This window comes from Nomascus leucogenys, chromosome 14 (assembly GCF_006542625.1).
Source record: "Nomascus leucogenys isolate Asia chromosome 14, Asia_NLE_v1, whole genome shotgun sequence".
Lineage (NCBI taxonomy): Eukaryota > Metazoa > Chordata > Mammalia > Primates > Hylobatidae > Nomascus > Nomascus leucogenys.
The window spans coordinates 81,395,538-81,446,398 of NC_044394.1; the positions used below are offsets into that span (position 1 = coordinate 81,395,538).

The following is a 50,861-nucleotide window of genomic DNA, read 5'->3' on the forward strand; positions in this document are numbered from 1 at the left end:
GGGCTTATGGAAAACTCCTAGACGTGAAATGAACCAGAGTACAAAGGTAAGAAAAGCCAGTAAGTGATATTTAACTGTGCCAAGTTCTGGTCAGAGACTTTCCTGTACATAGTTGGCTTTTTAAAGGGCACAGAAACTTACCTGGGGGTGGTACAATCAGAGGTTAAATGGGGCCTTTTTCAGTTGACCTTGAATTTTGGCAAAGGTGACAAATTTAAGGACTTAGAGTGACAAGTGCCCTCTCAGTTCAAACAGAGATGTTAAACAAAACCCCTGCAGGACTTGCTAAGGGCAGCCAAACTGGTCCAGCACTCACATCCCCAGAGACCTATGTAAAAGACCCTACAGCCCCCCAGTTAGAGAGTTCCAAGGTCACAACTCATAGATGTGAGGCTTGTCCGCCAGCGGGAAAGACTGACATTTCACCTCTGCTGAAGGTGTACAGAGCTGAGTTCTCATCCCCACAGAATCTATGTAATTGGAATGTAGACAAGTAAAAAAATCTTGAAAGAGTTTATAATCTTTTCTTCGGGTTTCAAAAATCAGACTGGTGCCTGATCCTCAGCAGGATATCATTGACAGTGGGAGATCAGCAGGAACAAATGCAGTTGGAGAGCAAGGAGAGGGAAGCCTGGGAGCAATGGTGGGGAAAGTGGGCATCCAATTCCCCATGAACCAGGTGAATGCTGTGCAGAATAACCAGGTTAGAGTCACATTGGAAGAATGGACCATTAGGGGCTTTACTGCATGGGGCAGAAGACGAGGTGGAGCCAGAGAAGGTATCACCTTCATCAGGTGGACGTCTTGGTAGGGTTAGGGAGAATGGGTTTACATTTTTATTTTTAAATTAACATACAATAAAATTAGCTTGTTTGATTTACAGTTATGTGCATTTAAATACAGATGTAAATTCACATAATCATCAAAACAATCAGGTTACATGCTCTTTCTTTGAGACCCACCCTCCTCCATCCCTAACTCCTGAAAACCAGTAATCTGTTCTGTCACTGTTTTGACTTTTTGAAAATGTCATAGAAATGGAATCATGTAACCTTTAGAGATTAGCTTTTTCTACCCAGCATACTGCATTGAGATTCATCCAAGCTGGTGCATATCTCAGTGGTGAATTCCTTTGTATTGCTGAGAAGTATTTCATGGTTTGCTTGTACAACTATTTGTTAATTAATTCACCTTGTACCAGCTATCAATTTATAACCAGTTATCAATGTATTACCTCACAACTTTTAACTCACCATTCAGTACCTGCTCTGTGTAATGGATTGAATTTTTGAAGCATTCATCCTATACAGTGAGCATAGTATTCACCTCTTTGGTGCAGGGAGTTGGACAAGCATTACAGGAGGGTCCGTCTGGTTCCAGCTGCTGTGTTCTGTGTTTTTTTTTTTTCTCACTTGTGCTGCACCATCAGGCAGCAGTGTGTGTGTGTGTAGACATCTGTTGGTGCTCTGCAATAGCTATATCCAGAGGAAGCCGTCACTCAGCGACCTGGCAGTACTAGCTTAGGCCAGGGGACCACCTCCCAATATCTTCCTGATGTGGATACTGTGTACTCCAAGCCGCATGCCCACAGTGGCATTCCAAATGCCCTGTGTACCCCCATATCAACTACAGCTCGCCTGCATCCTGAAGCAGTCATGACCTGGCCATGCCGCATGTCCGCCCACCAGCCATGGCTTGACTGCACCTGACAGATTTGCTTCCAGCTTTCCCAGCAACTGTGAACTAGCTCTGACCCAGGCAAGTACGAGACCTTCCTTGCCATTCAGTGGGCTACACCACACTTCTTCTAGTGATGTCTGAACCCCAGTCTCGGAGAGGGGACCACCTGCAACTTTGTCTTTCTACTATCTCTCAGCCCTGAGATATTCTTTGGAGTTCTATTCATGTCCTTATAATCAGTCTCTCATCATAGCCAAATAATCATTTATAGCATAATATCCCTTTTTAAATTACTATGTGATTTCTGTCTTTTGATTGGACTTTAGCTGACACATACTGGTTGAAGGTCCTTGAGTTTTTCTAGGTATTAGTGATTATGAGTAGAGCCACAATAAACATTTGTGTATTGGATTTTGTGTGAACGTAAGTTTTTATTTCTCTGGGGTAAATATCTGCAAGTAGGATGTTTTGGGCATCTAGTAAGGAAGTCACAGTATAAGGACTTGTTAAATTGTTTTGTACGGTGGCTGCACTATTTTGCACTCTCACCAGTAGTATATGAGAGTTCTAGTTTCTCTGCATTGTCACCATTTTGTATTGTTAGGTTTCTTTTCTTTTTCTCTATGCGCCCCATGGGGTGTGTGTGTGTGTGTGTGTGTGTGTGTGTGTGTTTTCTCCTTGTGGCTTTAATTTCCATTTTCCTAGTGGATGGTGATGTTGCACATCTTTTCGTGTGCCTATTTGCCATCTGTCTAACCTGTTTAGCAAAATGTCTATTCAAGTTTTTGCTCCTTTTTTAATTGGTAGCTACTTGTTATTATTGAGTTTAGAGAGATCTTTATAAATTCTCAGCACAAGTCCTTTGTTGGACTTGTGACTTTGAAATAATTTTTGTCAATTTAAAGCTTGTATTTTTTTTTTCATCCTTTTGGCAGTGGTTTTCTCAGAAAAAGTGGTTTTAATATTGTTAAACTCCAACTTTTTTTTTCCTCTATGGATCATGCTTTTGGTGTTACATCTAAGAACTCTTTTTCTAATCCCAGGTCATGTTTTCTTCCAACAGTTTTGTAGATTTAGGTTTCACATTGAGATCTATGGCCTATTACTAGTTAATTTTATATAAACTATGAGCATCATCTTATTGCATATGTATGTCCAATTGATGCAACACCATTTGTTTAAAACTCTATTCTTTATTGAATTGCCTTGGAAAATTTGTCAAAATCAATAGGCCATATTTGTGTGAATCTATTTCTAGACTTTCTGCTCAGTTCCATTGATCTATTGCTTTGTTAATATCACATCATTTTGGTGGCTGTAACTTTTTATTGATTCATAAAATTGTGTAGCATGACTCCTCCAACTTTATTTTCTTTTACAAATAGCTTTGGTTTTTCTAGTTTATTCACTTTCCCATGTATATTTTAGAATTAGTTTGCCTATAATCTACAAAAAATTCTGCTGGCATATTGGTTGGAATTGTGTTAAACCTCTTAATCAATGTAAAGGGGATTGTTGATTTGACAATATGTTGAATCTTTATATCACCAAACATGCTATGCTTCTCTCTTTAATTGTTCTTTAATTTTGCTCATAAGTATTTCATAGTTTTCAGCTTACAGAACATCCACACATTCTGTTGATTTATACCTAAGTCTCCCTCCCTGCCTCCCTCCCTGCCTCCCTCCCTCTCTTTCTTTCTTTCTTTCTTTCTTTCTTTCTTTCTTTCTTTCTTTCTTTCTTTCTTTCTTTCTTTCTTCTTTTTCTTTCTTTCTTCCTATCCTTCCTTCTTTCCTATCCTTCCTTCCTTCCTTCCTTCCTTCCTTTCCTCTTTCTTTTTTGAACTATTATAAATGATAATGTCTGTAACATCTGCTTTTCAATTGTTTCTTAATAGGGATAGAAATACATTTGATCTTTACATTGTTAATCTTGTATCCTCAGAACTTGCTAAACTCACTTATCAGTTCTAAGAATATTTTTGTAGCTTTCTTGGATATTCTACATAGAAAATTACTTTTCAGAAAAAAAGGAGAGATTCTTTCTTTCTTTCCAAACTGCATGCATGTTATTTCTTTTCCTTGTCTTATTGCACTGGTGAAAACTTTCATACAAGGTTGTATAGGATTCTGCAAGTAAGTATCCTTGCCTTGCTTCCCATCTTATAGAGAAAACATACATACAGTCTTTCACCATTTAGTATGATTTTTTCATCTATAGTTTGTTTATTGTTGTTTTTGGAGCCCTTTATCATGATGAGAAGATTCCCTTCTATGCCTAGTTTGCTGAGAGGTTTTATGATGAGTCCATGGTGAATTTTGTCAAATATATTTTTGGAATTGGTTGATATGATCATGTGTTTGTTCTTCCTTAGACTGTTAATATAAATAATTACACTGAAATATTTTAAAGTGTTAAGCCAGCCCTGAATACCCAGGATAAGCTCCACTTGGTTATGATGCATTATTCTATTTATATATTGCTAGGTTCAATTTGCTAATATTTTCTTGAATATTTTTGTGTTGATGTTCATAAAGAATGTTGGTCTATAGTTTTCTTATAATTTTTTTGTTTGGTTTTGGTATTAGAAAAATTCTGGACTCACAATAACTTGAATAACTTAGGAAATGTTCCTTCTTCTGTTTTCTGAAAAAAATTGTGTAGGATTCACATTTTTTTTCCTTTAAATGTTTGATAGAATTAGGCAGTGAAACCATCGGGGTCTGAAGATTTTATTTTTGGAAATTTAATAATAGGAATTAATTTTTTTAATAGTTATGACCAATTAGGTTATTTATTTCATGTTGGATGAGTATTTTTAGCTTGTGGTTTTTGAGCATTTATCCATTTCATTTAGGTTGTCAAATATGTATTTATACAGCATCCATAACATTTCCTTATTTGTTTCAGATGTGCAGGATCTGTACTGATATCTCTTATCTCACCACTAATGTTGGTAATTTGTGTCTTCCTTCTTCTTCTTCTTCCCTTTTTTTTTTTTTGTTTTTTTTTTTTTTTTTTTTTTGGTCAGTCTTGCTAGGAGTTTTTCAATTTTATTGATGCTCTCAAAGAACCAGGTTACTGTAGTATTGATTTTCTTTATTGTTTTATGTTATTCAATGGCAGTGGTTTCTGCTCTTAAAGTTATTATTTTTTTCTGCTTCCTAAGGTGGAAGTTTAGATTATTAATTTATATATTTTCCTTTTCTAACATAAGTATTTAATATTATATACTTGCCCTTAAGCATGGCTTCAGTCTCATCTTGCAAATTTTGATATGTTGCATTTTCATTTCTATTCATTTGAAAATATCATTTCATTTGCTTTGAGACTTCCACTTGTATCCATAGATTATTGAGAAATGTGTCACTTAGTTTCCAAATGTTTTGAGATTTTTCCCACCGTCTTTCTGTTAGTAATCTCTCGTCTGAATTCATTATAAATCCATTATAAATACAGAACATAACTTTGTATAATTTCAATTTTTAAATTCTGTTATTGTTTGTTTTACAATCTAGGATATGGTATATCTTAGCACATGGTCGGTGTGTACATCAAAAGATTGTGTATTCTGCAATTATTGGGTGGATCATTCTATAAATGTCAAGTAGATCTAGAAAACAACAATTAAGTAGTGTTGTTCTATATTCCTCTTATTTTTTTTTTTTTTTGAGACAGAGTCTCACTCTGTCACCCAGGCTGGAGTGCAGTGACGCTATCCAGCTCACTGCAACCTCCGCTTCCTGGGTTCAAGTGATTCTCCTGCCTCAGCCTCCTGAGTAGCTGGGATTACAAGCACGCACCACCATGCCCAGCTGATTTTTTGTATTTTTAGTAGAGACGGGGTTTCACCATGCTGGTCAGGCTGATCTCGAGCTCTTGACCTCGTGATCTGCCCAACTTGGCCTCCCAAAGTGCTGGGATTACAGGCATGAGCCACCACATCCGGCCTATATTCTTGATAAATTTCTGTTTACCATTTTATCAATACTTGAGAATAATATTCAAGTCTCCAACTACAGTTGTGGATTTGTCTATTTCTTCTTTTAGTTCTGTCAGTTTGGGTTCATGTATTTTGAAGCATTGCTGTTAGGTGCATACACATTTAATTAAGACTGTTATGTCCTGTTGGTAAATTTGTCCTTTTATCATAATGTAATATCTGTTTTTCTCTCTGGTAATTTTCTTTGCTCCAAAGTCTCCTTTAGCTGATGTATTATAGGCACTCCAGGGCCTGACGTGGTGGCTCATACCTACAATCCCAGCACTTAGGGAGGCAAAGGCAGGCAGGTCACTTGAGCTCAGATTGCAAAAGACAATGTGCTGAGAATGCAAGACAATGATCAAGATTTCACTAATTTTAAAGACAGCAAATTAGCTGAATCTGGTTCTGATCAAGTCAAATCTGATAAAAGGCTTACTGAAGATGATTTTAAATAAATTTATAAAAGTTTATTCTAATAATCTCTGTCTTTTAATTATTGTGTTTAGACATTTTACACTTAATGTAATTATTATGATGTTTGGATTTACGTCTACCATTTTGTTATTTGATTTCTATTTATCTTCTTAGTTTTTGTTCCTCTGTTTTTCTCTTCCCTTCTTTTGGATTATTTAAACATTTTGATTATTCCATCAAAACATTTTTATTGTGGAAAAAATACTCAACATGGGGCCTATCCTCTTAATCAATTTTACGTGTACAATACACTATTGTTGACGATAGGCATAATGTTGTGCAGCAGACATCTAGTGCTTTTTCATTTCACGTATCTGATAATTTATGCCTATTTATCAATCACTTCCTATTTTCCCCAGCCTCCAGCCACCATTTTAGTCTTTGATTTTATGCATTTGACTATTTTAGATACCTCACATAAATGAAATTTTGCAGTATTTGTCTTTCCGTGTCCAGCTTATTTCACATAGCATATCATCCGCAAGGTCCGCCCATACTGTGACCTGTTGCAGAAATTCCTTCTTTTTACAGGCTGAATAGTATTTCTATGTCCATCATGTTTTAACAATATTTGATGTTTTGTTTGTTTGTGTTAACGGTTACTCAATTGAATAAAATATTACACACAATTTTCACATTCTACTCAGAATCAATAGTGTGCCACTTCAAGTGGGAAATAGACACCTTACCATCATCTAGGCCCCTTACCTGCCCTCCTTTATGTTGCATTACGTCTACCTATATTGAAAATCCTACCAGAAAATGTCATAATTTTGCTTTTAACAAGTTACATCCTGATGTTTTAAATATTATACAATTCTGGATCTTGTTGAAATCTTATGTATTATGTTATTTCTGCTTCAACAGGCAATTAACCCAGTGGGATTAAGACTCCAAACTAAGCCTGTGGTTTCAATTTCAGTTTTGTTTCACTGCCTTTCAGTTCTATTTGGACCTACTTCATATTTGTACTTTTCAGTGGCCAGTCTGGAACTCAGAAAGTGATCTCTCCTGTAGCTCAGTTCTCAAAGTTTATGGTATTCCCTTTAGGATCAGATTCATACATGCACAGCTTGGGAATGAGTCAAAAGGTTTATAAACAATTTTACGGGTTCAGTTTCTTGAGCTCCTTTCGGCCTGTTCTCTCCTCCTCTGTGCAGTTCTCTGGCCAAAGCATTGAGGCTTTATTTACCTCACTCTGCAGTGCACTTCCTACGACTGCTTATATCCACCTCACAAAAAGGTAAGAGGATAAAGAAAGAATAAAACATCAACAGAGGTTTGCCATACCCTATTGGGACTACAGGTCCTCATATCAAGGTGGACAATCCTCCTTCCTCGAGATTTAGGCTCTCGAGGGCCGCTAATGCCACTATTTTTGGTGGTGTCACTGCTGCTGCCACAGGATTGCTTACAGAGTGGGCAGTGAAAGAAAATGAAAGGGAAAATATGGGAGGGCTAGGAAACGCTTTCTCAGTCTTCAAGCCAGAACTAGAGTGCTTCTTCTGAAGCTCTTTCTATTATCACTGATGTCTACTTCTGGGTTTCAGACTGTACTGAGTCTAAGTCAGAAGAGACTGGTGACAAATTATGAGACTTTGAATTATCGTCTTCCCCAATCCGTCTGCTTCTATTTACTTTTCAGAATACTGAAATTGATTTTTGATGCATTTTTATCCAGACTTTATAGCTGCACTAGGAGGAAGAGACAGGATGGTGTTGTTTACTCCATCTTACCTAGAATGTTAACCTAGAAATGATACAGGTGTTAAATGTAGGTATTAAAACCCAAAAAGGACCAGGAAAGCTATGAGAACTGCTTGGGCTATCATAGAAGGGTCAGTAAGGAGTACTCTATGATGAGTGTTAGAGGTCGGGTTACCATCATCCAAGGTAGGACACTTTTTCAGAGTGAAAGAGAGTACTATAATAATTATACTTGGACAATAGGTACAACCAGGAACTAGAACATATGGACACCTCAGAAGTTGTGACAGGGAAATAATACTCTTTTCTAATTATATTCCACTGAGTCCAAATGTTCTATTGCAATCAGTGTCCTATACATAGAAAATTTGTTTTGGTTGTCTGCTTTCTTGTGGTTAATTGACATGTAAGAAATATAAATAGCCCCCTGTCCCGAATGCTACTTTGTTATGTTCAGTGTACCTAGCAGCCTGGAAAGAGTGTATTCTGTAAATACTACCGCTGGCTATTTCTCCTTTTGTGTATGTACTAACCTGAAGCTCGATTTGATTTTCCGTGAAGCCAAGGTCAAAACACTGGACCTCTGGATAGCTTGGTTCTAGCATTATCTATCTTAGGATAAACTGAACAAACTGGCCAAAAGAAGTCTGAGTCTTAAATCTCAGAGAGTGGCTGGCAGGAAGGCCAGGGATCCTGGCCATCACCAAAGCACAATGGCACAGTGACAATATGGGCTCCTCTTCACTGAGACCCTGCAATGATCCTTCCCACAAGAAACTTCCTCCAAGAATAATTTATACCCTTTAACTCATCGTTAACTTTATCACTGAAATTTCCAACAAGGATGTTGCTTGGTGCCAAAGCCACAGTGGTTTTTATGATGTGGGTGCCTCTGTGAATAAAGAGCTGAAGAGTGTTTCACACAGGCCCCAAGACGACCATGACTTTTAGCCACTCTGAACTTGGATCACATCCAGACTGGTGGGTGTGACACATTGCATGTGAATGAGTCCAGACATTACTTTTATTTATTGCTCAGATGATAAATCATTTTATTCCTTCAGAGAAGACAGAGTATAAGAGCTTGATATTCACACGTGAGTGGAACACTATTTTAACTGCAGGTTAAACTCTGGTAAAGGAAACACACTTATGAGGAGAAAATTGGCCTCATCTATCAGAAACAGTTTCATGGCCCTGCAGCCCATCACCTTATTACTTAGGAGGACTTAAAGGGAGATGCCCAGATCAGAAGCACACGGGATTGCCAGCCTCAGCAGAAGGTTCAGGCTACAGCTCTGTTCACATTCCATTCTTGCTGCCGTTTAACCAGTGTATATCCTTATTCCCCAGACTCTTAGCTGCACTGCTGACTCTGGCCACTGTCTCTCTGCTTTGTATGTCACTGCAAGTCCATTCCTTATCTCTTCATTGGCCTGATCATTTTGGTCCAGTTGGTCTGTACTTCCAGGGGCGCAGGGTAAGGATTTACACTTTTATACCTAACACAAAGATCTCTGGCCGACATCACAAGGAGGAACTGAAATTAACCCTACTCTTCTTTCCAAGCCTATATCCTGGCACAGACTGCATCTGCCCCTCCCAAAAAAAGGGATTCTTCCTCTAGTTCATCCACCCAGTGTGGGCACTTCACATAAGGACACAGTAGAAACCAACCTTAGCCCTGTCTATTCTGGGTCCTGTTAGTCTTTACCTTTTATGCTCACTTTCTGTGCTCCAGAGTCGTTGGCTGACCATGGACTATGAATTGTCTTCTTTACAGAAATTCTTCAGGCAGAGTTTAAATCACTTGTTTCTAAGGCCAGGCATGGTGGCTCACGCCTGTAATCCCAGCACTTTGGGAGGCAGAGGTGGGCGGATCTCCTGAGGTCAGGAGTTCGAGACCAGCCTGGCCAACATGGTGAAACCCCGTCTCTACTAAAAATACAAAAATTACCTGGGCATGTTAGTTCGTGCGTGTAATCCCAGTTACAAGGGAGGCTGAGGCCAGAGAATTGCTTGAACCCAGGGGGCGGAGGTTGCAGTGAGCCAATAACATGCATTCCAGCCTGGGTGACAGAATGAGACTCTGTCTCAATAAAAAAAAAAAATCACTCGTTTCTAATAAAATAATATTTATTTGATTGCAAGCATACATAAAGTCATATGTACAATACATGGTAGACATGACAGTCCCTAGCCATAAGGCAGAAGTAGCTGTATTTTCTTATTCTGCTCAGACCACTGGGAAATCTTAGGGGTGTTGTGTATTGAAAGTACCCAAGGTCTAGAGAATTCATTCGCCCTCTGTCCAGTCCAGGAAATCAAAGGCTCTAAACCACAGTCTCAATCCCATTCCATTGTCCATCAGGCTTGCTCGGTGCTGGCAGGAGACTATGAATTTCCTATCAGCCTGAACACACACACACACAGAGCTGTGAGTTCTGTCCAGCAACATCTGTATCCCAGGGACTGGACGGGAGGGAGCTCCAGGGCTCATTTCACCATCCCTTAGGCTGGGAGCTCCTCCCAGTGGTTTCTGTTCTACTGAGTCCTTTCCACTGAAAAATCCTAGAGGTAATTCTGAGATGGTTCCACGTGAATCCCTGAGAGTTTTTCACCGGCATGTGGTAGCGCATTTTGGTCCAGAACCTAGAATTGGGAGGAACTGATTTTAAGCCTCTCCACGTAACTGTGGGCAAAACCCTGAGAGCTTTTTTCACAAGATGAGGTAGAGACTCTGGCTCTTGGAAGTAACAGAACTTAATTAAAATGAGTTTCAGTGTTTGATCATCCAAGGCAAGATTCACCGCTGCTTGTAATTCAAAGATACTGGGTCCATTGACATAGTTGGGGCTCAAGATAAATATTCCTCTTCTGCTTCTCTTAATAATGCTCACAATGTCTTCTGCATACACTGGAAATAAAACATTTGATTATTTGCAATTGATATTGTTAAACCTTGAGTCAGAGAGGTCCTTGCAATGGATTCTCTTACATAAGGAGGAAGGTAGACATGTTTACTCTACCACTTACACTGTATCAGCTCTATTGCCAGTTGGAGATACGCTCCAGTGTCTAGTGACTCTCACGTTTACGTTCCCTGCTTTGTGTTCAGTCTCCCCAGATTGGCAATTCCTCTAGGAATAAAGCTAACTGGAACTAGGTAAGCTGGGATAATGGGAGCCATGGAACATCCCAGGCTCCTTGATGGGGGTATCTAAGGAGGAGGAGGCCAGCAGGACAGGCTGAGATCTGGACCTCTCAGGGTGTCCAGGGCTTGGCCCAGGCCTGAGAAGCCTGCTTGACCCACTGCTGAGTGAGCTTTGTGGAAGGCAGAGTCCCAGAAATCAGAGGGGCCACTAAATTGGGGTGACCCAGTAGTTCACTTCGCAGCCTTCAGCTGCGAAGCCAGGAGAGGTGTCTTTGTTTTAGAAGGACTGCCTAGGGCCCCATATCATTGTTTTCTTCTGCTGATGGATCTGTTTGATAATGGAACACATCTCTGGAACATATAGTTTCTGTGTTGTTGCCCAAGATGTTCTAACCTCATGTAATCTCCCAGATCTATATTCCAAAACAAATAATGACAAAAAAGACTTGGAGATTGAATTAAACTGCCCTTTTTGCACTGCAGTTTTTTTTGACATGTTGGACTTACCTCCTCCTGGAGCCACATCTCTTTCAAGCAAACACAAGGTATATCCATATTTGTTTTCTAAAACATCAGGAAATAGGCTCAGGGCCAAGTGTTCTTCACTCAGGGATGAAGTGGCCTCACTTGGAAAAGAGCTCCATTTTGCATAGGATACGAAAGCATCGAAATCCTTTTTATCTGAAGAATAGGAAAATTTATAAAAACATAAGTCATTTACTTTTTTTTTTACTATCATGGTACACATACATATGCTTGAATCATATGGTAAATGAATAAGAAATAATATTTGGGATCGTGACTAAATTGATTTTAAAAATTCATTTCAAAATCATACCACTGAGCGGTATTGATTGTTCACCCCAAATTGAATTCTAATTTATGAAGCACTCTTGCATTTTTACTGATTTTAGGTCAAACGGCTGAGGCATTCTTTGATTAAATCACATGAACTCAGGAGTTTCTCTGAGCCTTCTTTGCACCTGCAGTGTTTCTGTCTCATTAGTCACACATCAAACAGGAGTCTGCCCCATCCAACATGATGATATCCAGTAAGCAAAGTACTGCTAACACCCAGCACATTGTATCCAAGGAGAAAAAGTACTTCCTCGGAGAGTTGATGACCCATACGCTGATATGTGAATCCCCATATGTAAAATAAAGACAATCATAACTCCTGGGCAGGCTGTTTTAAGGGTTTCATGAGATAATGTATATGAATTTCTTGGTGCCTGGCTCATAGGAGGCGCAAGATAAATGTCCATTCCCCTCTATTCTAGATGGAAAACTATATATATATATATATATATATATATATATAAAACTTGTTACAGGATATTTTCAAGGTCTCATACGCCTCTGTTGACTATATTATAAAATAATGATTTATATAATATGTAAAATAATATAGTCAACAGAGGCATATGAGACCTTGAAAATATCCTATATTTTCATATGCATACTTCATAAATGCATATGATTACTGAGACTAAGGAACTCATTGGAAGAAGTAGAAAATCCCAACACTTAACTCACAGGCTTTGGAATGGGATACATCAGATTTGTATTCCAGCAATTTCCACAATCCCTGTCAAAGTATTTTTACAAAACGGTAAACAATAGCCCTGATTGCTGATGCTATTTAGTAGTACACCATGTTCAAGGTAAACCTAAAAAGATGCCTCGGTGGATGGAAGTACCAGGTACCAAAAAGGAAGGTCCCAGAGTCAATAGAGGAGGATGCAAAAGAGCTGAGGTTGGGAAACTAACCTATGAAGCACCTCACTGCTCATGTAGGAAGGACAAGACTTGTGGGGCATGGCTGGCAGGTAGGTGCTGTGTTGTTTAAATGTGTAACACACCATAGTTGCCTCTATTTCTTCCATATCATGTGAAATCCCAGCAAACTAAAATGTTTCTATAACATGGAAACTACATTTATTTAGTCATAAAATTAGAGAGTGGAGTATTAGATGATCTCTGAGGTCCTCCAGAATTCTAACATTCTACATCTCTAAAATTTTGGTTACTTAGCATTAACTTCAAAGCAGTCATTTTGCTAAAAAATGTTAGGTTGGCCAACAGAGGGCACTGCATCCCTGTGCTTGAAAACTGGATTCTGCCTCCAGATCTGATCACTAAAACATTGTCTTTGCAAAGTAGAAAAAGAAAGGACACAAGTAAATGTTTCCCCATTGACTGACTCTTCTATGCCAGCTCCAGAATTGTAAGGTAAATAGCATTTTAAGACATTGATTACATAATTTGCTTCATTCAAAAAAGTTATTAAAATAAATCTTAAAAACATTTGGCTTAAGGATTTCTAGTATGTATTCTCGATAGTTAGTTTAAAGAAAGATGTGACTGATGCATTTCTTTCTTTCTTTTTTTTGAGGCAGAGTCTTGCTCTGTCACCCAGGCTGGAGTGCAGTGGCATGATCTTGGCTCACTGCAACCTCCACCTCCCAGGTTCAAGTGATTCTCCTGCCTCAGCCTCCCGAGTAGCTGGGATTACAGGTGCCTGCCACTAAGCCTGGCTACATTTTGTATTTTTGGTAAGGATGGGGTTGCACCATGTTGGCCAGGCTGATCTCAAACTCCAGACTTCAAGTGATCTGCCCGGCTGGACCTCCCAAAGTGCTGGGATGACAGATGTGAGCCACTGCTCCGGGCCACTTTTTTTTTTCTTTTTCTTTTTCTTTTTTTTTTTTTTTTTTTTGAGATAGGGTATAGCTCTGTCACCCAGGCTGGAGTGCAGTGATATAATCATGGCTCACTGCAGCCTTGACCTCCTGGGCTCAGGTGATTCTCCCACCTCAGCCTCCTAAGTAGCTGGAACTACAGGGCGGCACCATCACGCCTAGCTAACTTTAAAAAATGTCTTGTAGAAGCAAGTTTCACCATGTTGCCCAGGCTGGTCTCGAACTCCTGAGCTCAAGCATTCCTCCCACTTTGGCCTCCCAAAGTGCTGGGATTACAGGTGTGAGCCACCACAACCAGCCTCCCATGCCGGTCTTTATTCACCCTTTCTTCCCCTAGGGATCTGACGACTCCTCACTGAATTCCTAGTTTGGGAAAGCACTGGAGTTTGGAGGGGCCTCTCAGTAAGGTAAATAATTATCCCTGAAATCCAGCAAAAAGGGATTCTGCTTTTTCCAAGCCACGGAGTCATTTATTAAAACTGCAAACCTTCTAACCTTAGAGATTTCCAGGACTAGAAAAAAACAGAAGCAATGCTTCTATTCCAAAGAAGCAAACATCAATGAACATGATTATCCTGCCTGAAATATTGACAGGTGCTTCATTAATAGTAATAACACTTGCATTTTATAGGACTTCTCACTTCTGGGGGCATTCCCACCATCTTAAAACCCTCATTTTACAGATGAGGTTAACTGAGGTAACAGCTAATGAGATCTCTTAAGCCAGACAACCTGTGCCCAAATCCCAGGCTCTAATGCCTTCCAGTGGTTCAATTGTAGGCACATGACTTCCTGTCTCTCTACCTGACTGGTAGGATTGCTGTGACCATTAAAGTAGCTAAATGGCAGGCATACACTCTAATCCTCAAGAAACAGCCATAGCCTGGCACACGCTGAGCATTTACCGTGTGCTGGGCACCATTCTAAATACTTAACGTGGCTGGGAACGGTGGCTCACGCCCGTAATCCCAGCACTTTGGGAGGCCAAGGCAGACAGATCATTTGAGGTCAGGAGTTCGACACCAGCCTGGCCAACATGGTGAAACCCAGCAGTCTCTACTAAAAAACACAAACAATAGCTGGGTGTGGTAGAGCATGCCTGTAATCCTGGCTACTCAGGAGGCTGAGGTAGGAGAATTGCTTGAACCTAGGAGGCGGAGATTGCAGTGAGCTGAGATGGCACCACCGCACTCCAGCCTGGGAGACAGAGCAAGACTCCATCTCAAAATAAATAAATACATAAATACATAAATAAATGAATACTAAATGTGTCTTAAGAATACATCAATGAGCCCTCACAGCATCCTTTGCAATTGGTGCTATGACAATCCTGTTTTATAGATGAGGAAACAAAGGCACAGAGATGTTCACTCATTTGCCCTATTGCTTTAGGTTGGTTATAGAGGGATTATTTTTAAGTCCAACATGTTTCACAATAGCATTGCCTACAAGATTCCTGGCAACAGGAATGAAAAAAATAATTGTTTCTCCAGCCTTCCTCAGTGTGAGGTCACTAGACCTGGAGGAAGGCCTCAAAACCTCAGGGGCATGACTTTATCCAGTGGGAACATTTCTTTCTTCAGCTCCTTCTTTATGCTCTGCCCTGGCTGGCAGGGGACGTTTGAAATTCTTTTCTAAGGTAACTCTGAGGAAACAAAGCCAAGGGGTAGTGATGGTATTTTCTGTTGTCCTGCTCCAAGTCAATTCCGAGAGGAAAAGTCAGAGGGCTGCATGTGGAGGTAAACTTACCCCCAAGCGTCTCGTCCTTGCTCTGGTAGGTCCGGTACAGCAGGACTATTTCAATCCAGTGCCTGTAGAGGAGGGCACACGCCGCCAGCACGGCCACCAGGGTCCCGATGGTGCCAAGCAGGATGTACAGGAGCACCACTGTGGAGACAGGGCCAGTATGAAGAGACAGAGGCAGCGGGATTGGACCAAGACCATGTTCAGGCCGGCACTGTGGCCCACCCAGCGCCTTTTCTGGCTCTATTATTTTATCAAAATCATTGCCACTAGCAGCAGTTTTTGTGAATCTGGAAACCTCTTAAATCACACTATGGAATACTACTCAGCCATAAAAAAGAACGAAATAATGGCATCTGCAGCAACCTGGATGGAGTTGGAGACCATTATTATTATTATTATTATTATTATTTTTTGAGATGGAGTCTTCCTCTGTTGCCCAGGCTGGAGTGCTCACTGCAAGCTCCGCCTCCCAGGTTCACGCCATTCTCCTGCCTCAGCCTCCCGAGTAGCTGGGACTACAGGCGCCCACCACCACGCCCGGCTAATTTTTTTTGTATTTTTAGTAAAGACAGGGTTTCACCTTGTTAGCCAGAATGGTGGATACCATTATTCTAAGTGAAGTAACTCAGGAACGAAAAACAAAACATTGTGTGTTTTCACTTATTAAGTGGGAGCTAAGCTATGAGGACGCAAAGGCATAAGAATAATACAATGGACTTTAGAGACTGAGGGAGAAGGGTGGGAGGGGAGTGAGGGATAAAAGACTACACACTGGGTACAGTGTACACCACTCGGGTGACGGGTATGCCAAAATCTCAAAAATCTAAAGATTTTAGATAAAGAATTTATCCATGTAACCAAAAACCACCCATACCCCCAAAACCTATTAAGATAAAATTTTTAAAAATCACATTTTGAGAACTGTCTTACAATAAACACTAGAGACCCCAGGGAGATGGGCAGTTCCTGATGAGGGTGGCCTGGGAAACTTATCATATTCATTTTATTTTTTCCTCTTGTAAACTTCCACACAATCCATTTACATCTCTCTCATTGCATATTGTAAATTATTTTCTTGTATTATCATTCCTACTGCAGTCTAAATTTCCTGAGACCAGGAGTCCCATCTGTCTTACCTGACACGAGGGATCTGCTGCATATTCCCGTGGGGGACAATCCCCTTCACAGAGTGTTTACTACAGGCCAGAACACACTGTGTCTTGTTTAAGCCTCAGAAACATTCAAACCTGCTTATAATTACAGTTCTCTATTAATTAAAGGAATGAGTGATATCAATTTCATCTCTGGGCATCTTTTTAAAGAAATTTAAAAGCTATTCCTTACCTAGAATTTCCACTCCAGCTTTTTTTTTTAATATATCTGTGATATACACACACCATTTTGAACAATGAACAAGATTACTCCTTCTCTCTTCCATTCTCCATTCATCAGAACATGAATCCATCATGTCCTCTGGATTTGAAAGCCAGGAAAGAAAAATTGGAAAGGAGGCTAGGTCTTAGCACAATGCCTGCCACTCTGGGCATGCCCCATAGTATTGTAGAATGAATACATGAATGAATGAGTGCACGAATGAGTTGCTTTTCCAACATGGCCTCCCGAACGCAGAGTATTACTTAAGAGAACTAGCTCTAAACCAGTAATATGCAGTTTACTAGTTGTGTGTCTTTGGTCAAGGTATTAAATGGGTTGACACCAGGAAAGTGCTTAAAACAATGTCTGTCACCTAGAAAATGTAATCGCTGTCACCATTATTACTATTCTTTAGGAAAACTCCTCCCCTCTCAAGTGAAAGCAGTTTCATGCCTCCTGGGCAACCTTCTGGGCTTACCTCCTCTCTTTTCTTTCAGTTGGACGGACTGGGTTGTGTTTCCAATGGAGTTCTGGACAAAGCAAACAAACTTCCTGCGAAGATCACGGTGAGTGACTTTTTCCAAGATGATATTACGCTCAATGATTTCATCCTTTAAAGTGGATTTAATACTGAGAAAGGAGAAAAAATACCACTCCATTCAGTAACATACATTGACACCCATTTGCAGCATTTGGAACACGTATAAGCAGCCAACAGTTTGGCTTTTAGAGAACTGTGAGATTAATAGTATAAGATACCATGAGAATGTAAGATGGTCAAAAAGGGCTCATTCTTGACTCAATTATTGACTCTTCTAAGCATTCACGCTAAAACATTATTTACTTGTGAGACTCATCTGACCTTCCTTACTCTAAGAATTCCCCTTGAGAATAGATAATAACAATACTTTAAGAAAAATATTTAAAATGACCAACTCCTACTGAAGGTTTACTACGTATCAGTCCCTCTTCTGCACACCAAATATGGACTCTAATGTCCTCCATTCCTCACCTCCCAGGAACCCTAGAGTATAATAGGATCATAATGGCCTTGGCCAGTGACAAGGACAAGGCAAAGAAGGTGGGTGAGTAGCCCCAGCCACACCGCAGGGAATGGGCTGCCTGATTCCTGGGCTTGTGCCATGCTGCTCCACCCAGGAAGTTGGAAGTCTTGGCATTTATTCGCAATTCGAGTTATCTGAAGTTACCGATCTACAATCCATCTTTGTGTTAAGAAATCTTGTGTATGTGAATGATGTTTTAGGCTGTGTTGCTCTGAGACCACGATGCCAGCTCCTATTCACTGAGTGCTTCCTACCTGTCACACATTGTGATAGGCATAACACCTCTGCTGTAACCACCCCTCCCAGTGAGCTTGCAAAGTGCAGGCTATTATCCATAGATTATCAATGGGTGATGGAGGCTCACAAGGGCTAAGGGTCATATTGCCACCAGATAGAAAATGGGTTTAAACTCAAGGGTGGGTGATGTCAAAGCATCTTGACTACACTCTCCTACTGTGAACTCTAATGCAATATCAGCTTAAGATGGGCCCCAATGACCTTCCTGATCTTAAAAGTTCTTACTAAATTTTATTGTTGTGACCAAAATCTGTTCTGTACTTTTTTTGTAATGATGTATACTTTTCAAAATGATGTGGCATTTGCTTATTGATATCTATTAAGTATCAGAAGAAGGTACTTAATGCATAGACTCTTACTCTGGGTCACATCTTCAAAAAATCAGGGAATGCATCCTTTAGAGACACGTCTGATTGGACATCACTGGATCCAGGCCCTTTGATCCTTCTGGGGACTGGAGATCAACTTTTTTTGTGATTGGATAGCTCCAAATATCTAGGGTTTTCTACTGGCCAAAATATCTCACCAGTAAATTCGAACCACTGATCCGGGTTCTGTGCTCCAAAGAGCAACAAACCAAGTCAAATTTCTCAAACAACGTAATAGCTCCCAAGGATTTCAAAACAGAGAGCCCTCCTCTGAGCCTCTTTTTCGGGGTTAAGTTGCTTCAGGTATTCCTCACTTCACATATTTTTTGTCAGACTTCTTATTATGATGCTATTTCCCCTGGATGTTTTCCAGACTGTTCATTACCCCACACATCTGGATCCCTGGACCTGCCACACTCTCTGAACGGGTGGCACCGGTGAAAAGCAGAGTGAGGGTAAGCAGCATTTCCTCCCATTTCTTGGACGTATTACTTATCTCCAAGCAGTCTGGGTCAGTATATCTGTTTGCTCAATAGCTTGACTTTGAAAGCAGCCACGTCAAACTGTTTGTACAAATTGAGGTTTAAAGCAACTTAAATATTTCATTCAATGACCCTTTGCACTTTGCATTTCTGTACTTTTATTTTCACCACTAGTCAGTGCTCATGGCTACACCATCAACTGTATGGTTCAGAAGATTCTAAAGGTAAAATATCTCTTCTGAATTGCAGAGAACAGAATCCTTGAGTTTTTTTCTTACCTTTTCGCCTCAGGTACTGAGACTTCCCACTCTAGGTCAGAATCTTTGATGTACCATTTTATGACAGGGTTAAAGACCCTTTCAAAGCCAAATCGTGCTTTGCAGCTAATAGTTAAAGGCTTTCCTGAAAATGAAGAGGCCACAGAAAACAAGAAGGAAGCTGGTGAGAACACTTTGTCCTATGCCTGGGAGGAAGACGTCGCCAGAAGCTGTTTCCTGATGCAGTCAGGTTTGCAGGTAGAATATGTGTGCCAGAAATAATGAAGCATGTACACAGCTCTCATTCAGAAATGCATAAAACCAGGTACATTTGTTCTATTGGGCAGTCCTTCTATCTCAACCATATGACCATATGTTCTTAAAATGAAGATGAGCATGGTTATATCACTAAGCATCCTTATGTGGATTGAGGGAGACACTAAGAAAAACTAAGAAAATGAGGAGTTTCTGAGATCAGCCCAGTCTTCTGCACTACTGTTGAAGTACAAGGTGTGTCCATAAAGAAAATATTACTATCCAATATTTGTTTATTAAGTAAAAATCATAAGGTTATTGTAGCACATGGTTTAAATAAAAATCATTTTGATATTAAACAATTTTTCTGAACAATTCACTATGGATAGGCATGCATGGTATGAGACTAACTTTTTTCTACCCTTTTTTTTCATGAGGAATATTCAGATATGCTGTGCCTCAAACTTAATATTTAACCATGAAATGATTAGGAGCTCCATTTGAAAACTCATCTTTGCACCTTAACATTTTTCCACTGGTAATACTTTATAATTAACTAATACATATGTAACTTGACTATTTGAATTAATCTAATTTTTTCCTCCTTCTTTCCTCCTTCCATTCCTGTGATGTTGAGCATATAGCTAGTGCTATTTCTAGAGTCAGAACACACCATTCCTGCCATCTAGTGATCTTATATCATAACATGTATTTTTACATTACTTTCTAAAATAATAAATCTTTTAGTAGCATTTTAGAAAAATATTTATATTATTAAAAGAAAAATAGCATTTTATTTTTAATACAGCAATTCTTATTTGTCTATGTAGAAAGACATAGATGTTACTGAAGTTGACAAAATAAAAGGATACCCACAGGGAAGTCAATTTCTCCTCAACCCCAAAGAAGACACTACTTTAGAATACAAATTGTTTGAGCAGGGGTTGTAGAATTCTACTACAATTCTCTTAAATGCCAGACTAAATGTCATATTCATAAGAGTTAATGTTACTCGGGTTGGCAAATTTGTAGTCATAACTGATAGACCTAACCAACATATACGAAATCTGTTCCTGGGGGAAGTTAAGGAAGAATAAAATCTATTGATCAGGTTTTATGCTCCAGCCACTTAACATACATTGTCCCATTATTTCTCAATATAATTTTTTTTTCTTTGAGATGGAATCCCCCTCTGTCACCCAGGATGGAGTGCAATGGTACGATCTTGGCTCACTGTAATCTCTGCCTCCCAGGTTCAGGTGATTCTCCTGCCTCACCATCCTGAGTAGCTGGGATTACAGGCACCCACACCCACGCCCGGCTAATTTTTGTAGTTTTAGTAGAGATGGGGTTTCACCATGTTGGCCAGGCTGTTCTCAAACTCCTGACCTCAAGAGATCTATCCACCTCAGCCTCCCGAAGTGCTGGAATTACAGGCATGAGTCACCATGCCCAGCCTGCAATGTAATCTTTTAGGGTCAGTTTTATGATAGCTATTTGCGGATTTAAGTACTGAGGCTTAAAGGATGAAGTAACTGTGCAAGGTCACAAAACTAGTCAATGGCTGAGTTACGATTCACACACAATTCTGTTTGACTGGAAATCCCAATGCTGTTTTCCTTCTATCACACTTAGACCTGCTCCCAGCAGCACAATGTCATTCAAAGGCGATGAGGCCCAGCTTACCAAGTTCTACTTCCAGTGTGCTCTCGACAGGATCCAAAATATCTGGTTTGAGTTTAGTGTCTCCCACTGAAAGATGAAAACAAAGATTATTATTTGCATTGAGAAGTCTGAAGGCCTGCTTGATGAAGATTTGGGTGCACAGCCACACTTGGATCTAAATGTCTTGGAGCTCTGTCTTCACATTTTACTAATTATCTGTAAGTTTAGGAATTCCGGTTTCCATGTGAAAAGCTTGCCCCCTAAAATGACTGCCACATCAGGTTGTGGGTGCTGGTAAAACATTAGTTGTTAATTGATCCATATCCACCTGCGTGCATTCTCTTTCACACTAATCCTGCCCCTTGCAGACCTGAGCTCTTATCCCTGTCTTTTCCCACAAGATTTCTTTGTGGTGCCATCTGGTTGAGTAATTGAACCGAAAGGAGAATCCACCCAAGAAACTGTGCAAGTCAAGCATATCCAAGTCCACCCCTCCATCCTTAAACTCATGGTTTATTTCAAAATAAAGAAGAGTCCAGTCCTTAATTAACAATTTTATCCATCAACATCTTGCCAAAAATATGCCTCCACTATCAAATATGCCTCCACTGTCAAATATGCCTCCACCGTCAAACTTCCTCCTGAAGGTGTGTCTTTTTCTGGATAAAGAAAAATTCAGGGTCTTTGCTGTTGACCTCATCTACTTTTACTTCTCAGAGACATCCTTCTCCCCTTTGCACCATCTCAGTCCTGTATTTTTAACTTGTCTCTCTCTCCCTCTCTCTCTCTCTCTCTCTCTCTTTCTCTGGGCTTCTTCTCATCAGCATTTATTCATGCTCAGTCTCATCATCTTAAAAAAGAGAAAACACACCCTGCCTTATATCCCAGCCTCACTTACTCTCCTTTCTTCCCAGCCAAATTCTTGAGAGGCAGTTCTATGTGCTAATTCCCTCCATCCTTTCACCTCCTATGGAACTTGATTTCTGCCGCCATCTGTCCACTGAAACTGCTTTAGCCAAATTCACCAGTGCCACCTATGCACCTAAATCCACTGGGCATAATCAAATTTTTCATCTACATTACCTCTTAGCAGCATTGGACACTGTTGGCCCTGCTCTCTTTGAAACCCTCTTTTCTTTTGATTCCATGTTCCCGTACTCTACTGCTTACCTTCAACCGCTATATTTGCTTCTCTGTGCCTGTCCCTTCCTCTGTGTCTCTTTTAACTATTAGTCCTCTCCTAGTGTTCTTTCACTCCTCCTGATACCCCTGGGTAGTAAGTTTACTCTCTAGGCCTCTTCCCTATGAAAGGTCTTGGTGCCTGAGGTTATGTCTTTCCTACATCATCAATTTCACTTCCTTTGTTGCTCTTCTCTCCACCCTTCGACTGATATTCATTTGCTGATGTATGTTCCCATCCTCTTTGAGGATTGTCTTCCTCTTCTCTACCTCTCCAAGCATTCCCAGGTTTGGCTCTAGTCCCTTCTGTCTCTATGCCCACTTCCTAGGTGATCTCATTCAGTTCTTTGGCTTCAGATATTATGTAAAAATTGACCATCTTCACATTCACATCTCCAGCCCTAACTTCTCCAGACTGGCTTGTCCAAATACCTACTTGTCATCATGACTGGGATGACTAAAAGTCCTTTTAAGCCTAGTATTTAATCTCCTCTTCAAATGCTCTTTCCCTTCAGCTTTTTCAGTCTCCTTAAATGGTACCACCATTCACTAACTTATCCAGGGCAGAAAACAAAAAACATCCTTGATTCTTCTCTTTCTCCTACCTTTTACGTAAAAACCATTATCATGCTCTGTTGACCTACAAGTCCAGCTACTTCTCATCACCTCTGCTAGGTCTATTCACAGCACAAGCAGAGGCATGGTTTCACCATGAGTCAAGCCTGCTGCTCCACGACTGTGCCTGCTCTCATCCTCTGTATTGATGTGCTCTGTCAGCACATTCCCTCCTTGACCAGCTCAAAGGCTGTCTTGTATCCATGGCTCCTGCTTTCCCTCTTCCTTTCTCCTGAACACCAAATTCTTAAATGTACCTCTTAAACATTTCCAAAGTCATCCACTTCTCTCCATTCCCTCTACCACTCCCTAGTTCAGATCCCTATCAGCAACTGCCTGCTTGACCACAGAACTTCCTAACTCTTCTCCCTGCCTCCATTCCTGCTCTTAAAAACCCACTTCCAAACCAACAAACAAGGTGATCTATCTTGAATACAAATTCAGTCGTGACATTCTCCCACTTAAAACCCTCAATGCCTCCCCATTGTTCCTTCATAAATTTTAACACTTATTAGATAATTAGATAATTTTAACATGTATTAGAAGAGTGTGATGTCAATCTTGCTCCCAGATGCTCTCCTTCATCTCCTGGACATCAGCTCTGCTGCTTCCTCAGTCTGGAAAGGAAGCTCCCCACCCTTACTGAGCTGGTGTGTCCTCATCCATCAGCTCTCACTTGGAGCGGGCTTCCCCAGGTTGGGTCTGGTGGGTCTCCATGTGCCCATAGTGCTCCTTTCTCTCGCTGCACTGTATTATGATAACCTGCTTCATCTTCATCTTCTTCTCTAAATGGAAAGTTCTTGGAGGCTAGATAAAGCATCTAGGCATTCATTCTTGTAGCCTTAGCTCCAAACCTGACACACATTACATGTTCAGTAAATATTTGTGTGGAAATGAATAAATGCGAGAATGAATGACTAAATGAGGAAGACAGGGATGACGACAGAGAGGGCTTGACTGAAATAGATGCAACAGATGTTGCAAGGTGTCCCTTGGGTGAGAGAAAGGCAGATTATGCCATTGAGAACTTGAGGGGCTAAGTGATGGCTGAGTAAAAGAACAATTACACATCACTTGGAGGGGAAAAGTGGTGCAAGTGGGGTATTCACATTCTAACTTCTCTTTCAAGGAGCAATCTAATAATATAAAATGAAATCTTATCTATATAACATCTAATCTAAAGTAATATAAAATAATTCTGAAGTGCTAGAGGGTGCAAGGGGCAGGAGAGTTTCACTTGGTCTTGGGGTGCTCCGTGTGGTTTGTATCTTGTAATAAAAGAAGAGTAATATCTTAACTAACAGCTACGTCAACCACTCTGTTGCTCTTTGATATAAAGCATGAGTGACTGGCTCTCTTATGTTTTGACTTCTTAGGCCACATTTAAATTAATTCTATCACGTAGTTGATTCAAGCTGATGCTTGCAGATCTAGTAAGAACGACCTAAGGGAAAGGTTAGGACAAAAATAGACAAGTTGAGGAAGAAAGCCAATGAACCAAAAAACATATAGCAAGATGTTCAACCTCATATTAGTCAGGGAAGTATACTATGGAGTAGAAAACAAACAAACAAAAACGAAGCTCCACTTAACACCAGTCATAAAGTCTGATAACACCAAGTATTACTTGGGAATAAAAGGCATTTACTGCTAATGGGGCTGTAAATTGGCAAACCAATAATTTAATATAATACCAAGTGTTTATGACACAAAACACATTTCATAACTCAAAACAATATTCTATTTTGTTAATAGATGCATACATATGTAGAAAAAGCATAAAAACATAAATGGAAATGATATAAATGACAAGATGCTACTATACTGCGGAAGCAAAGGCCTGGAAGAGAATGGGGTCATAGACCTCAAGTTGTCTTTGCAATATTTTGTTACTTTAAAGAAAAAAAATTATCATTTTAAGCATGTGGGAAAATGGTAACATAGTTAAAACTGATGATAGGTACCTGGATGTCACAATATTTCTGTGTGTGAAATGTTTAATACATTTTCTAAATTTATTACAAAAGCAAATCAGGGACATATTCATGGACAATCCAACTTGTGAGAATTTGAACCTGTTTCAGAACTTAGCCTTCCTTGGGGGATGGCAACTTTGATGTTTGCCCACATGAAAGATTTTACATTATTGCAAGTACATGACTATCCTTTTCTTTCCCTAAGAGGAAAAACTTACTAAGCCAAAAGAAGATAATTTTAATTTGCCGCTCAGATCTCAAATCTTGAGATAAAAATCTCACTTACCAATGGTTCTCACTTGAACAACAGCTCTGACTGTCCACGAACTCACAGTATCCGACTGAGTGTAATCACATACGTATGTGCCCTGGTGATAGTCATAAACTTCATCCACTACAATTCGGTTGCTCCTTTGCACAGAGAGGAGTTTTCCATTCTAATCCAAAAGATATTTTAAGCAGATAATTTTTGCCATAGAAAAACTTTATGAAATACATACCTAAAGAAAAATCTTACAAATTTGAACAGGGAGGAAGAAGGTCAATCTGAGATAAGGGTATCCCACAAGCTATGAAGACATTGTGTTCAAAAACTGTACTTGTAGATTTGAAACAAGAGGCATTTTCTAATACAATTGCATTATGTGTAGAGATGAGAGAGTCAAATCTCCAAACCTGATCAGCCCCTAAACAGCTATTTAATGTAGGACTTCCCAGAGCATGCGTGACTTGGAGCCCTGAGAGTATTCTGGAAGACCTGTAGTGTTCTAAGGGCTGAAACTGAAATGACTTTTTTAATGTGTGTGTGTATATATATATATATATGTATACATACACACACATATATACACATACACACACATATATATAACATATATTGTATATATTTACATATATAAACAGATACATACTTATAAATAAAAATTCATATATATTATACAAACAGAGGTTCTGGAACGTGAGTGGCTTTTTTCTCTTTCTGACAAAGCTGCTAAGTGAGAGCATTGAGAATCAACCTCATTTTTTTCTGGTTCTGAGTTTCATTTTCTGATTGAGGAATTTCCCTTCCACTTTGCCTGCCTACTAGTAGAAGCTGGGGTTCCCCCACACCACATCCCTGGTGTGTTTCCTGTGGTCCAAGAAGGAATTTCCAGCAGGCTGGAAAGGAGACTAAGGGTGGGGGCAGACTGGCCAGAGAAGGGCAGCTGTGGGCAGGAAGCAAAACAAGGCCAAAAGGTGGTGGTATACAAGGCTAAATATACACCAGGTGATCTCAAGAATCAGGAAATTTTCAAAAGGAAGTTTTAAAACATAGGGGGAAATTCAAAGGTAAAACTTCAGAGGACGCAGTGATAACATACAAAGATCAGAATTTGGGGGAGAGACATGTCATAAATCGCATGAGAATGTAATGGTGGGAGGACGCAGAGCCGTAACTAAGACCTCACCTAAGCCATAGGGGAGGATAGGGAATAATATATCTTTTTTACCCATAAAAAGGTAAGTGAGGCTTAGCATGTGTCATTAAGACTTTATGAAATGGAACTTAGAGGAAACATCAAAGAAAAGAAATCAGGGAGAAGCAATTTATGCCAAAGATAATGGGAAACCCATTCTAATAATACAATTACAGATCATCCTCATAGGACAAAGAGAGGCTAATGCAGCTGCACAGGGAACTCTTGGTTTTGCTCATATGTGAAGCAGTCATGAGCAGAATATGGAAACAGGAACATCCGCCACTGTGAATATGGATGAATAATGTCCGTAAGTCTTCAAAAGAATGGAGGCATGCAAAAAAAAAAAAAAAATGAAGACACTGCAAAGGACTTTTAAAGGTATATGTGAAGCAGGGAGAAGAACACAGTTATTCTTACTACTAGGGGCAGGTATTATAATATTATACTGCAATATTATTGATTTCTTATACTACAAGTCAGTACAGCTACTGAGCATCATGCACACTGTGTTATTCTATAGGAATGGTACTTCCTGGATTTGGGCAACACAGTGGAGCTCCTAGCTGGACTTCCACTACCTAGTCTGGGAGGACTCCAAAGACCTTCATTTCTTTCACTCTCCTCCCCGGCCTATTCTCCCTGGTGCATTTCAGGTTTTCATGTCCATTTTAATGTTCCTTATCATAGACTCATTGTGTCCAGGTCTGTATTCATTGCAGCTTTCCTGCTCCTAATTGAATTTACTACTACTATGTCATATATGTTGAGCCAGAAAAACACCAAATATGCTACTCATCTATTTTACACACACTCCCAGTCAAAGCTTTTAATCTTTCATTTTATTACATGAAAATATCTCTAGCATCTGCCACCTTCTTTCTGTTTCCACTTCTTTCTGTCCTGTCCTGGATCAGGACTCACACTCATAAAGTTCAAACACCTCAACAAGGTCCCCATAACCATCATGAGCAACCCACAACCTTTGTTTCCATTCTAGTCCTAATTAAACCACTCAAGAGCTCTCAGCTCCCATCACAGTGAGCCATTCAGTGTGACCATTCACTGAATATACCCTTTGCTTTTCTGTTTCTGTTGTCTATGTTGCTCTTTCCTGTGAAGTGTAGTTGCAGTCTCTTGCCCCAGTTATCAACTAACAACATTCTATTGATAGATTTTTTTAAATAATATTTACCTTTTAATGGGAATGGAGTATATTATGGAAATTATTGATAATGGGCTAGATGTCAATTTCTAGTGAAAGTCTTGAATTAATTATTCAACAGATGGTTTATGAACCCTTAGAAAAGGAAGTGATGGTTAATATCAGCCAGCTTGCATTTGCTAACAACAATCATATCAAGGTAATCTCATTGTTGCCCACAATTGAATAGACTACAGGTTCACAGGAGTACAGCAGACACAGAGTATCTTCACTATTGTGAGTCACTTGAAAACTATTCTCATGATCTCTCTGTTAAACCAAGGGTGCATTGTGAGCTGAATGATCAGTTATAGAGCATTCAAGTGCCCTTTTAGTTAATTAAGCAACACCCTTGTGTTGTGGATGAATGGATCATATATAACTAGAAGGATCAAACTGGAGTCAACAGCAGAGCACTCTGTCCCTGGTGCTAGCCTCGTTGGTAGTTTTAGCAGGGGCTTGAGGGAGAACATATCATGCTGATCTCATCTACATGTCTCACAAACCTGCGTGTGATGGCTAATATGTCAGCATTCAAAATCAGAATTCCAACCTCTTGACATGTAGAATGGACTAAAAGCAACAAATTAGCATTTAACAGAAATACATATAAAATAATGAACATCAGTTACAAATCCTACTCTACAAACAAAAATAGAGAGAACTGGCTTGATTTCAGTTTTTGTGAAAAGACTTGCCTGCCAACTCAGAATAAATCAACCATATAATGGGGCTGTCCCAAAGCTAAAACAATTGTGGGCTGTGGCAATATTCTGTTCTGAACAAGTAAGGAAATGCTTCCTCTGTTACAGTGTTGGTTAGGCAACATATAGATGATTGTTTTGAACAGGTGTTAGAAAGCTGTCCAGATCTTCAGAGTTCTGAAATGTTCATAGTGAGAATAATCAAATGGGCCAATGTTTCAACCCTGGAAACAGTTTTGAGAAATATAATCTAAATTATCTTCTTCCTATTTAGAAACACATTAAATTACCTTCTTCTCTATTTAGAAACACATTAATCTTTGGATCTAGCCAGTCTCACCATGCTCACCAGTTCTCCACAGCACTAGGCCCACAGGATGCCAACAGGTGCCAGTTACAAGAACTAGGAAATGAGAAGAAGTATCAGGTATAGGTACAAAACTTCTTTGGGGTCAGCATGATGGCTCACACCTGTAATCCCAGCACTTTGAGAGGCCAAGGCAGGTGGATCACCTGAGGTCAGGAGTTCAAGACCAGCCTGGCCAACATGGTGAAACCCCATCTCTGCTAAAAATACAAAAATTAGCTGGGTGTGGTGGCGCACACCTGTAATCCCAGCTACTCGGGAGGCTGAGGCAAGAGAATAGCTTGAATCTGGGAGGTGGAGGTTGCAATGAGCCACGATTGTGCCAGTGCACTCCAGCCTAGGCGACAAAGGGAGAGATTCCATCTCAAAAAACAAACAGACTTCTTTGTGGTTGGCATGATGGCTCACACCTGTAATCCCAGGACTTTGGAAGGTCAAGGCAGGAGGATTGGTTGAAACCATGAATTTGAAACAAGCCTGAGCAACATAGTGAAACCCCTTCTCTACAAAAAAATTTTAAAATTAGCTGGGTGCAGTGGTGTGTGCCTGTGGTCCCAACTACTTGAGATGCTAAGGCTGGAGGATCGCTTGAGCCCAGAAGTTCAAGACTGCAGTGAGTTGTGATTATACCACTGCACCCCAACCTAGGTGGCAGAATGAGATCCTATCTCTAAAACAAACAAACAAACAAACAAACAAAAGCCTTCCATGCAACACAGGGCTTAAAATCAACCCAGCAGCCATGTCAGAAGTGTGGCAAGAGAATGTGGCATGAGTGAGATTGTCTTAAACCACCAATGGAAATGTTATTCAAGGTGAAAGTCCCACTAATAGGAGGTCACAGCAATGTCGTCAAAACTCATATCTCGGTGCCCTAGGCCAGTACAGAAGAGACTTTCCCACTGCCCTTGATTATAATTTTGACTTGTGTCAAGGATTTGCTTAGCTGAAGATCATAAAATGCTGTTACATTACATGTAACTATTATTTATTTAAGATGAAGTCTGTTTATGCTGAGGCTATTTTTTCATTACATTTTTAGAAATTAGAAAAATACATAGAAAAAGTTAGTAGAATGAATAATAAATAACTCACTTTAATTCTGACTTTTTCAGTCGTTAAATATTTTAATTAATAATCTCCAAGCATGGTGACCCAGCCAGGCCCCTGCACTTTCCTGCAGCCTTCCCTGGGCCAGGAGGCAAGGGCAGGTCAGCAATTATCTGCAGAGGGAGCAGCTGGCCCCACCCAGGCCCAGAAGGTGCGTGGCAACCCAATCAAGCCTCAATGCTCTGCTTAAGGCTATCCCTGGCCCAGAGGTAAGATCAAGCCCACGCACATCTTTGTAGCCTAGTTTCTCCCCCTGCCCATCCCAAATTGCTGAGCAGCAATCCCAGATAACTCACTTTGCCTCAGAGCCTAGCATGTTGCCCTGCCCAACTACACATTCTAACAATGGTATTTCTTGGCCAGATGTAGGGCATTTGGGTGCCCTTTTAGTTAATTAAGCAACTCCTTCATGTTGTGGGTGAATGGAAGACACAAGGGTATTGCTCTGTGACTGCCTCTGATCAGGCAAAGTTGCAGACTATTTGGGAAGACAGTCTGCAACTTTGCCTGATCAGAGGCAATCACAGAGCCCAGCCAGCGACTCAACCTGACCGTAGAGTTCAGAAAGTAGTCTCACTGGAACGCAAAGTACAGCAAGCAAGTCCACTTGACCTCAGTGCACAGAAAACAGCCAAGCCCACCTAGAAAACTCAACACCAAAGTCTGCTTATCTGGGGTTGCTACCAACTTGCCCACCTGGAATCCCAAGCTAGACTACATAGTGAAGGTCTGCTACCGCCAAAGATCACCTACAAAGACCAAAAGAGGTGGCTGTTTCCTCAACTGCATAGGCACCAATGCAAGGACCAATGATTATGAAAAATCAAGGAAATATGACACCACCAAAAGAAACTAATAAAGGTATCATAATGAAATTGGAAGAAGTAAAGATCTAAGAAATGACTGACAAAACTTCAGAATAATCTTCTTAAAGTAGTTTAGGAAACAAGAAAATATGCACAAAAAATAAAATAAATTTTAAAAACAATTTTCAAACAAAATGAAAAGTTTAATGGAGAAATAAAAAAAAGTTTTAAATAGAAATCCTTCTCTTTGAAGTGTGGGTGTTTGAAGACTAAAGAAATCCTATAGATAAAGAATATAATACCTGAACTATAATTATCAACCGCAGATTTGATTAAGCAGAAGAAAGCATCAGTGATATCAAAGATGACGTTTGAAATTATCTAGTCAGAGGAGCAAAAAGAAAAAAGAATGAAAAGCCTTATGGAAATTATGGGACACCTTCAGGAGAACTCAGATTCACATAATAGGAATTTTAGAAGATGGAAGAAAAAAGAAGTCAGAAAGCGTATTTAAGGGAATACAGGCTGAAAATTTCCCAAATCTAGGGAAAGATGACATTCATGCATAGGAAACTCAGATGTTGCCAATCAAATTCAACCCAAAAGGGGTTTACCAAGATACATCATAATCAAATTGTCAAAAATTCAAAGACAAAAAGAGAATATTGAAAGTAGCAAGAGATGAGAAACATATCATGTTCAAGAAAGTCCCAATATTGCTATCAGTGGATTTCTCAGCAGAAACACTATAGGCCAGGAGAGAGTGGGATGATATATTCAGTGTTGAAGGAAAAAAACCCAAACAAACTACCAACCAAGCAAAGCTGTCCTTCAGAAATGAGAGGGAAATTAAAACTTTCCCAGACAAACAAAAACTAAAGGAGTTCATCACCACTTGGTCTACTTTTAAGAAATGCTAAAGGGAATTATTTAAACTGAAATGAATGCCTGCTAATTAATAACAAAAAATATGGCCAGGCACAGTGGCTCACGCTTGTAATCCCAGCACTTTGGGAGGCCGAGGCGGGCGGATCATGAGATCAGGAGATCGAGACCACGGTGAAACCCCGTCTCTACTAAAAATACAAAAAAAATTAGCCCGGTGTGGTGGCAGGCGCCTGTAGTCCCAGCTACTCAGAGAGGCTGAGGCAGGAGAATGTCGTGAACCCAGGAGGCGGAGCTTGCAGTGAGCCGAGATCGCGCCACTGCACTCCAGCCTGGGCGACAGAGCAAGACTCCGTCTCAAAAAAAAAAATAACAAAAAATATGAAAGTAAAAAATTCAATGGTAATAAGTCATACATAGTCATATTCATAATTTTCTAATAATGTAAGGGTGGTATATAAAGCAATTTATCATTACTATGAAGGTCAATAGACAAAACTAATAAAAATAACCCTAGCTGTAATTAATCATCAACAAATAGAAACTACAACGAATGTAAAATTTAACATCAAAACCGTAAAAGGTAAGGGGAAGGAAATTAAAGTGCACTTTCTGTATATAAAGTTAAGTTGTTATTGGCTTAAATAGCCTGTTATGAACTGTTCTATGGAAGCCTCATGGTAACCACAATACAAAAACGTGTAGAAGTTGCACAAAATCTGAATATAAAAGATTCAAAGCGTAGCACCAAAGAAAGCCATCAAAACACAAAGGAAGATACTAACAGAGAAAAAAGTAACAAAAAACCCTACAAAACACACAGAAAATAAGTTACGAAATGGCAACAGCATGTGCTTATCTACCAATAATTACCTTGAATGTAAATGGATTAATCAAACCACTTACAGTATGTCTCCAATCAAAAGACATTTAAAGGCTAAACGGGTTTTTAAAAATTCAGCCATATGTTGCCTTCAAGAGATTTACTAATAAGGACACATATAGACTAGAAGGGAAAGGATGAACAAAGATATTCCACACAAATGAAAACCAAGAGAGAGCAGGGATAGCTCTACCTATATCAGACAAAATAGACTTTCAGTAAAAAACTATAAAAAGAGACAAGAAAGATCATTGTATAATGATACAGAGTCCATTCACTAAGAGGATATAACAATTGTAGATCCATAGACACCCAACATTAGAGCGCTTAAATACATAAGGCATTTATTAAATGAAGAAAGAGATAGACTACAATACAATAATAGTAAGAAACTCAATACCTTAATTTCAACCATGGACAGCTCATTTAAACAGAAAATAAACTTCAAAAATTGGCCTTGAATTACACTTTTGACCAAATGGACCTAACAGACGTATACAGAACATTCTATCCAACAGCAGCAGAATACACATCCTTCTCAAGTACACATAGAACATTTTCCAGGAAGGATATGTTCAGCTACAAGCTAAGTCTTAACTTTAAGAAAATTGAAATCATATCAAGTGTCTTTTGGGCTACAAAGGCATAAAGGTAGAAATCTAAAAACAGAAAATATCTTGGAAGATATGCACATATGCAGAAATGAAACAAAACGCTCCTAAACAACCAATGGGATAAAGAAGAAATAAAAAGGAAGTTAAAAAATAAGACAAACAAAAGTCAAAACACAATGTACTAAAACATGTGGGATGCAGGAAAAGCAGTCCTGAGGGAAATTTATAGCAATGAATGTCTGCATTGAAACACAGGAAAGATTTCAAATAAACAATCTAATGATACACAGAAAGATTTAGAAAAAGGGTCATAAATTAAGCCCAAAGTTTGCAGAAGAAAGGAAATAACAAAGATAAAAGCAAAAATAAATGAAACAGAGATTAGAAAAACAGTAGGAAAAAACAAATAAAACTTAAGAGTTGGTTTACTGAAAAAACTAAAAACAAAATCAACAAACTCTTAGCTAGACTAAGAAAAAAGAGAACACTCAAATAGATAAAATCAGAAATGAAAGAGGAGACATTACAGCCAATATCACAAAAATACAAAGGATTATAAGAAACTACTATGAACAATTATAGGCCAATAAAATGAATAACCTAAAAGAAAAAGGTACATTCCTAGACACATTCAACCTACCAAGATTGGATCATAAAGAAATAGAAAATCTAAACAGACCAATAATGAATCAAGAGACTGAATCAGTAGTAAAACTTCCAAGCTAATTTTATGAAGCAAGCATCACTCTGATACCAAAGCCAGAAAAGGCCAGTACAAGAAAATTACAGGCCTGTATCCCTGAAAAATACAGATGCAAAAATCCACAACAAAATGTTAGCAAACCAAATTCAACCATACATTAAAAGAATCATTCACCATGATCAACTGGGATTTATCCCTGAGATGCAAAGATGATTCAATATACATGAATCAATAAATATGATAGACTACATTAATAAAATGAAAGATAAAAACTGTATGACTATCTCAATCGATGCAGAAATATCATTTGACAAAATTTAACACACTTCATGATAAAAACCCTCAACCAATTAAGTATAGAGGGACTGTACCTCAATACAATAAAGGCCATATATGACAAACCCATAGCTATACTCAACTGTGAAAAGTTGAAATCTTTTCCTGTAAGAACAGATTAACAAAACAAGAATGTGCACTCTTACTACCTCTTTTCACCATAGTACTGGAAGTCCTAGCCAGATCAATTAGGCAAGAGAAAGAAATAAAAAGCATTTTAGAAGAAAAACAAGTAAAATTGCCTTTATTTGTTGATGACATGATCTCATCTATAGACAACTCTAAAGACTCCACCAAAAAACTGTTAGAAGTGATAAATGAATTCAGTAAAATTGCAGGATGTAAAATCAGCATATAAAAATCATAGTGTTTCCCTGCACTGATAATGAACTATCTGCAGAAAAGGAAATTAGGTAAACAAGCCCATTTACCATAGGAACCAACATAGTAAAATAGTTGGATATAAATTTAACCAAGAAGGTAAAGGACCTATATGCTGAAAATTATTTTAAAGAAACTAACAAAAGGAATGGAAGAAAACACAAATAAATATAAAAGTATCCTGTGTCCACAGACTGGAAGAATTAATATTGAGAAAATGTCCTTACTACTCAAAGTGATCTACATATTCAATGCAAACCCTATCAAAATGTCGTTGTTTTTACAGAAATACAAAAAACTACGCTTAAATTCATATGGAACCACAAAAGACCCCAAATAACCAAAACAATCTTGAGAAAAAGAACAAAGCTAGATGTTTCACACTCCCTGATTTCAAAATATATTGCAAAGCCATTTAAATAAAAACAGCATGGTACTGGCATAAAAACAGACACATCAACAAATGGAATATGATAGAAAGCCCAGAAAGAAACCCACACATTTATGGTCAATAGATTTAAAAAAAAAAAAAGATGCCAAGAACACACAATGGGGAAAGGATTATCTCTCCAATAAATGGTGTTAGGAAAATTGGTTATCTACAGGGAGAAGAATGAAATTGTATCTCATAGCACATAGAACCCATCAATTCAAAATGGGTTAAAGAACGAAATATAAGACCTAAAGTTGTAAAACCTCTAAAAGAAAACATAGGGGGAAAGCTCTACAGCACTGTTATGGGCAAATATTTTTTTTGAATATGACCCTGAAAGCACAGGCAACAAAAACAAAAATAGACAAATGATATAGCATAAAACTAAGAAGCTTCTGTGTAGCAAAGGAAACAATCAATGGAGTGAAGAGACTACCCACCAAATGGGGAAAATATTTACAAGCCATATATCTGATAAGGAGTTAATATCAAGAATACATAAGGAACTCAAACACTGCATTAGCAAGAAAACAAATAGCCCATTTTAAAAATAGGCAAGACATCTGAAAAGATTTTTCTCAAAAGAAAGGATGCAAATGGCCAACAACTATATGAAAAAATGCTGAGTATCACTAATCATGATAGAAATACAAATTGAAAACACAATGACATATCACCTCACACTTGTTAGAGTGGCTTTTATCAAAAAAATTAATCTGTTGTACATTGTTGGTAGAAATGTAAATTAGTACAGCCATTATGAGAAACTCTATGAAGTCTCATCAGAAAAACTAAAAATAGAACTGCCATATGATTCAGCAATCCCACTTTTGGGTACATATCCAAAGAGATTGAAATCAATATGGCAAAGGGTTAACTACGCTCCTATGCTTACTGCAGCACTATTCACAATAGCCAAGATATGGAATCAACCTCAGTGTCCATCAACAGAGGAATGGGCAAAGCAAATGTGATACATGTACACAATGAAATACTATTCAGCCTTTACAAAAGGAAATTCAATCATGTGGGACAACATGAATAAACTTGGAAGCTATGCTAAGTGAAATAAGCCAGGCACAGAAAGACAAATGCTGCAAGATCTCACTCATATATAGGACCTTAAAAAGTTGAACTCATAGAAGTAGAGAGTAGAATGATGATTAGTAGAGGCTTGGTTGGTGGGGAGAAGAGGGTAAATGGGGAGATACTGGTCAAAGAGTACAAAGTTTCAGATAGATAGGAGGAATAAGTTTTCAGACATATTTCATAGCAGGATAAATATAGCCAATAATATTGTATTGCACATTTCAAAATAAGAGAATAAGTTTCAAATGTCTGTCCACAAAAAAAAGTAAGCAAGGTGATGGATATGTTAATTAGCTTGAGTTAATCACTCTACATTGTATACATATATCAAAACATCACGTCAATACTTTTTTTTGTATGTGGTATGAGATACAACTTCATTCTTCTCCCTATAGATAACCAGTTTTTCTAACACCATTTATTGGAGAGGTAATCCTTTCCCCATTGTGTGTTCTTGGCATGTTTTTTTAAATCTATTGACCATTAAATGTATTGTATACATTTAATCTATTGTAAATGTATACAATTATGATTTGTTAATTAAAAATAATTTTAAAATAAAGAAGTTGAAAAAAATTTTTTTTAACAATCTGCAAGCCTGTTTTTAATTTGCCAATTAAACATATTGTGGAATGCTCCAGAGACTCCAAGCCCAAGGATTTATTTCAGTTGTATACTCTGTATATCTGGTGGGTGTATCCCTGGTCAGCAGTTTCATCTGAATTCAATAAAGCCACGTTTTCATTCTCTCAGCCAGTGTCAGCTTCATCTATTCAGAGATGGGTCATAGGTATGACCCACCCACCACCTGAGAACCTGGGGATCAGCATGAAGGAAAAAGGCATTAGGTGTTTTTTCCTGCCTAATGCCATCACTTTTAGTGATGTACTACTGCCATAAGGTCTGTGATTTCCAGGTTACTATGTGACTGTATATGCATATGTATGTGTGAGTGCACACACACATATGTGTAATTCACAAAACCAGGACCTGTCCAAACCTGTATCAGAAGTACAATTTTAATGACAGCCATTGTTCACCTATTCTTAGGGTAGCTGCCTGTTCACCATTAAACACATGTTGACGTTTGCAGTCAAAGCCCCAGGGAAGTGAAACAAAGCTTCCTTTTGTGAATATCATACAGTTTTAGGGTTTAGTTTATAAAAACAATATTTGAAGAGAGCTGACAACTATTATGCAACTTGTGCTCACCTGAAAAGTAAAAATTCATAGCTTTCACTTCAGGTGTATGATCATTGAAAAGCCAAACACATTTTCATCTGAAATAATGGGGACAATACTGCTTTACTGGCCTGAGAACAGCCCTTCAAGACAACAAGACAGCTGCCATCCTGGATGGCAGTTACTTTGAATCAAAGGAAGTTTTGTTTTTGAGAGAGAACTGAAAATAATGAACAAAACTATTGGCTTTTCTTACTAACCTCATTTTAGAGGTTATGAAATGAATGTTTCTGAAATTCGGGTTTTATTGAGACCAGCATTCTTTCGGTGTCATATAAAAACACAAATGTGAGACCATACCCCATGCCGTTCGTCGGCCCTGTATATTTATTTCTGTAAAGGATGTGATAACATCTGTCCTCCTATTAGCCTGGAGTCTCAGGAATCAAGTAGGGAAATGTCTCCTCATACCATAGTAACTGTATCCCCAGGAGACTCTCATTCTTAAAATTTGGGGTGCATTAAACCATTACATAAACATAACTCATCTTTCTGACTTTAATCAGTAGCAATTTAGAATGATTTTTTATATTAACAAACACATATATTATGAGGTTGAATATAAAATTATGCATAATTTTGAAGACAAAGTATTGGACTTCAAATAGGTATTGCAATTGTAGGAAGCGATTTAGATTCTATTCCTGGATTCCACCACCCAAGAGTCAACTGACAGGGGGCTCTGTTGGAGGAGATGGTTAGGCAGCATTTCATCATCTGCTAGCACTTGGAAACACTATAAAACACGATGGAAATATGAAACGCTTTTGTTATGGGAGTTCACGTACATGTGGTTCATAGCTCAAAGTCATTGTGAAACTTGCTCTTGTTCCCTTTTTCTCTTAGCACTGTACTCCTTTCCACCATCTCACCTCTGCAAGACATCTGTCACTCAGGCCCACCTTGGATTTGTCCTAACTGTCCTCCAAGAGCTGTCTTTTTGGGAATGTATTTCAGGCTCCTTTATCTTTCACAAACCCTTCAAGACTAATGAGTCGAGTGCTCCCTTCCCCTTTGCAATGCCTGTTGCTTTCCGAAGACAGTGAAAATGAGTGAACCTATCTTCCTACATTAGCAGATGTTCGTAGGTTTATGTCTAACCTCATGTGTAATACACTTGAATTTTAGAAGTTTCTCTGGTGTTGATCAAAAGGATGCCTCTAATAATTAGAATATCAAGCTCTGTGGCTTCCCAGGGGACATGATTATTTTAGAAAGTCAGATCTCCTGCAGAGGCACAGGGTCAGTTTCTGAGAAGCTGTATACCTCAGATTCTCAAACACGCTTTTCCGGGAAAAGCCCATGAAGATGATACCATAAAAACAATGCTCTTATATTAATTTTAGAGAATTCACTCTTACCTTGTACCAGGTTACCTCTGGACTTTGTGCATCACTTTGGCAGCTGAGACTGGGGCAAGAAATAGAGCCAGTGCTCCCAAGAAGTAGGTCTTGCTTATGTGATGCGGAATTCTCACAGGATGCATTTGTCTGGGGCTTAACTTCTAAAATCATCTTGACACAACAGGCTACATCACAGGGGCTCCTAGGAAATTAACAGGATCCTGTGAACATAGATATTTTGTCTAGATAATAGAGGATTTGGAAATGTTTTCAGATAGAAATGCATTTGGAACATACTTAATCATCTTGGGTCTACAAATATATGACCCAGAATTATTCACCCTTGGGGTCAAAAAGCGAAGGGTACATTTGTCCTGAATGACGTGAGGATAGCTTTTCCTAATGTCCTCTACTGGATCTCCATTCGAAGGTTGTCGGCACCATTGGACATCAGAGAGGTCCTTACTACCCGTGAAGGGGAGGGGCTCAGGGACTTGTGTTGGTGAGAGTCGATTTCTGTGGCAGAAATGTGATTTCTGTGGCTCTGGTAAATCACAAAATAAGACAAATTCCTCTTCACTCCTTGTAGAATATGTCCAAAGGAGTTTTTTTGTGGAACAACCTGAAAATCATAATAAACAAAACAACATGGAAACACATTAGAAAATGGAATTCTAGCTTATATTTACATCTAGTACTTGACTTAACAAGAGATTAAGCTTCCTTGTGTGTCTTTCTTCTTCACTGTCCATTTTGTAGGGGAAAGGAAGTGCCTGTTCTAATTCCCTCCCAGTGGACTCCAGCATCACCAGCAGCAGCCCTGGTTTCCTGGAAAAGATGGTAGAACCCTGGCTCATCCCTCGTCAGCTGCTCTCACTGAACACTCAACTACAGTAACAGGGTACCTCAACAATGCTTGGTGTCAGCTGAAAGCTCTTCACCCCAATAATTCTCCTCTCAGTCCCTTTTTAACAGTAGGATGGAAAGGTTGTGTATTAATATATCACACTGCTGATATATTAGGTTATCCATCACTTTATGTTTGACCACAGACTCACAGTGCTAACATGAAAAGTGAAAACCCCTACCTGAAATATTAAATCCTTTAATTCTCTCTCCTGTGACAAGCCAAAGAAATATCCAGCCCAAATAGAGCATTGTTCTCCTGTGTTCCTGTCATCACTCCAATAACTTCATTCCGTTGCCAGAGTAGAGTGTTCTGAGATTCAGAACTCTGCCCTGAGTATCCCCTTCATTTCTGTAAATCAAGAAATGGGAAATGAAGAAATCAGAACCAGTGAACAAAGTGCAACTCACACAGGAAGCTTTGAAAGGGCAGGTCCTACCCAAACCAGCCTTCACTTGCCTATAACTTACGTGAGTATTTCCAATGGTGTGTAGCAACCTTTTCACTTGTGTCATTTCTTACTAATCGTCTCAAGCTCCCGATATCCCTAAGCTCTATGCAGTGTGTTCTTGTAATGCGATTTTTCCCCTCATTAATCTTTTTTCTTTGATGTGCTCACCTAGCACATATATTTCCATGAGTAATTTGGAAAGAGTTATGTTTAACTTTTCCTGAAAAAATGACCCAAGTTGAATAAAAATGTCAGATTTTTCATGGTTAGGAAAGCTAGAGATATAGCTCCTATTGATAAAATTTGAGAATGTTTGCACATACCAGTCTGTGCTATTGGAGAATAGAGGCCACCTGCCTCTCCCTTCCCCACATGCAAGAGGGAAAGTTGTCACTGGATGGCATCACTATCAACTCTTTCAAATATGAAAGGGGGAGCAGGTCCCCTCCAGAGAATCAGATCTGGGCTGTGTCCAAAGGACTTGTGTCCCCTCTGTTGATAAGGTAGTCACAGGACCTTTCAAACTACTTACTTGAAATATGGTGGGGATCCAGCTGGAGAATTCCCAGGGCAGCAGTGTGGGGAGGGGTATGGCTCAGAGCGGGGTCTGGGTTTCAGCAGCTGGAGGGAGCCTGGGGCATCTGTAACAAGCCTGGAGTGTTTCTGTTGTCCCACAGGGGAGGGCAGATGAACTTCCCTAAGGAACCTCAGCCTTTAAGAGTAGGCCAGGGCTAATGGAAAATAAAGAATGACAAACCTAAAAGGAATGCAAGGAGCAGAGCAGAGAGACCACCTTGGCAGTCCAGACAGAGAAAGCTTGGAGGAGAGACTAGACATCAGTTTCAGAAGCTGCAGAGGAGTTGGGCATGAGAAGGACTAAAAAGTGTCCACCAAAGAGTCTTGGTTTGGCCACCAAAAGCTCAGCATGTGCAGCTGGGGTGAGATAACAGAGCGCTTCAGGGTGGAGAGAGAGGAGTAGAGGGAATGTGGGGAAGAACCATGCCTTCTAGAGGCTGCATGATGCAGGAAGACAGGAGGAAGTGTTTGCTCATTTCTGGAGATGAGAGGGCTTTGGGCAGGATTCCACTTGGAGGGGAATGTGTCAGCAGGTCAGTGAGGACAAATACAAGTGAGAGTGAGGAGAGGGTGCATGGACTGCTTTCTCCCAGGAAGCCAGAAGAAGTGGGGTCCCTGATACCATGGAGAGATTAATCTTGGACAGGAGGCAGGTAGAACCATGCAGGTGAGAAGGAAAGTCTGTCCAGACCACTTTGTCCAGGTGGAACCAGAAAGTACAGGAAAGTACAGGATGCGACCACCTGGCTGCTGATGCTGACCTGGCTGTCTGCTGACAGCAAGGCGTGTTCATGGAAGAAAGAAAGGGGGTTCTGTGCAATGCGCCTTGCAGAATGCCAGGGATAGGTGTTAAGGTCACTGCATTATCCCCATTGCTGACAACTGACAGCTGTTCTTACAAGGACTGCAATCAAGGAACAAGGCAGGATCAGCAACGGCCTTTAAAGATATGGTCTCCCCACTTGCCTTTCCCTTGTCCACAAAGTCTCCGGAAGAACAGTCTTCCACCTCCACCACCAGACACATCTCCCTAAGAAGCAAGCCTGAGTATTTCATTTCCATGCCCAAAACGTCACCAGCTCCCGTCACCCATGTGATGAAGCACAGATTCCAGAGCACCATGGACAAATGCTGTAGCGTTTGGCTCTCTCATGTCTTATCTGATTTCTTCCTCAGAGAGTCGTTCCCTGACCACCTGGATAAAGAAGCGCCTCTCTCCCTTCTTGCCAACAACCATCTCTCTTGCTACCATTTTAAATGACTTTCGTCTTAGCACATATTGTTGTCTGAAAATATCTTATTCCTAAAACTTCTCCCCAACTAGAATATAAGTTCCATCCCAGCAGGAACTGAGTTTGTCCTTCTGAGTCCTGCAGCCTCTCTGCAGGAATAGAGCCTAGCTAATAACAGGAGCTCAGTAGTGACTTGTTCAGGATTTAACCGTGCTGCAGTAGGTCAGTTGTTCCTTACACCTTGTCCTCCCACTAGATCAGGAGCTCCTGAAGAGCAGAGATCCCATTTCAGAAATCATATATCCTGATCCCAGGAGAGTGCCAAATGAATAATTAGTAATACATTCTGTGTTCTGAAAAAATGATAAACACTTCCAGAGCCATCGGAACAAACACATAGCAATCTATTATGGTGATTCACATACTGTGTGGCTCCAGTTAAGTCACTTAGGCTCTTTCTGGACTTCAGCTTTCTAACCTGCAAAATAAAATGTCTGGACTGTATCAGTAGTTCCTCCACCTTAGAATGAGGGAATCAGAATTTCTGATGTTTAAGCCAGGATATTTGTAATTTTAAAAGAAGCTCTCTGACTTGTAAATCATAAGGTCAGATGATTGCTAAGATCATCCCAGCTCTACCATCCCGCAATTTATGTCTAAATGTCCAAGCCTATAGCAAATTAGTTACCATGATGCCCAGAAGTCTCCAGCCCTCAGGAATTTCCGCCAACCTTGAGATGACAGATACTGCCTACTGATGCACCCACCCACCCACTGGCCTCAGACCTCCGGCTACCTGGGGCTGATTGCAGGCTGCAGCTTTCACTCTGGGACAGTGTTTCTCAAATCATCTTGAGTATAAGAATCACCCGAAACACTTATTACAAATGCAGATTTTGGGGCTTCTTGAGGACTTATTATATCAGATTCTCAAGGAGAAGAACAATGGAACCTACAGTATAAACAAGTGTCAGAGCCACCATGCTCATCCGGGAGACATCTTTGGGAAGCCCTGCTCAGGGATAAGCATAGAGCTTGGGGTGGCGGGTCAGTGCTGAGTTACAGTAGCTGTTGCCAGCATTGTAGGCAACTGACCAATGTGAGCCCAAGCCCATTCTGGAAGTCTCATTTATGTGGGACAACACACCCACACTGTGTGGCTTGCTTGTTAATATCTATCTTTTGAAGGCCGTCTAATGTCTAAGTGATGTCTTCCATGCTGCCATCACTAAAATGCTTCACTGAATCGGAAGGGGCCACCCAAATGCAGAGTACATCATTTATTGAGCACTGGGCAACTTAAGCCAAAGCAAGCTTCAGACTCTGCTTGTGGGAATAAAATAATGTGGCACTCATTTACTTTCTGTAAAGTGAAGCAGGGTGCTGTCCTTCTCGTATTACAGATGGACAACTAAGGCTCACATTGCTTGGAATGGCAGTGCCCATTCTCAATGATAATCACATACCTGATAAGTATTAGAAGGGGGATTCATATCCAGGTGTAGAGGGTCTCAAAGCTTCTGATTTCCCCATCACCATACGCTGTCCTTCACAGAAGGAATTGAGAGCCCAAAAGCACTGGGAGAATCTACAGAATCTCTTCTTCAATTATTTTCCAGATGCATTTTTTGAGAATCACATCTTTTGTTAGAGGATGAAGATTTATCTTTCAGTTGATCAAGTCTACACCTTCAGCTGTCTCTGGGAGAAATAATGAACCAAACTTTCCCCACAAAACTTTGTGGTGGGAAATGGGGAAGAGAGAGGAAAGCGCTGGAGAAAGCAGTGTCAACAGAGATCTGAGACCCAGGGAGAGAAACGTCACCATCAAAGGCAGACTTAAACCACTTTTCACAGAGAACACCTGCAGACAGAGATTTGGTCTCGTGTAATAGTGACAGTATTTAATTCAACTGATATCATTATGATTCTCAGATGCTCCGTGGTGGCTTTAGACCCCATTGTCTAGGGATAACAGAAAATGAAGCTGTACTGCCTGCCATCAAAGATGTTACAGTTAAGTTTAAATGGGCATTCGAATTTGGCAAACATCTTGAATCTCTCTGCTCTTAGCCCTTCCTGTAAAATGCTCAAAGCACTATAAACAGGTTTATTTTATAACCATCAGTTTTTTTAAGTGAAGACTCCATATATATGGAGATGTAAATTTTGTTAGTAAATAACCCATTTGTTATTCTAAAATATTTCTTGAAAAGTAATTGTATTAGCAACTCATTTTTTAAATTATTTAAGCTATTCTCCCAATTTATGTTTTCTGGTTAGGAAATCTAGTGAAAAAAAAGAAGTATTACTCTCTTACCTTTATTTCCTGCTCTTAAGACATAAAAAAAGAGGAAGGAACTTCAAGTCCTTATTTCAGTGACTGCCGACTTTTGTATCTGAAGGAAAATATGTGAAAATATCCATTTTCAAAGGGTTCTAGTATATTTCTTCCTATCCAGAGAGATACCTAGAGAAGACACAGTAGCCATGTTACTCACACCAGCTCAAAAATAAAGGGTTATAACTGGAGGAAAAAGGAAAACCTTATTTTGTAAATGACCACTGACATTGTGAAATGGATGGTAATACAGAGGAAAATTAAAGTACCTCTTTCTATAGGAAGTGCTCTGAAGAAGAAGCATCTCAAACTCTGACCAACCTCCTTGACGAGATAAAGTTTGTGGTTGGGTTTAGTTGAAAGAGTGAGTAAGCTGGTTTCCTTTACAGGAATTTCCTGTAAAGAATATTAACTCTCAACTCAATTTCTCAACTGTGGGTTTTGGTTTTCTTCTTGTAAAACTAACCTCCAAAAGTGTGACCTTTGAGATAAACACTAAAGCCTATATTGTGATTAACTTTCTAATTTTGAAAAAGAAAAATTACCTCTCCACCACCAATTTATAAAGCAATAATTTATTAATACACAAAGGAAAATACATTTAAAGTCTAAAGTTACTTGGGTTTTTTTGTTCTTATTGAGAGACAGTTTCAGAATATAACATATAATTGAAAACTCCATTGTTCCTTTGATAGAGCAACTGAAACCATTTAATACTTCAGATACTCTGAGACCACAATAGTTGTAATGAGTTTTGTCTAGAAACCATCTTGGTTAAGTCTAGATAACATCCTCCATCAAGAGTCTAGTATTCTAATAAAGGTAAGGCTGGCACAGCTGAGCACATCAAAGCTCCAGGCTGCTTCTACACATATATAGAGAATAACACAAAATGCAAATGAAAACTAAATTTACTTTGGTATGAAAGCAAAATAAGTGTTTGCCTGAGGTGAGGGTAGGAGGATGCAAGAGGAATTAGGAACTGTAGACAGGAAGGAGCCCCAAAAATGTATCCACCACTGGTCATGAGTCTACCTAGGATTCCAAGAGGATGTGAGGGTTTGTTCCAAACCTATTCCAAGAGTGGTAACAAGGAGCAGTGAAACAGACACTGCAGGCATGTGATGCTTCAGGCTTACAATGTCATGTGGCAACAGGCCCAGTAGTAAGAACAAAGGCAGGAGACCCAGGAAGTTTTGGAGAAATGAGGTTGAATGGATGAAAAAGGCTAATAATAAGGTGTTGTTTTGGTAAGTGTTCAATAACCATTGAATGGAACTATATTCAAGTGAATTGGGTTGTGGAAGCTGTCCTTGTGAAGATTCAGAGATCTTGATGCAGACCTCAAAACTGAATCTAAAGTTATTGTATAAGCCATGCTTGCATTGCTATAAAGAAATATCCGAGACTGGGTAATTTCTAAGAAAAGTGATTTAATTGGCTCATGGTTCTGCAGGCCGCACAGAAAGCAGAGTGGCATCTGTTCCTGGGGAAGCCTTAGGAAGCTTCCAATCATAGCAGAAGGCAAAAGGGGAGTAGTCACATCACATGGTGAAAGCAGGTGCGAGATAGGGGTGGATGCAACACACTTTTAAACTACCAGATCTCACTCACTATCATGTGGACAACACCAAAGGGATGGTGCTAAACCTTCATGAGAAACCTGACCCCATGATCAGATCACCTCCCACCACGCCCCACCTCCAACACTGGGAATTACAATTTAATGTGAGATTTGTGCAGGAACTAATATATAAACTATTTCAGTTATTTAATTGTCTCCTAAAGTGCATTTGATCACTTTAATAGAGTTTGAACAGGGCTTACAGGAGATGGAAAGTCTTGCTGTAGACATTGTGGAGCTAGTCTCTAAAAATGGCTGTCATCAATTCTTCCACCAACTCCTCACCTTTTCCCATTTACTTCCATGTGCATTTTGTTTCTCACATCAAGAGATAAAATGTGTTTTCTCTGTCCTTGAATCTAGGCTGGCTTTATGATTTTCTTTTGTTGAAAAGAACACAGTGGAAGTGACACTGTTGCCAGTTGCAGATCAGTTTTTAAAAGATCTTCAGCTTCCAATTCCTCTTTTGGGAGCCAGACACAAAGTAACAAGCTCACCTTGAGATCACCTCACTGTAAAGAAGCCTAAGCTAGGCAGGTTGTGAGAATAGGAGAGAAAGAGATGCTAGGCCAGGCCCCAGCTGTTCTAACCAACCCAGCTTCAAGCATGTGAGTGAATACCTACAGCAGATGTGACATGCAGAAGAACAACAGCTCAGCTGAGCCCAACCCAGATTGCAGCATTGTGAAAAATAATACATTGTTAAGTTTAAGTCACTGCGTTAGGTTTAAGTCACTAAATTTTGGGGTAGTTTGTTAGACAGCAATAGATGATGGAAAAATATATTACCATATTACCATTGGCCAAATGAATTCTATTTCACTTGAGATAAATTCCTGGATGAAATGGAAATTCAAAGTTTTCAAAGATGCAAGTGACAAGAAGATTTTGTTATTTCTGTGGCAGACAACGTTTTAACATAACAACCATAATTATGTCTGACAATGTATATAAAGACATATCAGAATTTTACAAATTTCACATGATTTTGGAGCACATATTAATAATATATCCACACCAATGATGCAGGATTTTTGCTCCTTAGCTCAGCTAGGTCTGGGTTTTTGTCTCATAACCAGGAAGACATATGCACTCAGACATCATATAGTGAGTGGAGTAGAATTTATTAAGTGAAAGGAAGGCTCTCAGCAGACAGGGACCCTGAAAAGCAGGTTTCCGGCTGCCCCCTTCACAGTTGAATACCAGGGCACAAGCTGTGAATTCCTGGCAGCTCCACCCCATCCTTCCAATGCACATGTGGGTGCTTAGACTGACTTGCTCCACATCGATTTATTTTCCTTACTGCACATGTGTTAAGGGATGGGATTTTCCACTGTAGGCATGTTTAGGCAAGCCTCCTGTGCAAGTTCCCTTATCTGCACAAAACAACTCATGTAAGAGCTTGTGGGGTGGGTCACCAGTTCTCTGGGGACCTTTCCCTTACTGTCTGCCTAAGGCAAGCTGGCTAACTCCTTTCATTACCCCCTCCAGGAGGGGAGACCCCCAACTGCTATTGGAGAAAGTGGATAATGACTGTTCTTAACTGCTTCCTGCTGACAGGGTGTGCTGTTTGGGGAAAGCTGAGTTAGGGCTCCTCCTGAGTACAGTTTAAGGGTCCCTGGAAGAATAGCACATCCATGCATTGATTCATTTGCATCATCATTTGAAGTTTGATGGCCTCTAAATAAGAATAAACAATTTGGGTTACTAGCAGACATATATAAAAATGAAACAAGAGGGGAAGGACAGTTCAAAAATCCCAAGGCTGCCGACATGCCCAGATAACTGATGGCTACAGCTATGCCTGCTAAGATTTGGATGCATGGTGCTTTGCTTTGGTTAGCTCCCTTGGTCTTATTTTCCCAAAAAAAAAAAAAAAAAAAAAAAGAACCCTCTGGGTTCACCTGGCAGGATTTGCAGGATAATTGGTCAGAATTAAAATATTGATCCAGATTTTTATATTACCTATCCCTTTTGTTTCTTCTGAGCTGCAGCCAGAGATCACTGGTTGGTTCACAGGAATAAGCAAGATTAGTCTAAAATGTAGGAAAAATCTTAAAAACAATTGATGAGATTAGAATTTAATGACAAGTATATATGTTTTGAAACATAATTTTTCTCTCTCCAGTCCTCATTTTTATCAAAAACAAATCACGATAAGACTGAGTTGTTTGCAAAATAGACTTTAGTCTTATACTTGGCCTGATTATTTGCATAAGGTGCAGCAAGAATAATTATTTTCCACATAGACTTTTAAATTGGCTTTGAGGGAACTCTATTCCACAAGAAATCTCAGATAAGACCTTTTAAAGCCCAGCCTAGCCATGGGTTTGTACTGTCAAACACCTATGAGTTTTGTGAATTTTTCTCTTAAGTCCCAAAAACATAGGGCCTGTTAGAAAATGACATTCTTTAGTCACCACAGTTTAGGAATCCTGTGCAGGGACAGTGTAGACAAGGAATGAGGCCAGTTTTCCTAGGGGGCTTTTACTGGCTCTTCAAGTCAAGCCAGATTCCTTAAGTGGAAGCATAACCTTCCAGTCAAAGCCTTGGTAAAACAACCAGTTTCTCCAATTGTGTCCTGTTACAAAAGAAAATGGACTTTTATTACACTGATGCAAATAACTGTATTGCCATAAGCTAAGAATACTTACAAATAGTTTCCAAATTCTGTAGAAGCCAGGCAGAGAGAGAAACAAATATGCTCCAAATTTTGTTCAGAGGAGTATAGCTTACTCAATTATTAAAGACTGTAGATAGCTCAAAATAAGTTTCCCTGCCTCTGAAAAACAAGGATCAGCAATGTTTTAAGCCAAAAGTTAAAAAGATTGCTTCATTTTTCTATTAGTTCAGTCTATTCCATTAACCCTTGTTCTGCTTGATATTCACGAACATTTCAGCTCTTCATGAATCCTGTACATTTCCCTCTATTCCAATATTATAATCTCCAAAGTTCTCAGAAACCTGCATTTTAGAGCACCTGTCAAAGTTCTAGAGCTGATTATAAACCATCTTTTGACAAGAATCAAAACAAGACAACAATTGTCTATAAATGACAAAATGTCCAGCATAGTTACAGTCAAGAACACGATTGACAAATAAATTTGGTTATCTCTTTCTTGGCTTTCCTAAGCTAAAATAATGGGTGACACCAGTTTTGTAAACTTCAGTGCGGGTGAGGAGGGGCTGGAAGTTGTAGAGTCAACCCAAAATGAAGTGAGCCATCTGTTTTAGGGAAGCAAAGCAGTAGACCAGAGTCAACGGCTGGTGGGCGGATGGGAGCATGTAATCCAGACCCTCAACCAGAGGCCAGAAGAACTCAAAATTGTTCACTGGTCAGCCATCTGAGATGAAGTAGGGCTGTCCAGAGGCAATATGGCCCTTGTCAGCTCTCAGGGCCTCTGAGGCCAGAATATGAGCCTGCACCAAGTTATCCACATGGGCAGACTCAACCAGGCTTCTGGGATCTCCACAGACAAACTTGAATGCATCTTTCTTGATGTAGCTGACTATTCTGGGAAGGTTTCTTTGTTCTCCAGGCCCATAGATGCCAGCCAGCCTCAGAGCACAGGTTCTTAAGGCACCATCGCCTCCGTCCAGGTGTGTGCTGTTTGCCTCCAGAACCTTCTTCTCTGGGACCCCCTCCTCTGGCAAGCCTGGAGGATGTTGTCTGTACCCCCAATTCTGACTTCTTTGATCAGGTTTTGATTTAGTCGCTCCTTCCCTGACAAACCATAAGAGGCAATATGGAACACACATTTGACATCTGTGTCCTGGAAGGCTTTCTCTATGTCAGAGAGGTGGCGGATGTCTCCATGTACAAACTTGATTCCTTCTGGAATGGTTTGAGCAGGACTGCTGATGTCAAATAGAATTACGTGGACTCTCTTTTGGTTCAGAGCATGGCCCAGGTGGAAACCAAAATAGCCACCTCCTCCTGTAATGAGGAAAGTTTCCTTTGGAGATCTTTGGGGGTCCATATATGGCAGTCAAAAGACAACTGGACAAGAGCAGGAAGAAGGGCTTGGCCTGCAGACTTAGGGAGGTGGGCTGGCCCAGGCCTTGGGAGCCACCTGCTGCCTCTACTCAGGCACTGGAGCCCTCAGAATGGCCTCTGGTAAGTTATTTTAATTATGTTCTAGTCACAGATAAGGTCTTACTCTTTCCAGCATAGTTAAAGGGGTGGGTAATTCCGTATGTCCACAGGCCTTACCAAATTGTAAAGTATACAATCAAATGGTTCTCAAAAGCTAAAAAAGTGGTTTATAACCTTAAAACATTTAGCAAATCTAGTATCTGACCCACATAATTTAGACCATATATTTACATTTGAAGACATTTGCACTTTACCAATTATCTTTAAAACTGTTTTTATGTTTCAAAGATTAAAGTCACATGAACTAAAAGGCATCACAGCTTTTATTTCTCCTTGAAAAATATTTGATCTAAGTGCTTATTTTTCTTTAGGTCAATGAATTAGAGCTCTGTTTTATATAAGCATCACACACATAACATATATATGATTACACAGACAGACAGAAGAAAATCCAGTAGTTGTAAGATTTTTCATTTGGAGCCGAGCACGGTGGCTCACACCTATAATCCCAGCACTTTGGGAGGCCAAGGTGGGCAGATCACTTGAGGTCAGGAGTTCGAGACCAGCCTGGCCAACATGATGAAACCCCATCTCTACTAAAAATACAAAAATTAGCTGGGTGTTTTGGTGTGCACCTGTAATCCCAGCTACTCGGGAGGCTGAGACAGGAGAATCGCTCGAACCCAGGAGGCAGAGGTTGCAGTGAGCAGAGATCGCAGCATTGCACTCTAGCCTGACAGAGCAAGACGCTGTTTCAAAAATAAAAAAAGATTTTTTTCATTTGCCAATCTCCTAATTGGGTCATTGGCCTCAGGGTGGAGTCCTTCAAGAAGCAGGGCTAGGAAAGCACGCAGTTTTCAGGGCCCAAGAAACAGGCATAGCTGGAAAACAAAAACAGATTTTGGGAGGGATTTACCTGTTTTTAATTCCTGGGGTTCCATAAGGAAAACAGAGCTTTCTTCCCAAAATGGGGTCTGTGGCACCTTCTCTGTTTTTCCCAAGGAGTCCCATGCTCTCACAAGTTATCTTAGGGCCTCTCATGCATGCACCGAGAGTGGCAAGACAAAATGGAGAAAAGTAATTCAGTTGACTGAGAA

The 50,861-nt window shown here is 39.7% G+C and overlaps 1 protein-coding gene and 1 pseudogene across 2 annotated transcripts; both read right to left on the bottom strand.

Moving 5' to 3' along the window:
- Window positions 1–9,968: 9,968 nt before the first annotated feature.
- On the bottom strand, window positions 9,969–44,856 carry IL18RAP (interleukin 18 receptor accessory protein). Of its 2 annotated transcripts, XM_003274879.4 has the most exons (12): window positions 44,024–44,856; window positions 43,170–43,404; window positions 39,626–39,795; window positions 38,835–39,159; window positions 38,556–38,739; window positions 25,267–25,417; window positions 21,232–21,297; window positions 19,312–19,435; window positions 17,301–17,452; window positions 15,452–15,589; window positions 11,508–11,681; window positions 9,969–10,763 (listed from the first exon to the last, which is right to left on the bottom strand). In XM_003274879.4, the coding sequence occupies exons 3-12, from the start codon at window positions 39,693–39,695 to the stop codon at window positions 10,348–10,350; spliced, it is 1,800 nt and encodes a 599-aa protein (XP_003274927.1). In that variant the 5' UTR covers window positions 39,696–39,795; window positions 43,170–43,404; window positions 44,024–44,856; the 3' UTR covers window positions 9,969–10,347. The 2 variants fall into 2 exon arrangements, with proteins under 2 accessions (XP_003274927.1, XP_012367918.1); XM_012512464.1 differs by lacking the exon at window positions 44,024–44,856 and having other exon boundaries at window positions 43,170–43,520.
- A 3,920-nt stretch (window positions 44,857–48,776) lies between these two features.
- LOC100602788 lies at window positions 48,777–49,648 on the bottom strand (annotated as a pseudogene).
- Between the last annotated feature and the right edge of the window lie 1,213 nt (window positions 49,649–50,861).

Bases quoted from the DNA above. Each gene is read 5' to 3' on its own strand.
- IL18RAP (XM_003274879.4), bottom strand. From the start codon at position 39,695: ATGCTCTATTTGGGCTGGATATTTCTTTGGCTTGTCACAGGAGAGAGA. The intron at 25,418-38,555 runs GTAAGAGTGAAT...CTTTTGGATTAG, and splicing joins CAGAGGTAACCTGGTACAAG to AATGGAAAACTCCTCTCTGT. The intron at 19,436-21,231 runs GTAAGCTGGGCC...CTTCATTTTCAG, and splicing joins CACACTGGAAGTAGAACTTG to GAAAGCCTTTAACTATTAGC.